Below are 72,089 nucleotides of genomic sequence, written 5' to 3'. Positions count from 1 at the left end.
AACCTTTGTCCAATAACTCCTGAAGTTTCATCATCAACTCCTTCATCTCCGTCGGTGCTAATCGATAAGGTGCTTTTGCTATTGGTGTCATTCCAGGCAACAAGTCAATACGGAATTCCACTTGTCGATCAGGCGGTAATCCAGGAAGATCTTCAGGAAATACTTCCGGATGATCACACACAACGAGAATATTCTGCATCACCTTCTTGTCCTTCTAAGCATCGATCACGAATGCTAAGTATGATGTACACCCCTTGGTCAAACATTTTCTGGCTTTCATTAGAAAAATGATTCCAGAATTTACTTTACGTTTATCTCCATACACCATAAATGATTCCTTCCCTGGCGGGTTTACCTTTACTATCTTCTTCTTGCACAAAATTTCGGCATCATTGGCGCTAAGCCAATCCATTCCCAAAACAATGTCGAAACCGTTAAGTTCAATAGGCAATAATTCCTCGTGGAAATTATTCCCATTCAGATCAATTAAGATGTTTTTCATACGATAGCTAATAGGTACAAACTTGCCACTAGTAACTTCGACTAATAAGGCATTATCTAGTCTATCAATAAGCAAAGCTAGTTTTCTACCAAATTCATGCGATATAAAGGAGTAGTTGGCTCCAGAATCAAATAAAATTTGGGCAGACAATGTGTTTACGAGAAAGGTACCTGAAGCGACATCAGCTTCATCTTTAGCAGCTTCCAGTGTCATCTGGAATGCTCTCGCCTTCAGCTTTGGCGAAATGTTGGGTCTAGCTGCCTCCTTCTTCTTCGGGCAGTCCCTCGACATGTGTCCCTCCTCACCACAACCATAGAAAACTTTCTTAGTGAGGGTACATTCATTGGCATAGTGACTTGGCTTTCCACACTTGTAGCATGTGGCCACTACCTCACATTTTCCATGATGCTTCTTCTTACATTTGTCGCACCATTTCGCTTCGCCTCCACTTCCCCTCGAACCAGACTTCGAGAACTTGTTTTTCTTATTGGACCCTGAAGTTCCATCGAACTTCCTCTTTTCACCAACTTCTATCCTTTCCAGACCCTTTTCCTTCTGCTGGGCCTCCACATTCTTAGCTGCACGAAGAGCCATTTTCAGAGTAGTTGCCATCTTGACTGTCGGACCAAAGTCGGCAGGCAGTATATTAGCAAACCTCTCAATCTTGGAGAGTTCCGTTGGCACTAGGTACGGAAATAACTTCATTTTCTCAGTGAATGCAGTAGCATAGTCGTCTATGCTCATCCTCCCCTTCTTCAAGTTTTGGAACTCATTGTGCAGATCAATCAGATCTATCTGTGAACAATATTGCACCCTTAGTTGTTCCAAGAACTCCTCCCATGACATTTTCAGGGCTTCCCCTCGTGGCATAGTATCTGCCAACAACTTCCGCCAACTCAATACTCCAGTCTTCAGTTGTCTAACCGCAAAGATAGTCTTCTGTTTGTTGCTACAGTCGCAACTTTCAAATGTCATCTCCATTTCGGAGATCCAATCCATTATCTTAACAGGCTTCGGGCTTCCAAAAAGACTTGGCGGCTTGGCGCCCAAGAAATTCTTGTACATTCGCCCATCCTTGTTGTTTCTCCTTTCCGGATTGTTCCTTCGTTCTTCTTGAGTCCCAACTTGACACATAATGCGACTATTTTTCCCTTCCTCCGATTTCTCGGGAATCAATTCAGGTTCCTCAATAGGTATGATAGGTTCGTCCCTATTATTATGCAACATCTGTCGCATCTCGTCCCTTTGTTCGGCTAACATAGCTCGAATCATGGCTTGCACCCCAACCATTGTTATTGGTTATGGTGCTGCTGCTACAACAGGTATTTGCTCAATCACTGGCGGTTGATTCCTGTTTTCATCCGCGTTTCCAACGCCACTCCTTTTTCTCACCATTTTTGATCTACACACCGAATAAGGTGAAATTTAGATCTTCATTCATGATAGATTTCAAATCATCCTTATCTCTCCGAAACGATTACATGCTAGTTCTAATATTGTATACATACACTTAGAATCCTAAACACATAAAGCTTCAGATCCGGTTGGCAACAAACCGTAGATCCAAACAAATAATATCATATATGGCAACATATAACATTTAGCACATAAAAGCATTTTAGGTAACTTTCCTAAAAATAAACTAGTGCTCGTGTCTAAAATCTAACAGACACACATCTCAAAATTCCACTTAGCATTCTAAGTTTAAGTCTAGAAATCCTACAAATTCCTAGTTCTCTTAAACTAATGCTCTGATACCAACTGTGACATCCCCAAAATTACGGCCAGAAAAGACCGATTTCATTTATGCTTTTTAAAATAATTTTAGAGTAAATCCTTTTGATTTAAAAGTGTTTATGGAATTTGTTCCCAAAACAAAACATTATAAAATAATATTTATCAAAGCATTTCATCAAGAGATGCATTTTCATTATATAATCAAAACTCGGGATGTCATGTTCCGATACAGACCATAAAGCATAAACGATAACATTACAAGCCATTCAACAAATATATACATATACAGACTTGTAAACAAAACAACTCGATGATTCATCCTTCTTACACCCTTGCGCCACTTCCTGTAACATAGTCACTAAATCTAACTGGCATGTAAATGCTACATAGTCATTCAATAACATAGTCACTAAATCTAACTGGCATGTAAATGCTACATCCAGATCTAGTTTCCCTAGTTGACAAATATCTGAAGGATCTGAAGTATTTAAGACTGTTTCCTCAATCAAAGTAGAGGAGCCTGGAACCAACTCATCAGTCAAAGGCACATAAACTTCATCAGTTCGGTTGCTGACATTAGAAAAACTAGTCTCATCCAGGACCTGATCAGTATTAGCACCATCCAACTGATGGTCACCTCCTAGGTTCTCTAGTTCAGTGTTATCAAGAATAGAACTAGAATTCAAAGACTCATCATAGGAAAAGAAATCATTGGGACTCATAGGAACATTAGATCTATCAGTCAAAGATGAAGACTTAAGCTTGAATGGAAACACAGATTCATAAAACATTACATCCCTGGAAACAAAAATAAGATTTGAGTCAAGACTAAGAACTTTGTAACCTTTCTTATCAGAAGAATATCCAAGAAAAACACATTTATCAGCTCTTTCAGAAAACTTGTCTGAATTATTCAGTTTAATGGCAAAACATAAACAACCAAAAACTCTAAGTTTATCAAAAACAGGAACACTATTATAAACAAGTTTACAAGGAGAAGAACCATTCAAAACTGAAGTAGGAGTTCTATTTATTAAAAAATTAAAGTTAAAACTGCATCTCCCCAATATTTCAGAGGAACAGCAGACTGAAACAGTAAAGATCTAGCAACATTTAAAATGTGTCTTTGTTTTCTCTCCATAACTCCATTTTGTTGTGGAGTATGAACACAGGAAGTTTGATGTAAAATTCCTTTTGACTCAATTAAAAATTTCATTCTATTATTTAAAAACTCAGTGCCATAATCTGATCTAATAGGTTTAACTTTAACACAAAACTGATTGATCAAAATATTAAAGAAAACCACAACACAATCATAGACTTCATCTTTGGACTTCAACAGATAGACCCAAGTAGCCCTAGTATAATCATCCACAATGGTTAAAAAAAATACCGATATCCTTCAACAGTTGTCACCCTATAGGGACCCCCAAACATCTAGATGAATCAACTCTCCAAGTTTAGAAGTAGAATGATGACTAACAGGAAAAGGTTCCCTAGTCTGTTTAGCTTTATGACAAACATCACAGGGAGGAAGGTTTTCATTACCAATTTTAAGCTTGGTTTTTAAAACACTTAAAGCTTGATCAGAAAGATGACCAAGTCTATGGTGCCAAGTCAATTTAGACACACAACAAACATAAGAAGATTTAGAAAGATTAGAGGAAATACCTGACGGTACACTATTTATGTAATAGAGACCTCCAGACTCTCTACCATTCCCAGCATCACCTTTGATTGTAAACCCTGAATTTTACAACTATGTTTATTAAAGACAACTTCACAATTACTATTCTTGCAAACCTTATGAACAGATAAAAGATTTACACTGAAATCAGGAACATCAAACACATCAAACAGTGTCAAAGTGTTAGACAAATTTAAATTTTCAATTTTTTCAATTTTAGCAGAAGTACCATTAGGATGATTCACAACAAAATCTAACTTAGACACATCCAGAGTGTCATGAAGATGTGACTCAGAAGTAATCATATGTTAATTAGCTCCTGAGTCAACAATCCACTTAGGTGAACTAGCATAAGCATTAAAAGCTTGAAATAAATAAGTACCTGCCATATTTGAACTGGCAGAAGACTCTTCATTAATTTTTTTGTCACCAATTAGTTGTAGAAACTTGACATATTGATCCTTAGTGAGTTGATGAAACTCAGAATCACCCTTAGAACCAGAAGGATTAGAAGCACTTCCACTTCCAGAAGGAGTGACAGAAGAATTAGCAGAAACGTTTTTCACAAAATTAGTTTGATTACCAGTTTCATTCCTTGATCTAAAATCCTTGGGATATCCAATTAACTTGTAACACTTTTCTATAGTGTGACCTTTAATTCCACAGTTTTTACATTGAACAGTTTGACCCTTATTTTTATTAGTGTTGCCCCTTTTATTATTAAATCTACTAGTAAAAGCATTTGACTGAGTCTTAGATACAGACTGAGAAGAGGTAAAAGACCCATTTCTTTGAAGGGACTCTTCTCTAGACACAATAGAGAAAGCTGTTTTCACAGTGGGCAAAGGATCCATTAACAAAATGTGACTTTTGACCTGACTATAAGAGTCATCAAGTCTAGAAAGAAACTACATAAGTTTCATGAGATTAGAGTGATCTTTAAGTTTCACAGAAGCATCACAAGTACACTCAGTTAAACTAGTAAGACCATCAAATTCCTTCCATAAAGAATCAAGCTTATTGAAGTAACCTGACAAAGATATACCATTTTGTTTAAGGGAATTAATTTGCTGATGAATATTAAACACAACTGACCCATCAGATTTATTATATGTTTCAAAAAGATTTTCTCAAATTTCTTCAGCAACTTCAGAATAAGCTTGACTCTGATAGATGGAATCAGAAATTGAAGACAGAAGCCAAGAACAAACAACAGCATCAGCCCTATCCCACTTAGCCTGTTTGGAATCATCATGTAACATCCAGATTTTACCAGGTATCTTGTAAATCTAATTTTGTCATATTGTGAGAGGGACTCGGCGAGTTGGAGCTCAGACTCGCCGAGTAGAGATGCGGAATTGAACATTGGTGCGCGCCTGGACTCGGCGAGTCCAGGATATGGACTCGGCGAGTCTGCGCTGTGTAATGAAACCCTAAATCTCCGGGTTTGAGGCCTATTTAAAGGGCCTTATGGCCGTCATTTGTGCTCACCCAACCCTCAGTGAGTGACCCTTGTGTTCTTGAGCTATTTGTGAAGAGAAAGGAGCCATTCTTGATCTTGTGTGTGTTATCTAGCAAGAAGAAGGAGACCCTAGGCAAGAGGAAGCAAAGGAGGTTGCTATTTCGTGGATTTGGAGCTTAGATCATCACTCTAGAGGTATTATCTCGGACCATTTTCTGTTTAGTGAAGCATGATGCAATTTAGGGCTTGTGGTGGTCATTTATGGGATGATTTGATGCCCATTGGTTCCCTCTTTGAGTTGAGGCCATGGATCTGGATCCATAGAGGTCCAGAGAGCCTCACTCATCAAGCTTTATGAGTGACAATAGAGTCTTTGGCCTTGTGTTGTAGTATTTGAGTCATAAACATCATATATGGTCATATAAAGGTTGTATGTGCATCAAGATTGTAACTTTACGTGCTAAATGAGCTTGGAGGGACTGGATCTATGGATTAATGAACTGGATCTGACCTTTAGAGCAAGATTGAGTCAGTGCATGGCATGGACTCGCCGAGTCCGAAGAACAGACTCGGCGAATAGCATGAATGTTGCCCGACCACTCTGTGAGTGGCCTCGCCGAGTTGGGAAAGGTGGACTCAGTGAGTCAAGGGGGAGTCAGAATGGACAGGTGGACTGAGTCTAACTGGACTCGCCGAGTTGTTCTTGAGACTCGACGAGTTGAGTTGTGGTGGCCCCACAACTCGTGCCAGGTGGAACTCGTCGAGTTGAGGGAATGCTTGACGTGTCAAGGGAGGATTCCAGGGAAATTGGTGTACACGCCCAGACTCGCCGAGTCGCTTGGGTACTCGCCGAGTCCGGTCAAAGTTGACCGTTGACCGTTGACCAACGTTGACCTAGATTGACTTGTTATAGTGTGGTCAACCCTAGTGGGGAAAGTGTTAATTAGAGGTGTATTGTGCTATAGGGGGACGACAGCTAGACGGGTCGAGTGATTAGCGATTTCAGGTTTACGATTTACCGAGACACGCGAGGTGAGTCTTCTCACTATACTTTACCTTGAGTAGGTAACCAGAGTCATGTGATAGAGTATTTGTATGCTATGTATGTTATGTGTTGTACTGCATTACTTCTATGTGTTTGATGCTGTGCATGTTTACAGAGTTAGAACCGGAAGGTTCACAGAGTTAGAACCTGAGGGTTCACAGAGTTTGGGTGCACGGACCCACAGAGTTATAGCCTCGAGTGGCTAATATGTGTTATATGTAGTATTTTGGGGAACTCACTAAGCCTTGTGCTTACAGTGTTGATGTTATTGTTTCAGGTACTAGTGACGACCGCGGGAAGGCGCCGGCTTGATCCGTACACACACACATTCGGAGCTTGATATCATGATCTTGGGATTTTGTATTGTCTTGTTTGGATAATTAAAATGGTTGTTTAATGAATATCAATGGAATTATGTTTTATAAAAATTGAAAAATTTGTTTTGAAAATTTTCGGTTTTACAAATTGGTATCAGAGCCTTGGTTTGAAGGATTCGGGTACACCTTCAGGGGTATTTGAACTCAAACTGAGGAATTGAAGAGATATTTCAAAATAAAACCAAAGTTTTCTAAGAGTAAAAGATTTTCCAGGAAGAAACGTGTGTACGATCAGCCAGCGCCCGAACGGTGAATTCCCAAAATACCTTTATATTATGTGATAATTATTATTAATGTGATGTATTTGCATGCTAGAGTAGGCTAGGTATTGCTAATAGGACTAGAGTGGCCTGTTTTGTGATGCCTTAGCCTAGGGAAGGGTGAGCTGCTATGAGATGCTGAGAGTAATTAGGTAGCAGCTAGGACTTTGTGTGAGACCTGTTACAGAGTGATTTAAGTATAATAGAGTACTTGGGGATTGGGATCCAAAGAGGAAGATTTGGGGTGTGTGCCGAGACGGTGCGGACAGTAGTATTGGGCCCGTACTACTGAAAGCACCGGTGCGGTACACAGTCCAAATAAGAATCTTGGGATACCAAGAATCAGGGAGGGGTGGATTGTCGAATGTAAGAGTGTTTGAGTAAATTCTAATTATCGCATGTTGTATTTCAGAGGTTGATCATGGTGAGGACACGTCGCATGCCGGAGGATGCCGGAACTAGCGATGAGGAGATTCGACAGATCATTCATGAGGAGGTGGCTGCGGTCATCAGAGCTGAGTTACCAGAGATGTTCGGGTCCATTAAGACCGCGTTGATTGAGACATTTGACGAGCGCTATGCCGCTCTTTCTGAGGCTGCGGTTGCAGCGGCTACCGCAGCGATTGCTGCGGCAAGACCCCAGGGAGGTGATGCGACATTGTTTAGGGAGTTCAGCAACACCAAGCCACCAGAGTTTGATGGTACGCAGGATCCGGTGGCAGCTATGAGGTGGATATCTGATATGGAGGGATGCTTCTTCACTTGCTCGTCCCCTGAGCATTTGAAGGTTCGGTTCGCGCTGAACCAGCTTCGCTTGGGAGCGAAGGACTGGTGGAAGTTTGTGACGGCACACTTCACACCGACTGAGCTTTCGGCAGTGACCTGGGAGAGGTTCACTACCATGTTCCGAGATGAGTACGTTCCTCAGGTGGAGAGGGAACGTCTGACACAAGAGTTTCTGACCCTCAAGCAGGGTACCGAGTCAGTCACAGCTATTACGAGGATGTTTCATGAGAGGGCGATGTTCTGCCCTGAGCACGTGTCCATCGAGCAGGCACGTATGAGCCGTTACCTGAGCATTCTGAGACGGGATATTCGGGAGTTCGCTGCGAACTCCTCGTATCGGACATTTGCCGAGCTTCAGGCAAATGCTCGGAAGAGGGAGATTGAGCTTGAGACTCAGGCCAGGGAGGAGGCGGAGTCTCTGGGGAGGGATCGGCGGCCGGCACAGTCCCAGCCGGCAGCCAAGCGGGCCAAGCCCGCTGATCCCCGACCCGGGAGCCAGAAGGGCTACACTTGTGGAAAGTGCGGCAAGGGTCACGATGGAGTCTGTCGAGCGGGGTCTTGCTACAAATTTGGCAAGGAGGGGCATATGGCCAAGGACTGCCCCAAGGGGTTTACAGTGTGCTTCCACTGTAACCAGACTGGACACCGGAAGGCAGAGTGTCCGCTGCTGCGCGGAGCATCTCAGGGGTCTGCTCCCGCCGCCATCAGAGCTACTGCTACAGAGAGTCGGCCCGTGAAGGCCGAGGCACCGAGGGCTCGGGGGAGAGCCTTTCAGCTGACTGCGGAAGAGGTCCGCGCTGCACCCGACGTTGTGGCTGGTACGCTTTCTTTTATTATTTATTTATGGTGTCGAGATATTATGCTTATATTATGCTATGCATAGGTACCTTCCTTGTGAATTCTGTACCTGCTTTAGTGTTATTTGACTCGGGTGCGAGTCGATCTTTTGTATCCTTGGCATTTAGTCAGCATATCAGTGTTAGTCGTGGGGCACTGAGTCGGCCCCTGCGGGTTTCCATAGCCACCGACAGAGTGATTTGTGCCACGGAGGTCCTCCGGGGATGTGTATTGGAGATTTTTGGGGTTGAGTTCCCGATCGACCTGATTCCTATTGCGATGGGTGATGTCTGTGTTATAGTGGGCATGGACTGGTTGAGCCGATTCAGCGCGGTTATTGATTGCGAGCGTCAGCTGGTGACTATACGAGATCCTAGTGGGGGAGTTCTTTCGGTTTACGGCGAAGGTAAACGTTCTGGATCAGCCTTTTGTTCGGCTGCTAGGGCGAGGCAGTGTTTACAGTAGGGCTGTAAGGGTTTTGTGGCGTATGTGATGGATACGCGAGTGATCTCCGAGAGACCGAGTTCGGTGGATGAAGTTCCGGTGGTGCGTGAGTTTCCAGATGTCTTTCCCGAAGAATTACCAGGTGTGCCTCCCATGAGGCAAGTGGAGTTTGGTATCGATTTGGTTCCAGGAGCCGCGCCTATCGCTAAGGTGCCGTATCGTCTTGCGCCTCCAGAAATGCAAGAGTTATCCTCGCAACTTCAGGAGTTGCTGGGGAAGGGGTTTATTCGGCCGAGTAGCTCGCCGTGGGGAGCACCCATCCTGTTTGTGAAGAAGAAAGATGGCTCGCATCGCATGTGTATTGATTATCGGGAACTGAATAAGTTGACGGTCAAGAACCGTTACCCGTTGCCGAGGATCGACGATTTATTCGATCAGTTACAGGGAGCATCTTGGTTCTCCAAGATTGATTTGAGGTCGGGCTATCATCAGGTGAGAGTACAGGACGAGGACGTCCAGAAGACAGCATTCAGGACGCGTTATGGGCATTATGAGTTTGTGGTGATGCCTTTTGGGCTCACCAATGCCCCGGCTGTATTCATGGACCTCATGAACAGGGTATATCGGCTGATGTTGGATCGGTCGGTGATTGTGTTCATTGATGATATTCTGGTATATTCGAGATCTAGAGAGCAGCACGAGGAGCATTTGAGGGAGGTTCTTGGAGTTTTGAGATCGGAGAAACTTTATGCAAAGTTTTCCAAGTGCGATTTTTGGTTGCGGGAGGTCCAGTTTCTGGGACATCTCGTTAACCAGAAGGGGATATTGGTCGATCCGGCCAAGGTTGACGCAGTGATGAGGTGGGAGGTGCCAAGGTCACCTTCTGAGATCCGGAGTTTCCTTGGGTTGGCAGGGTATTATCGGAGGTTTATTAAGGATTTCTCCAAGATTGCGGTTCCACTCACCAGATTGACCCGGAAGGGTGTTACATTTCTATGGGGTCCCGAGCAGCAGACCTCCTTTGAGACGCTTCGCCAGAGGTTGTGTGAAGCTCCGGTATTAGCTCTTCCGGAAGGGATGGAGGGTTTTGTGGTATTCTGTGATGCATCAATTTTAGGACTGGGAGTGGTACTGATGTAGAAGGGACATGTGATAGCATATGCATCGAGGCAGTTGAAGCCTCACGAGACGAGGTACCCCACACATGATCTGGAGTTGGGGGCAGTGGTGTTCGCCCTCAAGATTTGGCGGCACTACTTGTATGGGGTTCGATGTACGATTTACACGGACCATAAGAGCTTGAAGTACCTGATGGATCAGCCTAACCTAAACATGCGGCAAAGAAGGTGGTTAGATGTGGTCAAGGATTATGATTGCGAGATTTTGTACCACCCGGGCAAGGCTAATGTGGTAGCCGACGCATTGAGTCGCAGGGCGGAGAGTGCTCCACTGCGAAATGTATGTTTGCGACTGACTGTGATAGCTTCAGTTCTGGACGCCATTCGTGGGGCACAGGCCGAGGCTGTGCGTCCGTAGATGCAGAAGAGAGAGCGGGTCGTTGGGTTGGTTTCGGAGTTCGTATCGGATAGTCGAGGCCTTATGACTTATCAGGGCCGGATCTGGGTACCGTTTGTAGGCGGTACACGTACTACATTGATGGAGGAGGCTCATAGATCGAAATTTTCGATCCATCCCGGGGCTACAAAGATGTATTTGGACCTAAGGAAGGAGTATTGGTGGCCCTGTATGAAGAGGGATGTCGCATGGTTTGTCGAGAGGTGTTTGACCTGTCGAAGGGTAAAGGCCGAACACCAGAGACCGCATGGCAAGTTGCAGCCATTGGAGGTTCCCGAATGGAAGTGGGAACAGATCACTATGGATTTCATCACCAAATTGCCGAGGACTGCCAGAGGAGTCGATGCAATTTGGGTGATTGTGGATAGGTTGACGAAGAGCGCTCACTTCCTTGCCATCAGTGAGAGTTCTTCGGCGGAGAAGTTGGCGGAGATTTATGTGAGGAAGGTTGTATCTCGGCATGGGGTGCCGATCTCGATCGTTTCAGACCGCGATGTGCGTTTCACCTCCCGCTTCTGGAAGAAATTTCATGAGGAGTTGGGTACTAAGCTGCATTTTAGTACCGCATACCACCCCCAGACCGACGGCCAGAGTGAGCGGACGATTCAGACACTTGAGGACATGCTTCGGGCATGTGTATTGGACTTTGGGGGTAGTTGGGATACGTATTTGCCTTTGGCGGAGTTTTCCTACAATAACAGCCATCATTCGAGCATCGGTATGCCGCCCTTTGAGCTGTTGTATGGTAGGAGGTGTCGGACTCCCATATGTTGGGGAGAGGTTGGGCAAAGGGTAATGGGCAGTACGGAGAACGTGAATTAGACGACAGAGCAGATACAGCTGGTCAGACAGAGGTTATTGACCACTCAGAGCCGACAAAAGAGTTACGCGGATAGACGTCGGTCCGAGCTGGAATTTCAGGTCGGCAACTTTGTTCTCCTGAAGGTCTCTCCTTGGAAAGGAGTGATCCGGTTCAGGAAGAGGGGCAAATTGGGGCCCCGGTTTATAGGTCCGTTTCGTGTGATCGAAAGGGTAGGACGGGTAGCCTATCGGTTGGAGTTACCATCAGAGTTGGGGCAGATTCACAACACTTTTCATGTATCGCAGTTGAGGAAATGTATAGCCGACGAGTCGGCAGTGGTTCCATTAGAGGATATTCAGGTAGATGCAAGCCTAAATTATGCTGAGAGACCAGTGGCTATTAGGGATCGGAAGATCAAGATTTTGAGGAACAAGGAGGTACCTCTGGTATTGGTACAGTGGCAACATCGGAAGGGATCAGAAATGACCTGGGAGCCGGAGGGTATGATGCGGGAGCAGCATCCGGAGCTATTTTAGAGCGAGACTTCGAGGGCGAAGTCTAGTTCTAGTGGGGGAGAGTTGTAACATCCGGATTTTACCAGGTATCTTGTAAATCTAATTTTGTCATATTGTGAGAGGGACTCGGCGAGTTGGAGCTCAGACTCGCCGAGTAGAGACGCGGAATTGAACATTGGTGCGCGCCTGGACTCGGCGAGTCCAGGATATGGACTCGGCGAGTCTGCGCTGTGTAATGAAACCCTAAATCTCCGGGTTTGAGGCCTATTTAAAGGGCCTTATGGCCGTCATTTGTGCTCACCCAACCCTCAGTGAGTGACCCTTGTGTTCTTGAGCTATTTGTGAAGAGAAAGGAGCCATTCTTGATCTTGTGTGTGTTATCTAGCAAGAAGAAGGAGACCCTAGGCAAGAGGAAGCAAAGGAGGTTGCTATTTCGTGGATTTGGAGCTTAGATCATCACTCTAGAGGTATTATCTCGGACCATTTTCTGTTTAGTGAAGCATGATGCAATTTAGGGCTTGTGGTGGTCATTTATGGGATGATTTGATGCCCATTGGTTCCCTCTTTGAGTTGAGGCCATGGATCTGGATCCATAGAGGTCCAGAGAGCCTCACTCATCAAGCTTTATGAGTGACAATAGAGTCTTTGGCCTTGTGTTGTAGTATTTGAGTCATAAACATCATATATGGTCATATAAAGGTTGTATGTGCATCAAGATTGTAACTTTACGTGCTAAATGAGCTTGGAGGGACTGGATCTATGGATTAATGAACTGGATCTGACCTTTAGATCAAGATTGAGTCAGTGCATGGCATGGACTCGCCGAGTCCGAAGAACAGACTCGACGAGTAGCATGAATGTTGCCCGACCACTCTGTGAGTGGCCTCGCCGAGTTGGGAAAGGTGGACTCAGTGAGTCAAGGGGGAGTCAGAATGGACAGGTGGACTGAGTCTAACTGGACTCGCCGAGTTGTTCTTGAGACTCGACGAGTTGAGTTGTGGTGGCCCCACAACTCGTGCCAGGTGGAACTCGTCGAGTTGAGGGAATGCTCGATGTGTCAAGGGAGGATTCCAGGGAAATTGGTGTACACGCCCAGACTCGCCGAGTCGCCTGGGTACTCGCCGAGTCCGGTCAAAGTTGACCGTTGACCGTTGACCAGCGTTGACCTAGATTGACTTGTTATAGTGTGGTCAACCCTAGTGGGGAAAGTGTTAATTAGAGGTGTATTGTGCTATAGGGGATGACAGCTAGACGGGTCGAGTGATTAGCGATTTCAGGTTTACGATTTACCGAGACACGCGAGGTGAGTCTTCTCACTATACTTTACCTTGAGTAGGTAACCAGAGTCATGTGATAGAGTATTTGTATGCTATGTATGTTATGTGTTGTACTGCATTACTTCTATGTGTTTGATGCTGTGCATGTTTACAGAGTTAGAACCGGAAGGTTCACAGAGTTAGAACCTGAGGGTTCACAGAGTTTGGGTGCACGGACCCACAGAGTTATAGCCTCGAGTGGCTAATATGTGTTATATGTAGTATTTTGGGGAACTCACTAAGCCTTGTGCTTACAGTGTTGATGTTATTGTTTCAGGTACTAGTGACGACCGCGGGAAGGCGCCGGCTTGATCCGTACACACACACATTCGGAGCTTGATATCATGATCTTGGGATTTTGTATTGTCTTGTTTGGATAATTAAAATGGTTGTTTAATGAATATCAATGGAATTATGTTTTATAAAAATTGAAAATTTTGTTTTGAAAATTTTCGGTGTTACACATCAACCTTACTTCTTTTAAAAGTACCATCTACAAACCCTAGCTTATTCCTAGCTTTATGAGCTCTAGAAATGGAGCTCCTCCAAAGTCTAAAATTTTCATTTCCAGTTAATTTCGTTGTAATGATTGATGTAACAGCATTATCAGAAGGATGGATGTAAAGAGGATCATCAAAATTAATTTGATCATCATTTCCACTTCCACCAGGTGGATCAGAAGGACCACCACCCATATAGAAAACAACCAAGAAACAAAGAACTCACTTCTGCACTGATATTAAGTCCAGATGGTCACCATGTATGTCGGGGCCCAAGACACCAGTACAGAAGGAACACAAAACAAAAACAAATAGCACAAATAGTAAGACAATAACTAGTGTACACAAGACACCAGGATCTCCCAGAACAGATATATAGAACAAAGAGAAAGGTACAAGAATATTCTCACAGTGCTTTGAGACGTGTAAGAGGAATCGACTCTCCTTGTCCGTTCCCTACTAGAGTTTATCGGTGATGAAATCCGACCCCTAGAGAGTTATTTCAGACAAGAAGATTAACCGACTAGTTTGTTTTATCAATCGATGAACAACTCACAGAAGAGATAACGATCACAAACAACAAGAACCCCAGCAGTGACCTGCAAGAACACAAACAAATCTTGCAGTACCAAGATCTAGAAGAAAAACAACAAAGGAAACGTTGGATTTGATTTTCCAGGTAAAAACCCTAAATCAGACCGAACGAACAACAATTTATGAATCAACGAACCAAGAGTTCAGACGAACACTTAGATTGGTAAACAACAAATAGATTCAAACAAAAAAAGACAAGATCTGAATATACCTCAACCACCAAGAGACGAACAATCACACCAAGCGTTGAAGAACAGAAAACAAAGCCTAAAGCTCTGATACCATCTAATGAAACTGAACAACTCAAAGATTTCCCAACTTCATCATTTCATTCACTATGAAACAAATGGTTTACACATCAACAGATTACAAAAGAAACCTCATTACACATTTACTCACTCTCATATGAAAACTAGAATTCAACAGAAAACTGTAAGACACATATTCTTACTTTACAATATGAACAAACCCTCATCTATGTATGAGAGAGAGAGAGAGGATAAGAACTATCTAAGAAAAATATCTGATGCAGAATAATTCATCATCTCATGTTGATTGCTCTATATACCCGGGTTATAACCTGAAATGGATCCGCACATAAATCCTATAACACCTAATACAAGAAATACACTTCTAATACAAAATATAAATTAATGTTTAAGTTTGATAATAAAAGTTTACTTTTCTCAACAAAAGGCAACACAAAATTCTATATTCACATTTGTATAAAATCGCTAAAAAATCATATTTTTCGAATGTTGCACACTTTTGCAATAGGGATGTAAAAAATTGTCACATACAAACCATAACACACCAACGAGACGAACCCAACACAAAAATACATTATGTGAAATGAACCCGACATGATAACATGCGGGACGGGTTGGACTCGACCCGCATTGCCGGCCAGGTTGATTAAGGTATTTGTGTCGTGTGATGCTATATATGTGTTTTAATAATTCTTGATAAATCAAAGGTGAATTTTACATAATCAATAAAAGATTACAAACAAAATTTGTTAAGTGGGAAATAAGAAAACTCGAAGAGGCTAGTGTCGATCACCATGCTCTGATCCACAAGCTTTCTCTTGACCCCTTATAACCCCTTCTCTTCGCAACTTCTCTTCCTTCGATTTCCTACAGAATATTACCCAAGAGTTGACTTCTAAGGCCACACAAACTCCAATCAACGTTGATAAACACAAGCAGTACACTAACTTAGCATAAGACCCCCCTTCCCCCATCACTTCAAATCCTTGAAACACATTAACAACTCCCAAAATCACACAAGCATACCCCACAAAATGGTGGTACGATTTCCAGTACTTTCTGAACTTGTTCGTAGTCTTTGGCCTAAATAGCAGCGCCAGTGTTTGAAGACTACCCAAAAAAAACGCTGCAAACCCCAGCTTCCGGTGAAGCCCATACACCCTTCCCGGCGACAGTTCTCCGAGATGAACCCCAATCGCGAATCCAGCAGTCCCTAGCACAAACGAAAAAAGCTGAATTCCGGCATGGACATAAAACCACGTAGGCCCTAATGACTGTATGTGTCGTAAGTAGCGTGCAGTGACTGCTCCGATTGGCAACAATACCCCCCATGAAATTGCATTCATAAAGCCATGAGCAAGTTTTAGAGTTCTGATGTTGCTATTTGGTCCAGAAGCTGATACGCCTGATAAAACATCAATGGTGGTGATTGAGGAAAGGTCAGCGATGGTGGTTGGATGGATTGTAGGAGAGTAGCCTTGTACATACAACCCTCTGTTCCACACATTATGAATCTTGGTCTTGTTTGGTTTAAGTTTTAACGTGGCGTATATCTGAATGGTGGCACCGTTATGGACCGTCGCCATTCTGCCGCCGTACAAGGCGGCAGAAGAAGATACGAGATGGATGTCGAGTGGCCGAGAGAGGAGTGGACTCCGTTGAAGTTTCACAGTTGGATCTATGATGTAAGGTAGGAGGACCAACTGGCCGGAGTTTGGGTCCGGGAAGGTGATGAGAGCTCGTGTTCCGGTCATTTCAGGTGAGGTAGGGTTTATACCCCATGCGACCCAACCGGAAGGTGATATAAAGGTCCCGGAAAAGACCAACTCGAGAGTTGAGTTATGTCTGTGGAACGTCCATGCTATTGAAGCTTCTTGGGAGGGTAATGACATGCATTTTTCGAAGGTTTTGGTGGTGGTGACGGTGGTGCAGTGAGCGGAGAAAGATCTGTGAGGGAGAAGAGAGAGGAGGAGGAAGAGTAAGGGAATCATGGTTAGTTTTGGGTATGAAAAATAGGGTAATTTTTCTGGTAAGGATATAAAAGGGTGATATGATACGAGTAGTCATGATCATAAAGGTGTGGTGGTTATCATTTGTTTGAAAGCCCTTTTTTGTGCTGCTTAACTTTGAAGTGAGGCAATGGGAAAATATAGTGGGGTGGGTGAAATAATTGTTGATCTTTTGCCACAAATGGTTGGTATTTGTGTATTCCTCTCATCATTATTTTGATTGCTTCTTAATTTCTTATGCATGGTTTCATAAATAATATTCATATATATATTTTATTCTATAATTACTGACATTCATAGTTGGATAAAATTCCAACGATCAAAGTCGGTGTATACTTACTACTATATCTTTTACGAATTTCATAGAACATGAGTCGATAAATAAGTTTTTATGGGTGGTTCTTTCATCACTAATAAGTAATATCCCTTTAACAATTATACTTTTAGAAGTTATCTTTTTAGAATTAATGGTGAACTCATAAAGTTGAAAGAGTTTATATTAAAATGTGAAAATGGGTTTAACCTTGATGTGTTGATATTAATGCAAAAGATGATTATCGTTTTGAGCTTAAAAGATGTGGAAATCATGCTCAACTTTGATGATAAGATTGAGTAACTTTCATGGTTTCACACATAGATTTTTTCAGGTTTTATATATGTTTCTAATTTCTCTTTAGAAATTGGACAAGGCATGGTCTACAAATAACTAATTTCTTATTTTAATTTTCTAAATTTTATTCCTTATCGATAAAATGAATCCAAGCTAGTAATTATCCGGGAGGACCTGGACCGATGATACCCCTTTTGCTTTTATTTTTCTTTTACAAAAAGAATAAAAGTTAAAAATGTTTTGGTTGAATAAATGAATGCTGCGTTGTGTTTATAAAGTTGCTAAATACATATGGAATGACAACTCTTGAACAGCTTTCTTTTTGAACTTTTTGTTTTTCAATAATATTGAACAATCACCTTTTTTACAAAAAATTTCAATATTCATGTTATTATTATTATTCTTAAGAAAACGTTGTAAAATCATATAGTCCATTTTTTTTTAACGGCAAATTCTATTCTAATCCTACATATACGATTTTAAAAGATAGATTACAGGACATAACAACTCTTTATTATAACCCCTGTTGGGTTTTAATCTTGATAGGTTGTTATTTACTTATTTTAGTAGTGTTTTAGGAGTAGTTTGTTTCGTTTGATTCCTAAGGAATTGAAAACTAAAATCCAATACAAAACGTGTTTGGCTAATAGAAGGAATGGAATATGATTTCCATAATTACTTTTTAATTCCGTGTATGAAAGATTTCCCATTCATTCCCTGTCTATAAGGAATCCACATTCTGTTAGTTTTTTTTTTTGTTACACAATTATCCTCCCATATATATGTGGTTCTAGTAAAATAAAATAAACTATGTGATTTTTCATATCTTTTCTACGATTACCTTCTTCTATCGATTATATTTTTCTCCAATCGGTATTTGTCAAAAAAAATCATTTATCGATCATATCTTTTCTACAATTACTGTCGTATTTCATCTCTAGCTCATCATTCTTCTACTGCTTTGGTGTATCTATCATCTTCGTTTACAGGTAAACATCTCATGTTAAATTTTTCTACAATTAACTGTGTTCAACCATTTTTTTTTATATTTGTAATATGTGATTCATCTTTGTCTGATAGAAAATAGCATAATTTTTTAACATTTGTGCTGCTTACTACATCTCTAGTTTCTTTGTGTGAAGTATGAACAATTTTCTTTACATGCTATGTACGTTTATTATCGTCGTATTATAAAATTTATTTTCTAATTCCTTTGTAAAATCAACAAACTAAACAGAAAACAGATTTCATTCCTTGTCCTCCAAACGTATTTCAGCTTCTAGTATTTCAGCTTCATGTACTAGCTATAAATAGTCTCATATCTATTGAATAATTAGTGCAGTTTTTTCTGAGTCAATAACACTTCTTTTCTCTATATATTTCTCATATATTAAACACACGGTATTTTCTTTAGTTTGTGAGTGAGAAGAGTAGGACCTGATCCAACAACCCCCTGTTGCTATGTGGAGTCATGGATGCATGTATGGCTATCCTATCACAAACTTCTTCAAATGAGTGGCAACATGTTGCATAAAGTTGACAAAGATAGGTTAGAAAGTCATACCGATGGTGGAACCCCGATATTGCTCTCCGATGCCTAAATTAAATGTCATATTTAAGGCACGAATATGGGTTGTAATGGGAGGGGCGGACACAAGATTTCATTGTTGGTGTTGCCGGTGGCACATTTTATAGTAAAAAAAAGAAAATTTTTGAAAATTTTACACTACGTACAGAAAAAGCAATGGTTGTCGTTGCCATTGTGGGCACCCAAAGAGAACCACCCTTGGTAATGGGGTATGGGCGGCAACCCACGTAATACCAGGCCTGCCAACAAACCTATCCTGGTAACATATACAGGGACGATATTGATCACGTACAACAAGGATCACCCTACTCATGTACACAACCTATGAAGCATCCCCATGAAACACGGAAAAGACAAACCTATTTTATTAAAAAAAAAAAAAAAAAAAAAGAGTCTTGCCCTTACGACCTAAGGACCAACGCAAGACCTAGAAGAAGAGACCATGAACTGGTATGAGAACTAACTATAAAGCAAGGTTCCACCCAATCCAACTAAGACAAACATACTCTTTGCAATTCTATTCAACCCATATCCATGCCTTAAATATGACATCATACTTAGGCATCTGAGAGCAATACAGGGATTCCACCCTCGGTATGACTTTTTAACCTACCTTTGTTAACTTTCTGCAGTGTGTTACCAGGAATTCTCATTGGAAGAAGACCGTGATGGGATAGCCATACATGCATCCAAGACTCCAGGTAGCAATAGGTTGAATAGAATTGCAAAGGGTGTGCTTGTCTTACTTGGATTGGGTGGAACCTTGCTTTATAGTTAATGCTCGGACCAGTTCGTGGTCTCTTCTTCTGGGCCTTTCATTGGTCCTTAGGTCGTAAGGGTAAGACTCTTTTTTAATATAATAGGTTTGTCTTTTCCGTGTTTACTGGGGATGCTTCATAGGTTGTGTACGGGAGTAAGGTGATTCTTGATATATGTTCTCGGTATCATTCATGTATATGTTACCAAACCGGGTTCGTTGGCTGGCCTGGTATCATGTGGGTTGCCTCTCATACCACATTAAGTCCCCTAGCCTAATTTTTATAAAGTGTTGTTGGTTTCTAATAATTAAGCTTAAATAGTATTGTATTTTTGAATTTATCCAAAATAGGCATTATGTGATGTTTGTCCTACGTGCCTAGATCGTAATGAAGGCCTACAGGTACTTGAGCGTTTTTCGTAGCAGTTGGCTTTCTCGCTTCTCCTTTCATAAATGTTTGTCACATATTTGATAGTTTTTTTTATTCTTCCTTTATTTTCTTTTTATTCTCTCTTTTTTTCTTCTTTTTGAATCATCATTAGTGTTGGCAAGAGAATGTCTTGTTTGCTTATGCTCGTCGTTTACTCTTCCGTTAGTCGCAAACGACTTGACCAAATTTTTGCAAAGTATCATCTTATTGACAAAGATGATGCTGTGTAACGCCTATTCCAAGTATCATTTAATTTTCTATGTTTTTAGGGTTTTCTGCTAGGACTCAACGAGTTGGGGAGCTCCAACTCGTCGAGTATAGGTCATTTATGAGTACACGGGATTTAGATCCTACTCGACGAGTAGGAAGGCCCCGAATCGATGAGTAGGCGCTGTAAAGGAAAACCCTAATTTTTAGATTTGCACCCTATATAAAGGACTTAATCCACATCTTTTGGCCTCCCTTACCACCTCATTACCCAGAGGAGAAATCCTAGCCGTTCTTTGCTGCTTCCTTGTGATCGTGAGGCTTAGAGAGTGTTTTTAGTGCATTTTGTTGAAGAAGTTTGAAGGTTGAGAAGCTTGGAATGGGAAGGAGCCTGTAGATCCAGTATCTACATTGTTTGGGCTTCCATTTGAAGGTGACAAGTTGTTACCTTGATCATTCTAGTATTAGATATCCTTTTTCTTGGGTTTAAGGCCATTTCTAGTATATTTGTGGATCATTTCGGGTGTTGGGCATGATCTGAAATTGTAACTTCAAATCTGGACTCCTCTAAGTCCTTACAGCTATAAAGTTATTGAATTTATCAAACGTTGGCCCTTCTCTATGGCTTAAATCCCTCCCTTAGCTTGGTTTTGGCATTTGAGATCTTGCATGCACGTAAAGTTTGCAACTTTACGGGGAAACCATGCCCTAGGAGGCTAGATCTGTAAGTTGGAGCTTTGGGGTAGCTTAAAAAATTCTAAACAAAAAAAGGACTAAAGGGACTCGACGAGCTCCTTAACCAACTCGACGAGTCGGGTAGGGTTTACCCGTTTTCGAGATTCTGAGTGATTTCGGTGAAGGATTAGAGATTTTGGACTACATAAGTTTTTGGTCTTCTGGACATTAAGGAACTCGACGAGTTACTCAAGTAACTCAGCGAGTTGATAAGTTACCCAGGTAACTTGGCGAGTTGTTGGATGCACTCGACAAGTTGAGGTCAACATGGACTGTTGACCTTGACTTTGATCAGGGTTGACTTTGAGGGTATTTATGGTATTTCAGCATTGTGACAAGTTAATCACATGATGATTATAGGCAGTTAAGGTGGAGCGGTATTTGGGACTTATCTGATCTTATCTTGTCACTTAAGCATTCACAATAGGTGAGTCTCCTCACCATACCAATGGATCGAAGGCACCATGTAGGACCTGGTTCCTGGTATGTATTTTAATCTAAGTATTTTTGCATATTTAGCTAGAACTCGGTGAGTTGTATGCCTGACTCACCGAGTAGGGGCGAGATATCGAGCACGTTTAAGTTGGTAACTCGACGAGACCATATCCTGGACTCGGCGAGTCCGCCGTTCTGGAAGAAACCCTAACTTCAAGGGTTTGCACCCTATTTAAACCTCCTTATGCGCCCCAAGCTCACCCCCTTCACTCTCATAACATCCTTTACCAAACCCTAACCCTCCCCTTTGTGATTTGAGTGTTTGTATGCTTTTCCTTGAAGTTTGAAGAAGAGAAGGAAGGAAGGACCAAGGAGAAGGAGAAGAGCAAGGATCCAGAACTCAATCCAGAGTTCATTGAGGTATAATTCAGATCTTATCTATTTCCATGATGATTTTCTATTAGAAACTCAATTTAAGCCATCTTTATCCACTTCCTAGCTTGATTGTAATATAGATATCATATTGAGTGGAATGGCCTTTGAATCTAGCTAGGTATAAGCTTCAAGAGCTCATATCTACTGCTATTATGGAGCCATATTGCATGAAAACCCTAGATCTACTCTTTTAGTGTATTTTGAGCCTTAAAACCTTCATTGGTGTTTATCTACATGTAAAGTTGGAAACTTTGCGTGTTAATCGAGACCTAAGAACCCAGATCTATGGATGGAATGCACTGGATTCAAGCAGAATCGAGTATATAGTGATTGCATGCATGCGACTCGGCGAGTCATTCTTCAGACTCGACGAGTCGAGTCGCGAGTCCCCGATTTTCCCCTTTTGAATTATGCCGAGTGGGATCAGTGAGCTCTAGGTGGACTCAGTGAGTCAGAAGCCAGACTCAGTAATGGAGGGACTCGGCGAGTAAATTCCCTGACTCAACGAGTCAAAGGCAATCTTCTTGCCTCAAGAATAGACTCGACGAGTTGTTCATACAACTCAGCGAGTCACAGATCAAAGTGTTCATCGAATGAAGATGAACTCGACGAGTTGTTCATACAACTCGGCAAGTCGGATGAAGGACCATTGGATATCTATATAGAAGGAGAACTCATCGAGTCAATGCCTAACTCGACGAGTAGGGGCCGGAGTGAGGATAATCGACTGGATAGGGACTCGACGAGTTGGCGAGCCAACTTGGTGAGTCGGGTCAACTGGAAGTTTGACTTTGACTTTGACTTTTCACTTGGTCGGGGGTAAAATGGTCATTTTACCCTAAAGACAGTTAGCAGTGTTTGATTGAGTGTTTTGTAGGAATTACAATCGGAGGATTTTCGGAGCAGCAGCAGCAAATAGACAGTTCCCGCGCAGATCAGCAGCTACTTCAAGGTGAGTTACCTTCCAGTAGCGGTGGGTCTACAGCCACAATACCGGCCCACCAGTAGGATTTGTGTGTTAGATGATTGTCTTTGTGATATCATCTAGGTTTGCTACTACCTGATATGTTATATGCTAGCTTGATGTGTTATAGTAGTAGAGTTCGGTTGTTAGGAACGAAGGGTAGTCAGACACCCCAGATACGTCTGACAGTATATGATGTTATGATTATATGCTAGCATGATATGTTATATGTGTTAGGGGTAGTAGGAGGGGAACAGTCCCCGAGTTTGGTTGTTAGGACCGAAGGGTAGTCAGACACCCCAGATACGTCTGATAGTATGTTATGTTATGATATGTGTTAGTAGTGGTGGTAGGGATGAAATAGTCCCCAAGGTTCGGTTGTTAGGACCGAAGGGTGCTCGGCACCCTAGAATGGCCGCACGGGTAGGTCGGCACCTCAGAATGGCCGTACCGGGTAGGTCGGGCACCCTAGAAATGCCTGACAAGTATTGTATGTTATATGATTGTATGGTATGTGGTACGATGGAGGAACTCACTAAGCTTTGTGCTTACAGTTTTCAGTTTTGGTTTCAGGTACCTCTTCATCAAAGGGGAAGAGCTGGCGCGGTAGAGGCACATCATACACATCCACTGTTTTCCTTACGAGATTGTTCTGGGATTTGTACCCTGACATTTAGTTGATTTCATATTTTGGTTTTCAAACATGATATATGATTGTGAAATGATTTGATCAGACGATGTTTTATTTACAAATGTTTTCCAAAGTATTGATTTAAAAATGAAATTTTTTGACGTGAAAATTGGGTTGTTACACACCAAGGTCGGCCTATTACTTTTTATGTGTGTGCTAGTTGATTATGTGATATATGGTATGTTAGTTGTATCTATGATACTTGTATGGAAAACCTCAGGGGGTTCCCGGGGCACTTAGGTATAAGACCTTGGAGGGTTTCCACGACATCCTAGGTAAAGACCTCTGGGTGATCCCGAGGTACTTAGGTGTAAGACCTTAGAGGGTTTCCCTGGCATCCTAGGTAAAGTCCTCGTGGATTCTCGAGGCATTAGGGTATAAGACCCTGGAGGGTTTCCAGGGCATCCTTAGTCAAGACCTCGGGGGGTTGTCGAGGCAGTGGGCTAAGACCATGCGGGGTTCCTATGGCACCCAAAGTAAGACCTTGGAGGGTTTCCAGGGCTTCCTTATATTTTTGTATGCATGGCTTATGTGTTTTATGTAGCTTTTATAGCTAATATGATTATATTATTATGTGGATTGTGTGGGGTATGCTATGAGGAACTCACTAAGCATTAGCTTACAGTTTGTGGATTTTTTTCAGGTACATCTGAGGCTAGGCGCAAGGGCAAGGATTGATGAAGATGTATGCGCTCTCTCTCAGGCGTTTTTCTGGGACACTCTGATGTTTAGGATAATATTGTTGATGATATGAATTTGAAAACAAATGTACCTAAGATTTTATGGTATATTGGAAGTTGTTTTTGACTAATTAAAAATGAAAATTTTCTTTTGAAAATTGGATCATTACAAGTTGGTATCAGACCCTTGGTTTAAGGGATTTGGGCACGCTCTCGGGTGTGTCAGGACTCAAACTAAGGAAATGGTAAAATTGTTTTCAAAAATAAAAGTTAAAAAAATCTTTTAGAATGAAAAAGAGGAGAGTGCAATGTGCGTGATTGGCCAAGTCAAGTAAGTAGTTTCCCTAGTATCTTAGCCATGTTATACTGATATGTGAGTTATGATAATCGTATGAATGTTGCTATGTGTATGCTTTCAAAATTGTATAGGGTTAGGTTCTTATAGCCTTAGAATGATTGATTTGGCCTTATTTCCTGCTCCTTGTCTGGTTGTGGTCTTAGGGTGGAGTCTATTATTCAAAAGTCTATTTGATCTTGTTCTGTGTATAATTTGCATGCATAAGGCAACCTGTTATGATTGAGTTCTGGTTTGATATGGATGGAGGAAATACTAGGTTAGCCTAGGATTTGAGATATGTAGTAGCCTGTGAGATATGATTTGTTTTGGGATGAATTAGAGTTATCAGGTAGAGCCTTGGGGAAGGTACATGTAGGTATGGAAGGTAGCATTGGGACCATACTATTGAAAGCACAGGACATGTACCCGAACCAATGTTAGATATGGGAACTCTAAGGAGGACCGGTGTAGGAGGATCCCCCTATGGACATCCTGATCATTATGTTTTGTGTTATTGCAGTATATTATGGTGGTGACACAGTTTGGAGCAGGGGGCCAGGATCGGGATCAAGATCTGGGTCGGGGTCGAGTGACACTACAGAGCCCATTGACGATAGGTTGTGCGAGCTTATTACAATAGAGGTTACTACGTGCATCCTTGATGCTACCCCAGTTATTTTTGGGATGGTCAAGGAAGGTATGATGGAGATCATGGAGGAGAGGCTCAGGGCATTCAGATTCGAGATTGTTGCAGGCCAGGTCGGGGCCTGAACTCCCACATCCGGGAGTTGAAGAGGTGCGGGGCATCGGAGTTTTTCGGGATCAGGGACCCCATTGTTAGTCAACGTTGGATGGCGGACATGGAGAATGCCCATCACACTAGTTCTTTCCCTGTTGCGGCAAAGGTGGTATTCGCTTCGTGTATGCTGAGAGACCGAGCCCGTGATTGGTGGGGAGAGGTGACCAATCTGTCACACCCCAAAACCGATAACGGCGGAATACGTTTCGGGGTGGATGACGTAGTGTACAGTATCATCACAATTGTATAATAGTAAAAGCAAGAATCATACAACCATTTCATTCATATAGTAAGTGTATTTACAAGTGTGTTTTGTAATGTTTGACAAACACCAAAAGTAAACAAAAATAAGAGATGGGTCTTGTATCCTCCATCTTCTCCAAAAATTGCTGTTGTACCTGTCTATCTTTGACCTGAAGATACAAGTTATTTTGAAAAGAATATCAGCATAAAGCTGGTGAGTTCATAAGAGTTTTAGTGTGAGTACTTGTATAAAAAGCATTAGAGTCATTATTATGAAAACTGAAGTTTGAAATCATAAATAGTGATGAATCCTAGAAAATCCCATATTCTCTAGAACATTAAGTAATGTAATATAGTGAGTTATTCTTAGAGTATGTAATAGTGGTGCAGAATCCTTTAGTATTAGATACTTATTTACTTCGGGATATTACTTCATCTTTCATTTAGTATTTTAGTGCGGTTATAGTGTCTTTCTAGTATATTCCCAATAGTGTGAGTAATAGCGAACTCCCATGACCTTCCCAGTCATGCATAGTGTAGTAGAGTAAGAGCATCCCTGGGCCTGAGCGGCTCGGACTGAAGTTATCAGTCGGGATGTAATAGCGTCTGCCCCGTATAGATCTATACATATAGTGTCGTCTTCCTGTCGGAAAACTTCGGGCATAGTGAATAGCGTATAGAGTATCCCGTAGTGGATTAGTGAGTTATCTCATGATTAGTGCATTCTCTTGTATTATAGTGTAGTAATCTTTCGTATAACTTGTATTGTATTCTCTTATTAGTGTATTGCTTCATAATATAGAGAATTATAGTAGTGTAGAGTAATAGTGGAAACTAGGGATAGAGTCCTTAACTATACCCATTATAGTTAATTTAGTGTATGTGGTTCCAGTCAAGTAGTGATTCAGGTAATTAATGAATTAAGAAGTACTCATAATCTGTACTAATATACGAGATATATAATTAAGAAATCAATGACAGTCGGATGGATAACTACTACCCTAAGTCCACAATCAAACAAGAAACAGGAAGTAAGGCGAGCTATCAGTCCTAAGTCTTTCAAGTCTTACTTATATAAATATATTAGTATGATTACATTCTCATAAAGAGTTTTATTTAACAAAAGTATTGTACGAAAGAAACATTTAAAACTTGTTTGTTAATCCAAGATAGTTTTGAAAACAATTGACTTATTTATAAAGCATAGTGATAAATCACATGTGATTTGAACTACAGATTTGGAATCACATGTGATTAACTCTGAAATCTGAAAGTAGTTTTGTATAACTTTTCATAAACATGTATATTCAACTTGTATCTCCCCCCTAAAACATATAAAACATTTGAAAGGTTCATTAAGGGGTATGAACTCACCTGAAATCGCGGAAATCGGGTAAATCGGGTAAAAGTGTCGATTGAGCGTTTGGTACTCAATAACCTCTTGAGCACCTCCTAGGACCCTAATGTCATATGAAATATGTATTTTACAAGAAGTTAATCATCTTGTGCTTTTCATTATAGTATTTGGACATTCTAGCATCGTTTTCGGGGTTTTAAGGCTTAGAAGGGGTTCCCGGGAGTGGTACAAAGTCATGAATGATTTACGGGAGGGTCCACGAGCTCACTCCCTTGGAGTTTATGGCCCAAAGGCCATCCTTTGGGATTTTACGGCCGTAAACTCTTGTGGCACTCCAAAGTGTATGTTTAAGGTCTTATTTCACTTCCTTGATTTAGTGCTATGTGTCTTGGACTATTTTAAGGGTTTAAACATCATAATTTATGACATTTTTGGGGAGTTTACGGCCAAGACTTGTTCTTGGGCCGTAAACTCTTGTAAATCCTTCAAGATGTATGTTTTAATGGTACAACAAAGTCTCATACACCTTAGAAAAATCCTAGAAGGTCCTATAGTGAGTTTGGGACAATTTGGCATACATTTTTGGGGAGTTTACGGCCAAAGAACATCCTTGGCCGTAAACTCTTCATTTTGTGTCCAAATGTGAAGTTAAATGGTACAACACACTTCCAAAGGCCTTAACTAAATTCCTTACAAGCACTAGGGTAGTTTAGGGACTTGTTTGACACAAATTTTTGGGTGTTTACGGCCCAAGCTTAGCCTTGGCCGTAAACTCCTCTTTTTGCCATCAAATGATGTTGTTTGATGCATTTAAGCCTTCCTTGTTGTCAAGTCTAAATTGCCAAACACCCTAGATGAGTTTTTGGGACTTTAAACAAGTGTTTTTGGGGTGTTTGAGGTGTTTACGGCCTAAGCACAAGCTTGGGCCGTAAACTCCTTTTTATATGTCAAATCCTTGTGTTTTAGTGTCCAAAGTCCCCTAGGTTTATGCCTTAACTAGTCCATAAGCTTAAAAGAAGGAGAAACAAGGCTTTTGGCATGATTTTGGGGGTTTGCGGCCTAAGGAGCTTCTTAGGCCGTAAACTCCTTTATGATCCTTGATTTTCATGATTTTGGACTCTAAAAGCAGTAAAGTATGATTAGATTAAGTTAGGGGATGAATCCTTACGTTTGGAAGTCGGAAATTCGCGGATTTGAAGTCAATTTCGAGTCTAGAGAGAGAAAGTAGTGAGAGAGAGGTGTAGTAGTGGTAAAAGAGTCCAATTGAAGTGTTCAAGTGTTTTTATATGTCTCGGGTATTGTACCCGATACACGGCTACCCGATGTTAAAGTTTAACGGGGTTAAAACTTTTTACCCGGGTGAAGTGGTTGAATAAGTAATATAACTTTATTTAGTTAAACGGGGTTAACATTTGCACGTTATAATTACTCATGATAATGCCGGAACATATAATTAACTAAATATTTATTTATTGACGACCCGAACAATACCGAGAAATAACATATAATGACGCATTCCGTTAGTGAAAAATGGGATTTGTAACGGGAATAGATTTAGGGTTGTCACATCATCCCCCCGTTAGGGGAATTTCGTCCCGAAATTTTAGAATTCATATATATAAGAGTTATAGTACAACTACGTGAAGAGATGGGGGTATTTGAGTTTCATTTGGTCTTCTCGTTCCCAAGTGAATTCCGGTCCTCGTTTGGCGTTCCACCGAACTCTCACAATTGGGATACGGCTTTGCTTCGTTCGTTTTACTTCTCGATCCATAATCTCAACAGGTTCTTCCACGAAGTTGAGGCTCTCATTGACCTCAATCTCATCAAGGGGAATTACGAGTGTCTCGTCTGACAGGCATTTCTTCAAGTTAGAGACGTGAAAGGTAGGGTGTATGTTGCTTAGTTCGTGAGGTAGGTTGAGTTTATAAGCTACGGGGACGATTCTAGCGAGAATCTCAAAAGGCCCTATATACCTTGGGTTCAACTTTCCACGCTTTCCAAAGCGTATCGTGCCCTTCCAGGGTGAGACCTTCAACATGACTCGATCTCCCACCTGGAATTCCAAGGGTTTTCTTCGTTTATCGGCGTAGCTTTTTTGTTGATCCCTAGCGGCTTTTAGTCGTTCACGTATCTGTATAATCTTCTCGGTCGTTTCTCAAATGATTTCCGGACCAGTGAGAGAGCTATCAGGAACTCTTCCTTTAGCTAGTTGAGTGTCACCCACCTCAGCCCAGCACAGAGGGGATCTACACTTGCGGCCGTAGAGGGCTTCGAATGGGGCTGCCTTGATGCTCGTATGATAACTGTTATTATAAGAAAATTCCACAAGAGGTAAGTGTGTGTCCCATGACTTACCGAAGTCAATTACACAAGCTCGCAGCATATCCTCTAAGGTTTGAATCGTCCTCTCACTCTGTCCGTCGGTCTGCGGATGGTAGGCTGTACTCATGTCCAGCCTCGTCCCTAGTGCTTCTTGCAACGATTGCCAGAACCTAGAGGTGAATCTACTATCCCTGTCTGAGATAATAGAGATAGGGACGCCATGTAGTCGTACTATTTCTTTAATGTATGTTCTAGTGAGTTTCTCCATCTTGTCCATTTCCTTGATGGGTAGGAAATGTGCGGACTTAGTCAACCTATCGACAATGACCCAAATAGTATCTAATCCACCCGTTGTCTTGGGAAGTTTGGTTATAAAGTCCATTGTGATCCGCTCCCACTTCCATTCGGGTATCTCGGGTTGTTGAAGGAGTCCTGAAGGCTTTTGACATTCGACCTTGACCTTCGCACAAGTGAGGCACTTACTCACAAATGTGGCGATTTCTGCTTTCATATTTGGCCACCAGTATAGCTTTTTGAGATCCAGATACATCTTATCTGAACCTGGGTGGATGGAGTAGCGAGTGTTATGCGCTTCCCTCATAACCAAATCTCTAAAACCTCCATGGCGTGGAGTCCAGATTCGGTCCAAGAAGTAGTAGGCTCTGTCACCCTTTACCTCCAAATTTTTATTCATTCCACGTAGAGATTCTCCCAACACGTTCTCGGGCTTTAAGGCTTCCAGCTGAGCCTCTTTGATCTGTGTGGAGAGATGCGAATGGATAGTCATCGTCAACGACTTGGTCTTTCGACCATTATACTCCTTCCTGCTCAGTGCATCTGCTACTACATTGGCTTTTCCCTGGTGATATCTAATTTCACAGTCGTAATCGTTAAGTAGCTCGACCCATCGATGCTGCCTCATGTTGAGTTCTTTCTGGTTCATTATGTGTTGGAGGCTTTTATGATCAGTGTATACCACACTCTTTGTCCCATATAAGTAGTGTCTCCAGATTTTTAGTGCAAAGACAACCGCTCCTAATTCGAGGTCGTGCGTAGTGTAGTTCGCCTCATGGGTCTTTAGCTGTCTCGAGGCATATGCGATAACCTTACCCCGTTGCATCAAAACACAACCGAGCCTCTGGTTGGATGCATCACAGTATACGACAAAATCTTCTGTCCCTTCGGGAAGGGATAATACCGGTGCGGTGCATAGGGCTCGCTTCAGGGTTTGGAATGCCTTCTCCTGTCTTTCCTCCCAGTCGAACGGTACTCCTTTCTGTGTCAGCATAGTGAGAGGTTTCGCAATCCGAGAAAAGTTTTGAATGAATCTACGGTAGTAGCCAGCGAGGCCTAGAAATTGACGGATTTCCGTAGGCGTCTTCGGTGCTGACCAGTTCTCAATAGCTTTAATCTTGGAGGGATCCACATGAATTCCTTCTTCACTAACCACGTGACCTAAGAATTCGACTCTTCTGATCCAGAATTCGCACTTAGAGAACTTTGCATATAACTTTTCGGATCGCAACGTTTCCAAGACTTGTCGTAGGTGATCCTTGTGTTCTTCCTCGTTCCGAGAGTAAACGAGGATATCATCAATGAAGACGATGACGAACTGATCCAGGTATGGACGACACACTCTATTCATCAAGTCCATGAATACTGCGGGGGCGTTGGTCAGTCCAAAGGGCATCACTATGAACTCAAAGTGTCCGTAGCGGGTTCGGAACGCTGTTTTCGGAACATCTTCCTCAAGTACCCGTACTGATGATACCCAGATCTAAGGTCAATCTTGGAGAAGTAACTTGCTCCTTGTAGTTGATCAAACAGATCGTCGATACGAGGGAGAGGGTAGCGATTTTTAACCGTGAGTTTATTGAGTTCCCTATAATCAATGCACATCCGAAACGATCCATCTTTCTTCTTCACGAACAAGACTGGAGCTCCCCAAGGTGAGAAACTCGGTCTTATAAGGCCCTTGCTGAGTAGTTCGTTGAGTTGGCCAGATAGTTCTTGCATTTCGGCTGGCGCTAGACGGTAGGGCGACTTAGCTACGGGGGTAGCTCCTGGAATTAGGTCGATTCTGAACTCAATCTGACGTTTGGGAGGTAGGCCGGGAAGATCCTCCGGAAAGACATCAGGGAAGTCGCATACTACGGGAATGTCTTTTGGATCTTTCGATTTCTGGTTAGTGTCAACGACATGGGCAAGAAAGGCGCGATACTCCTTGCGTAAGTATTTCTGAGCCTGAATACTGAAGATGATACGAAGGCTCGTACTCGGCTTATCTCCATATATCAAGAGGGTTTCGTGATTTGGAAGGTTCAGGCGAATGGCTTTGTCGGAACATAGGATATCGGCGCAATGGAGACTCAACCAATCCATACCAACAATGACATCGAAATTTTTGATTGAGACTGGCATAAGATCGATTGGAAATGAGTGATCGTCTAACCTAAGAGTGCACCCTATGTAGATTTCGCTAGAGCTTTCTGTTTTCCCATTAGCCATTTCTACGAAGAATGTTTCTTTTAGTGGTTGAGGGATTTGTTTGAGTAAGTGTTTAAAGTTATGATTTACGAAGCTTCTTTCTGCACCACTATCAAATAAGACACAGGCATAGGAGTTGTTGAGAAGGAACGTACCCGTGACTACTGTGGGATCTGCTACCGCTTCATTGTGACCGATAGCGAGTAGCCTTCTAGTTCCTCCAGCATTTGGGGTCTTTGGACAGTTTCTCTTAAAATGACCCGCCTCTCCACAGCCATAACAAGTTGGGGTCATTCCCGTACCAGGGACCTGTGTGATAGGTTTGGGAGGGGCCTTACAAAATCGGATGGTATGGCCCTTCCGACCGCAGTTGGAACACTGCAGTTCACGGCAGGGGCCGTTGTGGTGGAAAGGGCACTTGGGACACTTGGGCAAGTTTCCACTATAAGCTTTTGGCGGGGCTGGAGCAGCTGGAGTAGTCGGGGTAGTGGCAGCATGGACCGCCACAATTTGTTGGTCCCTCGAGGAGGTTTGAGTTTTCTTGCCTTTCATCTTATCCCATCGCTTCCTCTTTCTGTCAGATGAAGCGGGCGGTGCAGTGGTTGTTGTCGCCGGAGTGGAGGGGATTTCGTGGTTGATCAGACTCTGGGCCAATTCCTTGGCGCTATCAAAAGTTGTAGGGCGTGAAGCTAGAACATTTCCTTGATACGGGGGCACTAAACCCCAGATGTACCGTTCAATCTTCTTGTTCTCTGTAGGGATCATATTGGGGCACATAGCTGCCAAGTCGCAAAACCTGGCCGTATAAGCTGTTATATCGGTCCCCTTCATCTTGAGGTTCCAGAGTTCTTCCTCAAGTTTCTGAATTTCGCCCCTAGGGCAGTACTCTCCTCTCATGAGGTCCTTCAGAGTGTCCCAGCCTATAGCATTGGCTGTGACCAAGGAAAGTGAACTAACATGGCCGTTCCACCATGTCAAGGCCCTGTTGGTAAGGGTAGCGGTAGCGAACTTGATTTTGCTCTCCTCGGGGCAAGAGCACATCTCGAACACAGCTTCGGTTCTTTCGAACCATCGGGATAATGTCAGAATTCCTCCGGTACCGTCGAAGAAGGTGGGTTTACAGTTCATGAAATCCTTATAAGTACATCCCTGCACTCGATGATGGACTTCACCGAACCTGGAGTTACCACCGCTCGCATCCCCAGAATTCATTTGGGCCATGGCGGCTGTCACGGCCGCAGTTACCGCTGTTTGAAATAACATCGGATCGATCTGTGGAGGAGGGGGTGGTGGAGTAGGGGTTTGAGTTGCAGGTCTTCCTCTGGCGGGACGCTTTCGTGGAGGCATCCTTTACTGGAAGAAGTATAGAAATGATAGCAATAGTAAGAGCCTATTGCGAATATAAATAGAGTGTTTCGTGGACTAATCAACATAATCCAAGATCAAGATGAGAGTTATAGCAATAGAGAAATCAACAGCCAATGTATTGGTATTCATGATGCAACACAAGTTCATGAAAATTTGACCTAGCAATAGGTCTTACATCATACCATAGAGAAAAGGATTGGCAGTTTAGAGGTTTGACTAGAGTACTTTCAAGCTAGGAACGTTTACAGATAATAGATCTACGGAACATAGAGTGGATAGGTTAGTCCATTAAACAAGGGATAGAGGTAACTAGACGTCTTCTACTGGCGACGGTTACTTGTCGGGTGAATCCTCAGTTCTGCTAGCTGACGCATAACTTCTTGAAGGTGTCGATCATGAGTCCTTTGGCGTGCACGGAGTTCTCTAACTTCAGCTCGGGATGCAGCCAGCTGGTGCTGCAGAGCCGCATTAGTCCTCCTTGTCATGTCCATGGCTTCTTCGAGTTGGCGGATGCGAACTGAGTTGAGATTTGAGTTGGCATCCACTTCCACAACTCGACTTATTGCAGCTTGACCTTGCTCGACATTTCTGGCAATCCTTCGGATCATGATGGGCAGAACCTGATCTGCTGATCCACCTTCGTTTATGTTGTAGAAACTTCGGTCTCCATTGTATGGCGTGGGCTGACCCTGCTCTTCGCTCCATCTGTGCAAAGATATGGCCCACATAGGAGTGGGGCCCTGAAATGTCGGACGGGGGTTGGGGTTTGGGACTCCAGGGGGTAGGTTATTAACTTCGGGCTCGGAGTCGGAGTTATCCGGAAAGCCTTCTGCTCGGTGGTCATCCAAGGGGATTGGGTGATCATCGTCCGACTCTTCACTGAGCCATCCTCCATTACCCTGGTTTGGGTAGTACGGGTCGCCTGGAGGGTGGAAGCCAGCCATGGTATCTATGCGAGAAAGGGGAAAAGAAGGTTAATAGGCGTACTAACCTAAATTACTTATAAGACGGTCGTCACGAGTTGGACCAATACTTGCATAATGCATACTAATTACATGTGATTGGGGCAGGATAGTCCGTCGAATAAGTGACCCTAACTCTAAATCCACAACCAAACAAGGAACAGGAAGTAAAGCAAAGATCACAGATTTTAAGTCTATGACGCCCTAGTCACATGTAACCGGAAAGTATCCATTTAGCGACTATTGCTCCATCAGTAACGACCCTTTTTAGTTCGCACAGATGTATGTTTTTAGAGGTACAGAATACTCCTATAGTATTCTAATGTTAATCGTTATTGTGGTAGTGTTGGTAAGTTTTAGACTTGTTGCAATACCACAACCAAACTTAGGCACATGCTAGTCACTCCCAGGAAAACGTAGTTGATCAGGCTACATCCTCCTAAATGTGACTATATGTCTCTAAGCTCAATTGTGCTATCCGACAATCTTAATACTTTTGTTTGGTTCTAGGACGATACTGACTTCTGTGTTTAATAGTGATGTGTGTATATATACTTAGTTAAATCTTTTAGATACTTAACAGTATATATTCTTGGTTAGAGTGTTTTAGTCCCGAGGTGTTTATAGTTCGTATATCTTTTATAGGTTGATATACTTGATTCACTATAAACAATGCTCTGATACCAATCTGTCACACCCCAAAACCGATAACGGCGGAATACGTTTCGGGGTGGATGACATAGTGTACAGTATCATCACAATTGTATAATAGTAAAAGCAAGAATCATACAACCATTTCATTCATATAGTAAGTGTATTTACAAGTGTGTTTTGTAATGTTTGACAAACACCAAAAGTAAACAAAAATAAGAGATGGGTCTTGTATCCTCCATCTTCTCCAAAAATTGTTGTTGTACCTGTCTATCTTTGACCTGAAGATACAAGTTATTTTGAAAAGAATATCAGCATAAAGCTGGTGAGTTCATAAGAGTTTTAGTGTGAGTACTTGTATAAAAAGCATTAGAGTCATTATTATGAAAACTGAAGTTTGAAATCATAAATAGTGATGAATCCTAGAAAATCCCATATTCTCCAGAACATTAAGTAATGTAATATAGTGAGTTATTATTAGAGTATGTAATAGTGGTGCAGAATCCTTTAGTATTAGATACTTATTTACTTCGGTATATTACTTCATCTTTTATTTAGTATTTTAGTGCGGTTATAGTGTCTTTCTAGTATATTCCCAATAGTGTGAGTAATAGCGAACTCCCATGACCTTCCCAGTCATGCATAGTGTAGTAGAGTAAGAGCATCCCTGGGCCTGAGCGGCTCGGACTGAAGTTATCAGTCGGGATGTAATAGCGTCTGCCCCGTATAGATCTATACATATAGTGTCGTCTTCCTGTCGGAAAACTTCGGGCATAGTGAATAGCGTATAGAGTATCCCGTAGTGGATTAGTGAGTTATCTCATGATTAGTGCATTCTCTTGTATTATAGTGTAGTAATCTTTCGTATAACTTGTATTGTATTCTCTTATTAGTGTATTGCTTCATAATATAGAGAATTATAGTAGTGTAGAGTAATAGTGGAAACTAGGGATAGAGTCCTTAACTATACCCATTATAGTTAATTTAGTGTATGTGGTTCCAGTCAAGTAGTGATTCAGGTAATTAATGAATTAAGAAGTACTCATAATCTGTACTAATATACGAGATATATAATTAAGAAATCAATGACAGTCGGATGGATAACTACTACCCTAACTCCACAATCAAACAAGAAACAGGAAGTAAGGTGAGCTATCGGTCCTAAGTCTTTCAAGTCTTACTTATATAAATATATTAGTATGATTACATTCTCATAAAGAGTTTTATTTAACAAAAGTATTGTACGAAAGAAACATTTAAAACTTGTTTGTTAATCCAAGATAGTTTTGAAAACAATTGACTTATTTATAAAGCATAGTGATAAATCACATGTGATTTGAACTACAGATTTGGAATCACATGTGATTAACTCTGAAATCTGAAAGTAGTTTTGTATAACTTTTCATAAACATGTATATTCAACTTGTATCTCCCCCCTAAAACATATAAAACATTTGAAAGGTTCATTAAGGGGTATGAACTCACCTGAAATCGCGGAAATCGGGTAAATCGGGTAAAAGTGTCGATTGAGCGTTTGGTACTCAATAACCTCTTGAGAACCTCCTAGGACCCTAATGTCATATGAAATATGTATTTTACAAGAAGTTAATCATCTTGTGCTTTTCATTATAGTATTTGGACATTCTAGCATCGTTTTCGGGGTTTTAAGGCTTAGAAGGGGTTCCCGGGAGTGGTACAAAGTCATGAATGATTTACGGGAGGGTCCACGAGCTCAATCCCTTGGAGTTTATGGCCCAAAGGCCATCCTTTGGGAGTTTACGGCCGTAAACCCCCTAGGTTTGGCCGTAAACTCTTGTGGCACTCCAAAGTGTATGTTTAAGGTCTTATTTCACTTCCTTGATTTAGTGGTATGTGTCTTGGACTATTTTAAGGGTTTAAACATCATAATTTATGACATTTTTGGGGAGTTTATGGCCAAGACTTGTTCTTGGGCCATAAACTCTTGTAAATCCTTCAAGATGTATGTTTTAATGGTACAACAAAGTCTCATACACCTTAGAAAAATCCTAGAAGGTCCTATAGTGAGTTTGGGACAATTTGGCATACATTTTTGGGGAGTTTACGGCCAAAGAACATCCTTGGCCGTAAACTCTTCATTTTGTGTCCAAATGTGAAGTTAAATGGTACAACACACTTCCAAAGGCCTTAACTAAATTCCTTACAAGCACTAGGGTAGTTTAGGGACTTGTTTGACACAAATTTTTGGGTGTTTACGGCCCAAGCTTAGCCTTGGCCGTAAACTCCTCTTTTTGCCATCAAATGATGTTGTTTGATGCATTTAAGCCTTCCTTGTTGTCAAGTCTAAATTACCAAACACCCTAGATGAGTTTTTGGGACTTTAAACAAGTGTTTTTGGGGTGTTTACGGCCTAAGCACAAGCTTGGGCCGTAAACTCCTTTTTATATGTCAAATCCTTGTGTTTTAGTGTCCAAAGTCCCCTAGGTTTATGCCTTAACTAGTCCATAAGCTTAAAAGAAGGAGAAACAAGGCTTTTGGCATGATTTTGGGGGTTTGCAGCCTAAGGAGCTTCTTAGGCCGTAAACTCCTTTATGATCCTTGATTTTCATGATTTTGGACTCTAAAAGCAGTAAAGTATGATTAGATTAAGTTAGGGGATGAATCCTTACGTTTGGAAGTCGGAAATTCGCGGATTTGGAGTCGATTTCGGGTCTAGAGAGAGAAAGTAGTGAGAGAGAGGTGTAGTAGTGGTAAAAGAGTCCAATTGAAGTGTTCAAGTGTTTTTATATGTCTCGGGTATTGCACCCGATACACGGCTACCCGATGTTAAAGTTTAACGGGGTTAAAACTTTTTACCCGGGTGAAGTGGTTGAATAAGTAATATAACTTTATTTAGTTAAACGGGGTTAACATTTGCACGTTATAATTACTCATGATAATGCCGGAACATATAATTAACTAAATATTTATTTATTGACGACCCGAACAATACCGAGAAATAACATATAATGATGCATTCCGTTAGTGAAAAATGGGATTTGTAACGGGAATAGATTTAGGGTTGTCACAAGTCAGGTGGGGGCAGCTGGAGTAGTAGAGATGACATGGACAGAGTTTTTCAAATGATCTGATTTGGATTTTGCACCATCCGTTGAGTTGCAACGACTAGTGAGGGAGTTTCATGAGCTCCAGTAGACCATCGAGATTGTGGCAAAGATCAGCGCCAAGTTTCAGGAACGAGCTTTGTTAATTCCATTGTATGCTACCGATGAGGACATGAGGAGGACGATGTATCATTCCATGTTAAGGGATGATATCCGAGAGTTTGTGAGCTTCACAAGATGCAAAGCCCTGAACGAGATGGTGGATAAGTCCCGTGAACGGGAGATGGAGTTGGAGTTCCGCACCAAGCGGAAACCAGAGTAGGCATAGATAGTTGTAGGTCAGGCTAAAAAGCCTAAGACCTCTAATTCTTCTGGTAAGGGACAGCAGGGCCGCGGCCGGTGTGCCAAGTGAGGAAGATCTCATGGTGGAGCTTGCTAGGGAACAGGTCCGGTATGTTATACGTGTGATCAATCGGGCCACGTAAGCAAGGATTACCCCAAGAAGGGCTTGATTTATTGCCACTACAACCAGACTGACCAAAAACGGGCCGATTGTCCGAGGTTCCAGGGAGGAGGAGGAGCGGTGGTGGTGCCTACGCCCACCACAATGAGGATTACCGATGGTCGCCCTGCTCAGGCGGATGCTCCTGTGGTGAAGAGTCGCACATTTCAGTTGACCACTGAGGAGGCTCGGGAACCTAGACAATGTGGCTGGTATGTATTCTATTTTCCTGCCCTATATTTATTTGCATTGCTTATGTATATAGTGTGCTTATGTATAGGGGTCTTTTTGGTCAATGGTATATCGGCTCACATTTTGATCGACTCGGGAATTACCCGATCGTCTGTATCTCTTGCACTTAGCAAGAAGTTTTGGGATGCACCGGGGACCTTGGATTCCCCAATTGAGGTTGAGATTGCGGATGACTGAACCATGAGTATTGTGAGGGTGTATCGGGACTGTGTCCTGAATCTGCTTGGGGAGAGGTTTCGTGTTGATCTAGTCCTGATAACGTTGTGAGGGCTGAAGGTGATTGTCGGGATAGACTGGTTGGGGCACAACTGGGCCATGATAGATTGTGAGCGCTAGCTTGTGAGGGTTTGAACCCCAAATGGAGAAGAATTGGTTATTCATGAAGAGAGGGCCTCGCAGGGGCCAACCCTCTGTTCAACTGCAAGGGATAGGAGATTTCTGCAGCAGGGTTGTACGGGATTTCTGGCATATATCTCGGATACGAGGGTTGAGGAACCGATGGATTTGGACAGTCTACCGGTTGTACAGAAGTTTCGGGATTTCTTTCCCTAGGAGTTACTTGGAGTGCCTCTGCAGAGGTAAGTAGAGTTTCGCATTGATTTGGTGTCGGGTGCCACTCCGATAGCCAAGGCACCATACCGGCTAGCTCCGCCCGAGATGCAGGAGCTATCTACATAGCTTTAGGAGCTGCTAGACCGAGGTTTATCCGTTCCTAAGAGAACCCATTTTAACGATTGGTGGATGCGGAAGAATAATATCTCGAGATTTAACGGGTATAAAAATATGATGAGAATTTCATAGATTATAAAAGATAAGAGAGATAAAAAAAACATTATAAGAACATAAGTGGGAGAGAAGACTCTCCCTTGGTGGGAGAGATCCCACCAATTTCTCTCTCTCTAGAAAATTACATTTTGGGTGCACACTTAATAAAAATAACCAACTCTCCCTTTATATAGGAGGGAGAAAAATACACCTACAATACAATAAAGGGAAATAAATAACCTAACTATCACTCATTATTGTAGAGCATTTCCATGTTCCAACGGTCTTCAATACCTCCCTCAGATGTTGTTCATGCTACTCCTTCATCTTAGAATATACTACGATATTGTCGATAAACACGATCATTGACTGATCCAACATCGGCCTGCAGACTCTGTGCATGAGATCCATGAATGCCGCTGGGGCATTGGTGAGCCTGAATGGCATTACCACAAAATCATAGTGCTCGTATCGCGTCCTGAAAGCAGTCTTCGGTATATCCTCATCCCGAATACTCATCTGATGGTACCCTGACCGAAGATCAATCTTGGAAAACCATGATGCACCATGTAGCTGATCGAACAAATCATCGATCCTTGGGAGTGGATAATGGTTCTTCACCGTTAACTTGTTCAGCTCTCGATAATCAATATACATCATGTGTGACCTATCCTTCTTTTTCACAAAAAGGATCTGTGCTCCCCACGGGGAACTTCTCGGACTGATAAACCATCAGTCTAGCAGCTCCTGAAGTTGCATAGACAACTCCTGCATCTCGGGCGGAGCTAGCCGGTATGGTGCCTTAGCTATCGGAGCGACACTCGACACCAAATCAATGTGAAACTCTACCTGCCTCTCCAGAGGCACTCTAGGTAACTCCTAGAGAAAGAAATCTCGAAACTCCTGTACAACCGGTACACTACCCAAATCCATCGGGGTCTTAACCCTTTTACCCGAGATATATGCCAAAAATCTTGAACAACTCTGTTGAAGAAGTCTCCTATCCCTCGCAGCTGAACAAAGGGTTGGACCCTGCGAGGCCCTCTCTACATGAATAACTAGTTCTCCCCCACTTGGTGTTCGAACCCTCACCAACTGCGCTCGCAATCTATCATGGCCCCATTGGCCCCCAACCAGTCCATCCCGACGATCACCTTCAGCCCTCGCAACGATATCGAGACTAGATCAACACAAAACCTCTCCCTAATCACATTCAGGACGTAGTCCCAATACACCCTTGCATCACTCATGATGCGGGCATCCATAATCTCAACCTCAAGCGTGGAATCCAAAGTCCTTACCGCATCCCGAAACTTCTTGCTAAGCGCAAGAGATACAAACGATCGGGTAGCACCCGAGTCGAAAAGAATGTGAGCCGATATACCATTGACCAGAAAGGTCCCTATACAGGAGCATATATTTACACACATAAACAATATACTCAATATCAAGCATGTAGAATAAAATACGTACCAGCCACGATGTCTGGTGCTGCCCGAGCCTCCTCGATAGTCAAATGAAATGTGCGGCTCTTCACCGCTAGAGCATCTGCCTTGGTAAGGCGACCATCATTGATCCTTACCGTCGTAGGCACAGACGCCACCACTACTCCTCCTCCTCCTTGCAACCTCGAAGAATCATCCCTTTTATGGCCAGTCTGGTTGTAGTGGAAACAAATCAATCTCTTCTTGGGGCAATCCCTACTCACGTGGTCGGACTGACCACAGGTATATCATACTATGCCCATCACCCGACAAACTCCTCCATGTGACCTCCCGCACTTAACATACAGGCCACAGCCCTGCTGGCCCCAACCAAAAGAATCAAAGGTCTTAGGCTTTTTAGCCTGACCTACAACTATTTGTTCCTACTCTGGTTTCCGCTTGGTGCAGAACTCCAACTACATCTCCCACTCACGAGCCTTCTCCACCATCTCGTTTAGGGTTTTACACCTTGTAAAGCTCACAAACTCTCGGATATCATCCCTCAGCATGAAATGATACATTGTCCTCCTCATATACTCATATATAGCATAATATGGCATCAACAGTGTTTGTTCTCGAAACTTGGTGGTGATCTTTGCCACAGTCTCAGTGGTCTGCTGGAGCTCATGAAACACCCTCACTAGTCGTTGCACCTCAAAAGATGGTGCAAACTCCAAATCAAATCGCCCGACAAACTCTGTCCATATCATCTCTGCCACTCCAGCTGCCCCCACCTGACTGGTCACCTTTCCTCACCAGTCATGGGCTCGGTCCCTCAGCATACACAAAGCAAATCTCACCTTTTCTGCATTAGGGCAAGAATTAGTGTGTTGGGTGTTCTCCATGGCTGCCACCCAACGTCAACTAACTATGGGGTCCCTGACCCTGAATAACTATGGCGCCCCGCACGCCTTGAACTCCCAGAATGAGGAAGTTCAGGCCCTGACCTGGCCCATAGCAGTCTTGGCTCTGAATGACCTAAGCCTCTCCTCCATAATCTCCATAATCCCTTCCTTGACCGTCCCAAAAATCACTGGGGTAGCGTCAAGGATGCCCCTCGTAACATCGACTGTAATAAGCTCGCACAGCCTCTCATCATTGGGCTCGGTACCATCACCCGATCCAGATCCGGACCTTGATCTTGATCCTAATCCCCCTGCTCCAAACCGTGTCACCACCATTTTGATCTGAAATACCAGTTCTCCTTAGAGCTTCCAGATCGAACATTAGTTCGGGTACAGGTCTTGTGCTTTTAGTAGTACAGGCCTAATACTACCTTCCACACCTACATGTACCTTCCCCAAGGCTCTACCTGATAACTCTAATTCGCCCTAGAACAAATCATATCTCACAGGCTACCTCATAACTCAAATCCTAGGCTATCCTAAGATTTGCTCCATCCATATCAAATAGAACTCAATCCTAACAGGTTGACTTATGCATGCAAATTATACACAGAACATAATCAAATAGACTTTCGAATAATAGATTCTACCCTAGGACCATAACCAAACAAGGAACAAGAAATAAGTCCAAATCAATCATTCTAAGGTTATAAGCTTCTAACCATATACAATTTTAAAAGCATGCACATAGCAAAATTCATCCGACTATTATAATCCAAATATCAGTATAGCATGGCTAACATATTGGGGAACTAATTACTTGGGCTCGGTCGATCATGCATGTTGCACTCTCCTCTTTTTCCATTTTAAGAAGTTTTTAACTTTTGATTTTTGAAAACAATTTTATCATTTCCTTAGTTTGAGTCCTGACACACCCGAGAGTGTGCCCGAATACCTCAAACCAAGGCTCTTATACCAACTTGTAACGACCTGAATTTTCAAATAAAATTTTCATTTTTAATTAACCAAAACATTCCCATAAAATATAAAGTGACAATGACAATTGTTTTCAAAATCCATAACGTCAACATTTTATTCCATATATCAGAGTGTCCCATCAAATCAAATGTCGGAGAGTGCATGTCATGCCATCAAACCTTGCCCTTGCCCTTAGGCTCCAAAGTACTTTAAAACCAACCACAAACTGTAAGTTAATGCTTAGTGAGTTCCCCATAGCATACACCACACAATCCATATAGTCACATAATCCATATCAAAGCATAGCACTCCCAGCACTTAATTCCCACTATGTATCTCAGGTGTTAAGGGTACAAAGATAGTACCTTTTAATCAAGTATCATTCATGATAGCGATCCATGAGATGATCTTGATGCGGGTTAGTTCAATACTAGCTCTCTGACAAGTATCTATGAAACTTGGTTACAAACACTTACCAACTTTCATCTAGCGATAGTCAACCAATCCAATTCATATTAGTCTTATTTCATAATTTCTCCCACAATTATAACCGACTATGAACTTTTAGAATAATAACATTATTCATGGATTAAACATGTTAATATAGAACACAACAAGTATTAAGTGATGAGTATATCCTAATATATCATAACATTATCTAATAGTTGTTTTTATAATGTTCCAATATCTAAATACTAAATCCAAATCAAAAACCCATTTCTAGAATAATAAAGTCTTATAGCTGAAGTGTGATTAATCATACTTAGCTCAAAAGAATGATTTATCAATGGATCTATCAAAATTTAATTTGTATGAATTCTGTGAATACTTTCATCTCCATACTTTACTTTACTCTAAGTATAGTTAAATATCTATGATTAGTGTTCTTTCGTGACATAGAGTCTTTTAGCTTGATTAAGTATACTCTTAAAGTCACAAAGATTTCTATGTGAGCCTCGAATGGTAGAAATCAACATAATTTTTCAATGATTCCATTCATCCAATCATATTTGAATTCAGCATATAAAGTAGTGTATTCTTATTTTTGTAGTAGATTATGTCATTATGTTTTGCTTGGACCTCATTCCAACAAAACTTACCATTCATAATGATGTCATAATCCAATTATAATTCACAATTATATATATATATATATATATATATATATATATATATATATATATTTGTTTAGAATTAGAATCTTATGTAGCTCTTTACATGAAGATTTTTTTTCTAAGCTATATGTCTCATATACATTCTCTTAGTTCTTCTAACGTACTTTTAGAATGCTCCTTTAGTCATCCAATGACTTAACCATTATTCAATTAGTATCCTATGACATGCTTACAACATGATCAAATACCATATTTGACATGTTTGCTTTATATCCACAAGTGGATCTCAAGCTCTACACATTTTGTTAGGATAACATGGATTAAGAAAACCTCCAGGCTAATCTATATAGATATCTTCTAGTAGATGTCTATTAAGAAAAGCGGTCTTTTTTGAAATCTATTTACTATATCTCATATTAAGAATATGAATTTATAGCAAATAATATCCTTGTTGATCTAATCATAGCTACTTGTGAATAAGGTTTGATCATAGTCAATGTCATGAGTATGATGAGGATCATAGTTAATAACATGAGTATGAGAGAATCCTTTTATTACAATTCTTGGTTTATATGTGTATGGTTATCCATGTAATTTATTCTTTCTAGAAGAATCTTTTACTCCTTCTAGCATTTATACAAGGATAAATTTTAATCAAGCCCATTCTTGATTATAATACATGGATTACATCTCATGTTCATGACTTGAATTCATTTATTAGATTCGAAATATGACATAGTATCTTGGTTTTTGATGGATTTTCCAGATACCATCGACAAAAGCTCATCAATGACAGATTCCACATTTCTCAAGTCATAGATGAGTTCTACCATTAATGCAAACAATTTGTGTTTGTGAATAGCTATTATTCAATTTTAACAACCCTTGTTAAGACTAGTTCTAACTATTACTGCATAAGGTTATGGTTTTTGAGCTTCTTCAAGTTCCATATACCTCCCACTCACTTTGTCATTAGAAGCTTGCTTTATACTAACTTAGCTTTCATAAGAATAAAATGACTTATTCTTGGCGGGTTTGCATATGATAATCTAAGCCACATTTAGAGTATTATACAAATATGTACTTAGTAGATTTTTCTTTTAGAAGCCTTAGTCCAACATCGACTTCAAATCCATAAAACATTAAGTAAGATAAGGATGGAGCCTCTCCATACTTAATCTTATAAAGTGTTTAATCTACTTATTACTTGGTATTTGTATTCAAGATACAAGTAATAGCGATTGAAGTATTATCCCAAAAGATTAAAGGATGATATTTCTACCGATTAGAAAGTAAATCATACCAAGTAAGATTTAATTCATTATTTATTATCATTAAGGCCTTATATGGTTCTTACTGGTTTGTATCTCAACTTTTTGAAACCTTCAACAAGATTTCACAATTATGTTTTACCTTATAAAATATAATTGAAACTACTATAGTTGTTAACAAATTTGATTTGGTATCTTGTGCTTAATCTCAGACATTCATTAGAAATGAAGTGATATACCAAAGTGTATAGTTCCTTAATTATTTTATCTACACTTTAGTTAAGATATCATTAGGAATCATTTACATATAAATAAGGTTCACATATGTCAAATAAACTACATTATTAGCCCTCAAAGATCCCTTTCTTGAAGTTGGAAGATGTGAATGTCATTTATATAATAAAGATAACAATGTCAAAGATGAGTTTGAATTAAAACAAGTTTAGGTAAAAAAAAGTGCTTGCATATAGAATGTAATTTTATTTATAAGAATGTTGATATTTACTTCACAATTCTATTAAGAGATCTAGTCTCATTAATAGAGGTTAATCATTTCAGAATATGAATATTATCGTTATGAAAAACGATTAAGTAAATGATCAAACATTTGAATAAAATAACCGAGACATAAATTTAGACATGCTAAATTAAAACATATTTTTTTCCAAAACAAATATTGTTTCACATTACAAGCAATTTAAGCTCTAAGCATAAATAATAAACTAATCTTCGAGAGTGGAGTTCCAACTAGATTATGCTCAGCTTGGTTACTCTTCAATAAATATTTACAAGCCATTTAAAAGTATTAGATTAACATTTAAGTACCAAATGCCTAAGTGTTATATGAAAAGTACAAGCCATATCTAGTAGATACAATAAGTACTAGTCTCTTCCAGACTTTCTTTCCAAATAAGAGGAGTAAATCCTCTTCCAGTGTCCAGTTTCTTCACAAAAGAAACAGGATCCATCTATGTGGGCTTTAGTAGATTTCTTGGGCTTAAAGGTGTTCAGTCCATAAAACATGGGCCTCATGGATCACTCAAGGTGATTCTTTTAGCCTTGCATTATTCCAATGTTTAAACTAGCTTTAAATAAAATATCATTGTATTTATTGGAATATGGGTTGACCTGTTAAATCATTAGATATATGTTTAAATTATTCAAGACTTCCTAGAAGTCATGAATAACTATTTCTAGCTTGATGTTAGAAGCATCTTAAGCATCACGATGATGCCTTTACTAGGAATCATGTTCATGTTCATTGCTCAAAGCAAATAGTTTAGGACTAGGACCTTTAAGTGTATATAATTTCATATCTCTTACGAGATTGTTTCCTAAGATATGAACCCATTCATTGAAGTTGTATCTAATGAATGTTATTATTTCATTAAGTCATTAAAGAAAATGTCAATTCATGATGATGAGAATGGATTATTTAAATTTTTTTAACAAAATTCATTTATTATTTTCAATATTTAATCTTTAATAATTAATACCCATTTAATTTCCAAAAACATTAATTTTCAAAGTCTAGGATCCAACTAGATTATGCTCAGCTTGGTTACTCTTCAATAAATATTTACAAGCCATTTAAAAATATTAGATTAACATTTAAGTACCAAATACCTAAGTGTTATATGAAAAGTACAAGCCATATCTAGTAGATACAATAAGTACTAGTCTCTTCCAGACTTTCTTTCCAAATAAGAGGAGTAAATCCTCTTCCAGTGTCCAGTTTCTTCACAAAAGAAACAGGATCCATCTATGTGGGCTTTAGTAGATTTCTTGGGCTTAAAGGTGTTCAGTCCATAAAACATGGGCCTCATGGATCACACAAGGTGATTCTTTTAGCCTTGCATTATTCCAATGTTTAAACTAGCTTTAAATAAAATATCATTGTATTTATTGGAATATGGGTTGACCTGTTAAATCATTAGATATATGTTTAAATTATTCAAGACTTCCTAGAAGTCATGAATAACTATTTCTAGCTTGATGTTAGAAGCATCTTAAGCATCACGATGATGCCTTTACTAGGAATCATGTTCAAGTTCATTGCTCAAAGCAAATAGTTTAGGACTAGGACCTTTAAGTGTATACAATTTCATATCTCTTACGAGATTGTTTCTTAAGATATGAACCCATTCATTGAAGTTGTATCTAATGAATGTTATTATTTCATTAAGTCATTAAAGAAAATGTCAATTCATGATGATGAGAATGGATTATTTAAATTTTTTTAACAAAATTCATTTATTATTTTCAATATTTAATCTTTAATAATTAATACCCATTTAGTTTCCAAAAACATTAATTTTCAAAGTCTAGGATCCAAGTTGCTAAACAAATAAATGGTTAGGTATCCTTTATCCCATCCATTTGAATTCAACTTGGTAGATATCGATTATCAATTATATATTACCATATAACTCCTAGATTTAAGGGATCGCTAATAACAAATTTAATTAGACATGCTTGATCCCATCTATGCATCGGTACTCTCTTGCTTAGGTATCCTTTATCACAAAAGATTTCCGATCAAATCGTCCAATTTGAAAAACTTGTGTAATCGACCTATAACTTGGTTATAGAAATCGTGAAGACACCCCGGACATCAAAAGACAACACTAAGTGGTTAGATATCATTTATCCCACTAGTGCATACAAGAGACGTGCGAGTGTTCTTCAAAAGGATTGCATAGATTTGAGATTTGTAAAAAAGGGTCTTTATATATTTTATAATTCTTGTTTAAAAACATATCATATCATGGTTATTACATGAATATAATAAACCATGGTATCAATCTTCGAAAGAAAATTACATTTTAAATATTGTATATAAAAGCTAGTTTTTATATAATTTGATGTGATTCAATTTCAATAACCGATATTAAGTTTGAATGCATTTGAACCCTTTATATATTTAATAAAACTTCATTTTATTACTTATATATTTGTAGTTTGTACAAGTTACAAAAATCATCATTTTAAAACTTATAATGGAGTATTTCAAAATTTGTCGTTATTAACGATTTTATAAAGCCGAGTTTTATTTTTAAAATAATAATTTGTTACATCTTATGTCTAATTTTGAAAATCCAAAATCCATGTGATGTTTATTTTATCCAAAATTATTGTAGCATGTGAAAATCTAATTTATCAACTATACATAACAATTGCATAAAATAAACAACACAAACATGCATAAAAAGATATATGCATAAATATAACCAACTAATAATATTTTTGTAAGCCAACACAAAAATGTCAAGTCCATTCCTAAAGGGACATTTAAGGAGATCAAAAATATTTTTTCAATGTTGTTGTAGAAGCTCCCACTTGAGTAAATACTCATTGCTTGCAAAAGATTTGAATGACATTTTTAAAGGAAAAACTGCAGCTTTCATGACACTTTTCAGAAAGTGTCATATTTCTGTTCAGCATATGTGTAGCACTCATGACACGTTTCAGAAAGTGTCATGTTCTGCCCAGCACATGTTGAACTCGAAAATTTTTCCTTTTGTCTTAAAAAAATGGTTCAAACTTCATTTCTTATTAAATCTTTGTACAAATAAATTATTTCTAAAAACTAATCTATTACTTACAAAAATAACCAAGAAAAACTAATCTATTTAATTATTAAATATCATATGAATAAATAAATTATTACAATTATTTTATAAAAAAAATAAATAAATAACCAACACAACAACATAACAACACATTGATCATTGGTTAGTTTATGCACATCATATACATCAATATCCATCAAACAATCTTTGTTTTTCTAAGACAACTTTAAATGACAAAAAATGCATGAAACTTTTGTCACATAAAATAACAAAAAGTTGTCAAAGAAAATGTGTATGAACTTATTTTTGTATAAAAACAAGTTATCCATATTCTCCAAAAACTATTCCAAAAATAAAAAATCTAACCAAACTTGCAAGATGGCTCTGATACCAATTGTTGGGTTTTAGTTCAATAATAGTTTCATAAACTAGAAAAATTATGGCAATGGAAGACTTTAGGTTTGAGATAAGATAAACATTTTATACCTACCAAGGATCTTCTTGCAAGTTATAGAAAGATTTAAACACCAACCAAAGAAGAGATGAAGAAATAACAACCTTTGTAGTTCTTTGGGTCCTCTCGGGAAGCTTGAAAGTTGATGAAGAATGTGGAACCTTTGAGACACCAACAATGACTCAACTTGATGTAGATGTTAGTCCAAAACTCTTAAACCCTTAAGCTTTAAGTTCATAACTAATATAAACTTAAATAGAGAAAAAGATATGCAAGTAATCTTCAATAAATCAAAGCAAAGAAGAGAGGAAGAGTCTCCTAGAGAGGTCTTGGCCATGGAGAAGAGAAGAAGGAATGAGCAATCTTGCTAAATGCAATCCCTCTTATTTATATGCATAAAGTGAAGTTATTAACCATTAGTCCTTAGCACTTTAAGCAAACTTGTCATCATTATCATAAACATGTTTCTCATGCCTTTAAAGAATGATTAGACAAGTCATATACTTCTCTTTTTTATGCATATCTCAAAAATTGCATAAAGAAGAAGAAAGTTAGTTTAAATTTTATAAACTCAAGGTTTATAAAATATAAACTTTGTCTTTTAAGTAAAAGACAAAAGGTTTTCAACTAGTCCAAAAAGTTGTGCATTACTTATTAATTCATACCTTATGATATATATTAAGTTACTTGCTAATGGAAATTATTATTTTCGTGAAACAAATAATTTCCAATCTAATTATAAGAGTTTTATCAAATATTTATTAAAATCAATTTCTAATAAATAATCAATTGTATCAAGTTGTTGTTAGTGTGACCCATTAGTTTCATATATTAATCAGTAATATCACTTTAATATGATTCTTGGGCATACTTGGTCTTTTAGCTAACACTAGGTAGATGTCGGATCTAAGGTCCTTTCCTCACTTCAATCTCTTCAATCTTCAAGTTTCCTTCCAAAAAGTTGGATCTTCTTTCCAAGTAAAAGTTGATAGTTAAACATTTAGAAAGTTGAACACATAAAATTTCCAGATATGAGCAACAATAGAACATGGATTCGATCAAACGATAGCATCATAAAGCATATATCGTTTAGCACATATGAGAAATTTAGGAATCTTCCCTAAATAAGCTAGTGCTCATGTCTATTTAGGTATACATCCTAAATATAGCAGATACTCATCTCACAATCGTCGTTTAGCATTCTAAGTTTAAGTCTAGAAATAAATCCTTACTCTTTATTCGCTTAAACTAATGTTCTGATACCAATTGTAACATCCCCATTTTCACAGTCAGAAAAGACCGATTTGTTTATGCTTATTTAAAAATAATAGTATCATTTCTAAACAAATAGTATTGCGGAATTTGTTCCCATAAAACATGAGAATGATATTATCAAAGCATTTCCGTTGAAATGTAATTTATTTATATTAAAACATTGGAATGTCATCATCAAGACAGAAACATAAGCATAACGAAATATTACAAGCCTTACAATAATTAAACTAGTGGCCTAATACTCCTTGAATCTCTCAGCAGTATGTATCTTTCATATAGCCACATGTGATACAACAAACTGAGTGAGTTATGTTGGGAAACTCGGTGATATATATATATATATATATATATATATATATATATATATATATATATATATATATATATATATATTAGAATTTGCAATATACAAATTCAACTAATATAAGCAATTTTACCCCATCTCGTCGATCCTCATAACGACACGATCCATACTCTCGAATCTAAAATTAATAGCTTTACCTAATCTATACTCCCGGATCAGGTATGTCTAATCCATGCTCTTGGATCAAATATGTCCATTCCATACTCTCGGATTTGGGACGAATGAGTATGTCAGTGTTATTCGGTTTGGTTTTTCGGTTTTCGGTTAAAACGGTTCGGTTTTATCGGTTTCTTGACATTTTAAATCTAACCACAACCAAACCAAATAAAGTTTGGTATAATCGGTTTTGGTTTATACGGTTATGGTTTATTCAGTTCAGTTTAATGGTTAAACCGAATAAAATTCAGCACGTAAAAATAAATACTAAACTACAACAAAAAAAAACTTACTAAACTATTACCAAACAAAGAAACTACATTAATATATAAAATATTATATATAAGTTGTAGAGATAGCTTAATATAATTTTAATCGTATATGAAAATGAAAGAAACATCTAAAGGTTATTTGGTTAATTTGTTTTTGCTTTTAATACAAAATACAAAACAATTATAACTTTATAATGGTTAACAACTAAAAAAGTCATGGAGATCTTAGTAACTAATCAATAAATTTATATATAAAATGTTGATATATATATATATATATATATATATATATATATATATATATATATATATATATATATATATATATATATATATATATATATATATTAAATAGTATATTCGGTTTAACCAAAACAATGAAAATTTAACCAAAAACCAAACCGAATAAAATATCCTTATTTGATCAACCAAACCAAATTATCGAAAATCAAATAACCCGACCCAAATTAACCAAACGTCATTTGGTTCGGTTTGGTTATTCGGTTTTGCTTTTTTTTTTTGACACCCCTATGTCTAATCAATGCTCACGGATCAATGAAAAATTTTAAAGTTTTACCCTCTGTGTATATCTCACTCGTACTCATAAGAAGATACTACCCACTATTCCTCTTAATTAATTTAGGTTTACTTTATATCCTAAATCATCATATATTGTCATCTATGCTCTTAACACGTATTTCAGGAAATATCGAATATTTCGCACATAAACATATATTTAATACTCTAATTAATACTTGTATTAAAATCACTTGTTAAAGTGACTATGCACTCACTTGTTAAAGTGACTATGCACTCACTTGTTAAAGTGATGACTCGAAATTCGGGCATCGATTCACTTCTAACAATTTTCTTTTCCTTCGACAAAAGCTAGTATCATTATTACTAGATTTTAGTCTAATATTTATTGCGACTAATTATTAGTCTAGATTCATCATTAACATGAAGTCTACTTTCATGATCTATCAAGTAAGGAACAACCAGGTAGGATCGTATCGGAGGTAGGTTCTATTTGGTATACTGTTTGGAAATCTCACTTTAAACACATCACTAAATCCATCCTGGACATCATCCCCGTAAGTAGATAAATCGGTATAATAACTTAGAGTCACTGATAAATCTTGTTTATAGGTTCATCATAACGATAATGAACTTACACATAAGTTATATTTAAAGTACGGTAAGCATAACTTAACTTACAGGTGGTTTAGCGAGAAACCGGGCTCTATGCAGGCAGAACTTCTGAGCCGAAAGATCTTCTTCTCGGGGCCTTTTGGCGCTCCGGGACTCACTAATAACACCTAGGAAGTGCTCAGGAAAAGCCTTGAGGGTTTGGGGGTGTTGGGAGAGAAGTTTATGTGAATTGGTGTGGAGAAATGAGGAAAAATGAGTGTTATTTATAGGCCGCCAGCACCCGCGTACGTTGGGCGTATGCAAGGGTACGTTGGGCGTAATGGCCAAAACAGAAGTACACTGGGCGTAATGGCCAAAACAGAAGTACGTTGGGCGTACTTCGAGTTACGTTGGTCATACTCCGTCCAGGTGTCGCAATCTCGTTCCAAGCCGTGGGGAGGAAGGTGTGGCCCAGATCTTGTCACATGTCACTTGCTGGTTAATCCTAAACACTAATTATCTTCTAAATTCTATAACTTTCGCATACGAGCTCCATTTTTGACGTTGTTTATATCCACGCGTAGGTAGCGACGTGATCTATTATTTCTTCCTTCGGCTAATTTTGATTTTATTTTTAAAGTTATATTTTAACATACTCAAGCAGTTAAAGTCTGTTAAAAATGCATAACTTTGTCATCTGACGTACGTTTCGGTTGTCTTTATATCGTTGAGCTCCTACTAACGAGATCTTCAATTCTCATTTAGGTGGTGTCAGCTAAAGATCGATCGATCTAAAATTCGATTTCTAGGTTGTGTATTGTTATGCAAAATCTTAGAAAAATCATAACTTCTTCATACGAAGTTAGATTTTGACGTTCTCTATATGAACGATTTCGGTTTAACGTCTACTATAACTTTAGTTTAGATTTATAAGGCTAAAAAGTAGTTTATCAAAAATTCACTTTTTACGACATGTTGTGCTGGTTTTGTTGCAAAACTTCGACATGTCATAACTTCTTCGTTATAAGTCGGATTTCAGCGTTCTTTATATGTACGAAATCCTTGTGACATATACTATAGCTTTGGTTGAGATTATTTATTCTAAATAAGCTTCTATCAAGAATTCATTCTTAACGCTTCAAAATGATTAGCTCGAATTTACGGGCGTTACACTAGTCAAATAAAGTACACATATAATAAGTATAAATGATTTAGAAGTTGCAATTCTTTGAATACAAATCTAAATTTTATCCATCAATTTTGTTTATTATATATATATATATATATATATATATATATATATATATATATATATATATATATATATATATATATATATATATATATATATTCTAACTTGTAATATAAAACTAGAAAATATTCTCCCGCATTGTGGGGTCGATCTTAATTCATATAAGAACAAAATGATATTATTGGTGATGGTTGAGCAATCAAGTTATTAGATGAAGATAGCACTTGCATAAAATGGGAGCAAGCTATATTCACAGCAAGGTATGCATCGGATACAAGATAGCGAAGGACCAATTTTCTTAAGAAACATTATGTTGCAATGAAACTATAAGCCCACAAAATAAAAATAAAAAAATCAATATTTATCATCCTCAACTTCATTAATAAGATACTTGATTAGGTAATAACAACTGAAATTCACCACTTCTACTCCAGACCATGAATAAAAACTGATTAAAGATATAATTTTACATATGTTGGACATAAACATTTTTTTAATGATAAGAAAAACAATAAACTTGATGTGGACAACCTTCAGGGATGAAAACAGCTCCACAAAGGTATTGTTCAAATGTCTATGAGTCCACAATTGAAAGTTATAACCAAGAATCATCATCAGTTTTAGCACCACCATATTTAATATTACAACCAACATCATAACTTTTTCATAGATCCACATATTATTGAAACCAAACTAAGCAAGAAAAGGTAGAGTTGGCTGTGACATTTTAGCAAATAGCTGATGGGTACTAAAGTCAAAAAACTTAGAAACTCCATTGTTCTGCTATTATCAGTGGATGCTGCTTTAATAGAATCTCCATCTATTCTCTTCTGTGGATATACCAACCACAAACACAAAATGAAGGTGAGACAAGAAATGCAACAAGTTTCTAAAAAAAAGACAGTTAATTTGATGTTACTTTACCTTAAGCTATCATTCCAAGTAAGATAAAGGTCTGTAATGATCTCAATATACATGTGCATTGATTTTCTGTAGGCATAGAACCTAGTTTATGCCATACATTCCTCGCATATTCACAATAGTATTTATAATTTTTCTAAGATTTCAAGAACTGAAATTTGAAATGAAGTTGGACGTATTTTGATAAAATACATATTCAGTCTCACTAAGTTTTTCTTTTCTTCATTAGGATTTGAAATTTTTAACATGTGGACAGCAATAGGATTTTGAATTGTTAATTTCCTTTTCTTAATATAGAGGATAATGCCTACAGAAAGATGGGATGATACTATGGTAGCTACTTTTTCATATCTAAGTGGATTATTAATTATTAAATTCCTTGTTTCAAAATAAAGAAAAAAAACACTTAACTTCTATGAGTGCCTCAATTACCATTTTTACATAATACAGTTCTCAAAAGTTATATTAACTTTTTCACCATCACTAAAAAGGCAATTGTTGTTGTATGTAAAGTTTACATTTGAAGTTGAAATCTTTATTTGTACACATGTTATTAACTATAAGTCATAAGGTGTTAAATCTTAAAAGGGCAACATTAGAAATAGGAAATGTGGCAAAAAAAAAATATTCTATGCATAGACAAGAATGGTGTTCCATTTCACTAGTTTAAATTACATTATAAATTAATGTGAGTATGGAACTGCCAACTATCATGATATATTTTAATTGCAACAAATCTTTGTAATCTTCTTACTTAGGTTTTTTGTATGTAGCAACAATTTTTTCTTGAATTTCTATGATAATAAAAAGGAAGGGAAGATAAGAAATTGGACAAATTTCAATCTATTTGGGTGTAAAGAACAATTTACCAAAAATCCCTAAATCCCAACGTTGTGGAAACTGCTTAGTTGTTTATTCTTCTCTAGTCGAAGAAAACACTGTCAAGAAACAAAGGAAGTGGAAGAAAAGCAACTCCATTGAAAGACTTTGAAGATTAGTGGCTAAAGATTGTTGCCATAAAACCATAACATAATAGATTCAAATGACAACTCAGTCGATTAAAAAAATAATATAAAAACTTCAAATCCACTATAAAAGTTACATATATTATACCTACATATTTTTCCTGACAGTTAATCTTCAACACGTCCAACAGAAGATAGCTTTCCTAATCTCTTATTTGATTTTTTAAAAAGATCAGTTAGTTCATGTGTAAACGCTTCAAAATAAAATTAACATCACCAGGTTCGTCGGCCTACATGTATCTTTTAGGTTTGGGCCGTTTTGAGAAAACGTTGAAGGGCTTCAAGTTGAGGTGAAAATTGATGGCCAACTTTGAAATAACACCGGTGACTGCACCAGAACTGAAGAGCATGAAAATCATATGAAATTGGAGGAAAAAATTACAACATACAAAGAGCAGACGCCATATGTTTTTCAGCCAATAGCCTTACATTCACTCAAAATAATAAAAACATGTAAGTATCAACAAAGAAATTAAAGATTGGGGTTTCCTCGACATTTATTGTAGATGCGAGAAGAGTCGGTGGTGTGAGTGAATGAAAGGGAAAAATCGGAGATACATGATTATCTAACAAACGTAAATTGGTCACGTACCTTACTCGATTGCCTTTCGTTGCCTTCCATATCCGATATCTGATGGTGGTGACGAGAAGGGGTCTGCCCTACGACCTGTTTTCCATCGATTCAAGGCAGCAAGGACGGTTATTCGAGAAAGGAGGCGAAAGAGCGAAGAAGTAAGGGTAGGGTTTATGTCGAAATAGCAATGAAAGCGGTAGATTCGAGTAATTGGAGGAAAGGATCAAAAGTTGTGATGGGCTTTCCCTTTCGATTCCGATTTTGAATGTGATGAGAATGCAAGGAAGCGTTTGGAGAACAAAGGAGCAATGGAAAGAAGAAAGAGAAGAGAGGGTTTAGATAAGGAGTGGTAGAAGGAAGAAATGGAATGTCTGATTAACCTACGCGTACGGTCAACTAAGAGAAAGGCAGTGGGAAGCATCTAGAATCGGTGATTAACAGATGAATACATTATTAAAAAAAAAAAATTGGTCCAATAAAAAGTAAGTCCTGTTGGTAAAGGAATTCAAAATTAATCTAATTATAGATAACATAATTTAGCACATCTTTAAGCAAATAAATCGAAAATATAACCTCAAAATTTGAATTGTTTGGTTAGCAGGCTTGATGCCATCATTATACATTATTTGTTTAATATGACACTTATGAGACAACGTTAAAACTAGCTAATTATTATATGGGATAGAAATTCGAAGAATCATGTTTCACTTATACTAGCTCCTTAATTATTTAACATAATTTTTTATTTTTCTAAAAACCATTCAAATACCCATTGCTTAATAATCAATAACCATACCATACGTATGAAACAATTAAAAAGTTTTATATTAAATTGTAATATTTAATAAATTAAAAATATTTCAAGTTAATATGATAAAAATATATATATATATATATATTTTGAACACCTTAGTTTAAACGATATCAATTATAATAAATTAAAAATATTCACCTTATAATAAAAATAACATAATCCAACACATCTTTTATTAAATATATATAAAAAATATAGACTTTAAATTAAGTTTCTTTTATTAGCAAAAATAATTTTCTCATAACTTTGAAATTTTACTAGCGATTTAATGAAAATTTTGCAATTATGAGACATCTTTCAATACGGCCCAACCATTTCAGATAAGGACTGGTTTCGACGAATGAAGAAGCCAAAAAGCCCATGATTAGCCCATTATTATTCGGGTCATAACTTCATATACCATTACCATAGATACTGATGGTCTGCGTGTAAGTTACAATTCCGAGAGAAGAAAGGGGGGAAACAATGGGAGTGAGCTTGGAGGGTTCGAAAGCGATATTGGTAGCGTACATGAATCAACACGTCCTCAAATACCATCAATGGATGCAAGATCCTGCTCTACTACAAGCCACCGGGTCGGAGCCCTTGACTCTCGAAGAAGAGTACCAGATGCAGCTTACATGGACTCGAGACCCCCTCAGTACTTCTGCTTTCCCCATTCTATTTTTCTATCTCAATTCTACCGTCATAACTGTAACCCTACTCTTTCTGTAGAACAAACTTTTATCATCTTGGATAAAGACTTGGTTTCTGGACAATTCGTTCATGGCGATCCTCATGTCGAAGGTCAATTTTACCCTTTACCCTCTTAATTTTTATTTGTTTATAATCGTTTGAATTCGCTTCCTCATATCAAAATTTCTGCTCAAGGGTAAGATTTGTGTATTGCTTTCCGTTCGACATTGACTTTGAGCTTTGGAGAAAAAGATCGATAGTTTTGAGTTTCATTAATCAATCGACTTGAGTTCATACTTTGGGGATTGACAATTCTTCTGTTTTGCAGCCATGGTTGGTGATGTGAATATATACATGAATGATTTGGAAGATTCCCATCTGGCTGAGATTGAAATAATGATAGCTGAACCTAAAAGGTATAGGCTCTGTTTTCTTAATCCAATTCTAAGTTTGTTGTCTGAATAAAATGATGTTTATCTATCTGTTTCATTTTCTTCCATCTCCATTGTTGCTAGAGAAGCCGTGGCAAAGGACTTGGGATGGAATCCGTGTTGATGATGACAGTTTTTGCCATTGAAAATCATAAAATCAACACCTTTCGTGCCAAAATTGGGGATTCAAATGAAGCTTCTTTGAATATGTTCCGAAAACTGGTTCTTGACTCTCTTTTGACTAAATACTTCTTTTTCCTTATCATATTGCTTCTAACTAAATGCTTCAATGTCGATTTTGTAGGGCTTCAAGGAGGTCTCTCATAGTGTAATCTTCAAAGAGGTGAGCTTATCTTTTCAATGAGAATGGGAAATTAATGCAAAAGGAAAATGTTATTTGTGGAAATGATTGTGTGGTGAGTTTTCATCTATCTTTTCTTTGTTTTTTTGTGAGTGTAGGTTACTCTAGAGCTACCTATAACTCCAGAAAAGAGTAAGGAGCTGAATCAATTAGTTGGGGATATGATTACACATTCATAGGTGTTAATACTCTCTGTGTGTAAGTTGTATGCATACGTTCTTACTTAAAAAGATTACAACTTTAATATCTTTAACTTTGAAGTTTGAACAAAAGCTAAATAAACTCACCATTTTACTGAAAAACACTCTTAGTCGAAAGTTATCATTAAAACTAGTTTTACTTTTATAGCTAGGGAAATATGGCATTTACCATTTACATATTTTTAAAAAACTCACCATTTTGATCATTTCCTACCATTTACATATTTTTAATGGTTTTACCTTAACATCAACTTTTTTTTTTACCATTAAAGCTCAAAATTTGTTAGACTTGTTTTTGTTTTTTTAGAAAATATGGCATTTACCATGCCACATGGTAGCCATGTTGGTAGTGGACCTGTGTTGGCTGACGTGGCATCTCCTTAGACTCGTTTTCAACCATAATCACTGAGAACTACTCCATCCCTACTCTCTCATCTATATAATTCTGACTTAGTCGAAATCAATGGTTAAGGTCGTTGGAAGCAAGAGAAAGAGACAAGAAGAAAATTATTGATATTGAAGATTAGGGGAAAATGAATTCATTTGGAAAAACAATCATTTCCTAAAACAATAAGTTCCTAAATTGAAGGCATTTAAGATGAGCATTTCAGTTTAAATGGAATGAGAAAACGATATCTAGCATAGTGGATCTTTATTTATTAGTATAGATTAATAAAGATTAATCAACACATCTTTTTTTTTAATAATTTAATTAATGATTAAATAAAAATGAATGCAAAAATACAAAAATTAGAGTCAGAGTAATATCATTTAACAATCGTCTATAGTTATAAAAGATGTTTTGGGATTTCAATGTTTCAGCTATTTGTACAATCCCCCACGTGACATATATGCTTTCCCATCAAGCTGTTCACCAAGCTGCATTTGGGGCATCGAAAAATCTCCTCTAAAAATACCATCACATGATGATTATCTTATAGACTTATACATGTGAAATCTTAACAGATTCTACTAAAATTCTCTGGATCTTTCCAAATGGGAAACAAAGTTACAAATCCTTGCTTTGTTAAAAAACTAATGATCACACCAAAAGTATTGGCAATAAGCCATTCATATTGTAAGAAATGCAATGAAGTATGTAGTTTATCGATTCCATCAATGAAAACTCTAGTACAGACATCGTATGCATTCCATAACTTGTATAGCAGTTGATGTCGAACATAAAGCCACCACCCATTTTTATCATACCCACGACAAATAGATATTGCATGAAATCTGCAATTTCCATCACCATTGACATCTTTTATGCGTGTGATTAAAGGATGAAACATAAGTGAAATTTCATTCTCTAGTGGATGAATGTATCATGATTGAGGTTTTTGGTTCAAAGTTTGAAATTTCATAAAAGCCTGAGTTACGGTTATATATGAATTATGTCTTGCTTGTTTCGTATCCAACTCTATTAGATCAAACCCAACATAGGTTTTTAGCATGGTGAAAGGTAGGTCTTTTAAGAGCTTGATTTATTGAATCAATTTGTTTTTCATGTTTTTTCAAGGTTGGTCGTCTACATGCCTTTTGAGTTGCAGTTTTTTTAACAAGTGTTTTACTTAGCCGGAATATATCTTTTTGATTTCCTAACATTTATTCTTTCTTGGCTTTTGGGTGCTGAGTGAAGTGTTCTTTAAACATTTCTAATTCTTTATTACAACAAATATCCTCATTTCCCACTAAAGTTAATGATGTTAGATTGAGGGTTTATTTATTTATTTATTTCAAAATACAACTATAGAATCCATTGGAATACGCTCAAATGCATCGAAATAAAATTAATTTATAGAAGTTCAATATATAAATTATATTTTAAAAATATTTGTTGAGCATGCCTATCTTGTTGACTAATTAGACTGATAACATGTAAGTACATGGCAAGATACAACTATGATATAGCTCACAACCAATTTGAGGAGTCAAGTTGATGTTACATTACGAGTTATGTTCGTCTTCAAGGACAATTCTATTATTTTCAAATTTTCAATGTATCGTTGTAAGTTAGAGATCTCACAAACCAATCAACAGAACCAACAAGTTTATCTAAAGAACAATTTTTTTGCACATAAGTATTCCTTTAGCTTTGCATGTTGGCCCTCATCTCTATTCTTCGTTCTCCAAAGTTGAGATGGTGCGATCAATCTAAACAAAGACAAAGATTTCTTTATATTGGTTTAATCAAACTTGACCCGGATATTTTAGAACACCTAGATTTATATAAATGTTATTTATGTATAAAAAAATTTCTAAAATGATAAACACTTAGTGACAATAAAAAGATTTGTTCTTTGATATTTGTTTGATTGAAGTCTTTTTATAATTCTTGGTAAACAACATCCTCATTGCACGAAAGGAATCCCACACATTTTGTGATTTTGATAAAATACCTATAATAGATTAATGAAAAAATTAAAAAGCTTTATTTCATCATCATAATGTATGGGGTGTGCAATTAGTTACTTTGAAGATGACATATTGAAAACATTTAAAACATTGTGGGCGGTCTATCAAGTCACAAGCCGAGTGTGGCTCCTTTTGTACAACGCGGACTATACTTGTTGACTATCCAACATGTATATTGTATACTGAAAATTACAACAGACTACTCCAATAAGTGTCGACTAAATATTGAGGTACAAGTCTCCTTATTGTGTACGTAATTGTTTATAATTTTAGAAGATTTTTTTTTACATAAATAACATGTAATATAAATCCACATGTTTTAAATTATCCGGGTCTAGTTTGGATAAACAAATATAAGGATATGTTTGTCTCGGATATGGTTGTCTCTTTTTGGATCGATGGCACCATGGCATGCAAAGCTAAAAAAAGTACATATGTGAAAAAAATTGTTCTTTAGAAAAATTTGTTTGTCCTATTGATTGGTTTTTGAGGTCCTAACTTAGGACCATATATGAAAGTTTTGAAAAGAATAGAACTGTCTTCAAACACGAACACAACTTGCCGTGTTTCATATTGTTGCGAGGTTTTGTGACACTTAAAGCTCTAGATATATTGACAAAGGAACTTCAATGATTAAGTGGATATCAACTTGATTCTTGTAAACTACGTCATAATTTTAGTCAAATTAGTAGTTTTAAATTTTAATTAATATATTGAGTATTTATATATTAATTGTATTTTAATGCATGTGAGTGCATTTCTTTGGATTAGATAGATATATTATGGAGAAAGTTTGATTTAGAACCATCAATTTCTGTGGAAAACATGTGTATTTGTTGTGAGGGTGAATTAGAGATATATATTACAACCATGTAAAACACTAATGAACGAGTTGTAATTCAAAAGGAACACTCATGGATGACCAACCTTGAAAAGACATAAAAAAACGAGTTAATTCTATAAATCAAGCTCTTAGTAGTTATTCAAATACGTCGAAATCTATTGGGTTGGATCTAATAAAATTGAACAAAGGAAAAACAACACATAGTTAATATGCAACCGCAATTCAACCTTCAAACGGAATTCCGAACTTAGAATCAATAAACATTCATCTACTAAGGAATGAAATTCTAGTTATGACATGAGTATACAAGATGTCAATGGTGATGAAAATTACAAGTTTCGATCGATATCTATTTGTCATGAGTATGGTATAACAGATGGATGCTCTATGTTCGACATCAACTACTATACAAATTATGGACTAGATACGATGTCTATGCTAGAGTTTTTATTGATGGAATTGATGAGTTACTTACTTGGACTATTATGATTTCACATGTATATGATAATCATGATTAGAATGAGATTGTTCGATGCCTACTATCGCCACAGGTATTCATTTGTATTTAAACATTAAACATTAAGTATATATAAATAAAACACTAAGAAACTAATACGTGTTACAAATTTAGGTGAACAACCCCAGTCTATCTAGCTATATATGAGCCTGATTTAGTGATTTACTCCTATAGTTAAAAATAATTACTTAATTATTAAGGGTGTTTTTAATCGTATGTTCTGTCATACGCTATTGTTCATTTAGGGCAAGTTACTCTTGTAAGCATACAAATAAAAACCATGCAATCTCCTAACATATCTAGGTATATCATATTAAACAAGCAGTTTGACTAAAGCAAAAATGTTGACTAGTCAATTGTATTATTTAATCTATTAAAAAGAAGAAACAAATGAAAAACATAGAAATATTATTCTACGAAAAAACCTAATTAGCGTTTCAAAAAACGTTTTTATTTTACGAAAAAAAGGAAATTCACTTGTCAAGATAATTATCTCTTCATTTTGTTTACCTATGGGTAACTTCGTTTTTTTGTACACATCTAGGTAATGAATTTTTTTGAAGTGTTCACATCTACCATTATGACTGACGGTAGCTTAATGATCAGATTTGAACACTTCTAACAAATCCGTTGTTTAGATGTGTACTATTTGCAATATTAATAAATTCAGTTAAATTTCATTAAAACAATATTTATGGTCATTTTTTAGCATTTAAATTGACTACGACATGTTGAGTGTCATTTTTGATGGCATAATTATTAAATAACTACTTTTATTTTATGTATTTAAAATTTTTGTAATACATGGAGCAAATTTCATTGAAGATTGTGTTATATTTTATATTATAGGTCTTTATCTTTAATACTTTTAGTTTCTAGTAAATTTTAATTTTTATATTTAATATCTTAAACAATAAAATTCTATAAATTAACAATGTTTTTTTCCCTATCTTTTTTTTTTAATTTTTATAAATCATAGTAGTTTATTTTAAAAAGAAATTTACCAAAATGGTGTGGTTTTAAAAATATTTACCACTTAGGTTAAGTTTTATATCAAATCAAAATTAGAAGGTAAAATAAAATAGAAGGAAAATTGAATTTCATTTCGTTTTATTTACATTTAGGTAACTTTTATTTTTCATACTCATCTAGGTAACGAACTTGTTGGAAGTGTTCACATATGACTATTATAATTGACTGTAACTTGTTACAGTCGGTCATAAATATCATATGTGAACACTTCTAACAAGTTAGTTACTTATACGTATAAACAAAACAAACTTATCAATAAACACTTCCAACCTTTCAGATAAATGGGTTGTCAGTGGGTTGACTTGTTTATGTAGTTCCCAACCCAACACATTAAATAAATCGGTTAAAATTAGGTTGACTCATTTAAAATAGAAATAAATAAATAAACTAACTAAAGATTACACCACTTAATTAGTTATGGACTTAAAAAAAATTCAAAGTAGGACGAAAGCAATATCCCAATTCACATTTAAAAATAAATTGTTCAAATAACATTAAAGATATGTAATTTCTAAGTATTTTGGATAGTGGTTGGTGTTATTTTGGAGAAATACTAGTGTTGTCGGTACCAAGAAAAAAGATAAGAATTAGGATTCCATTTTTTTAAAACATAAATAATAATACGAACATTGTAATTTATAAACTAATACTTAGAATAATACATGCGAATATATAAATATGTAACGACCCAATTTTACAAGGAAAAATTTTCATTTCGAGTTAATCAAAACCAATCTCATAAACCATAGGTTCCCAAAACATATGTTTTCAAATCACATTCATTACATCATTGTTTCTTTTTTTCTTTTTTTTTTTTAAAAAAAAAAACATCAGAGGGTCCCAAACACATTAAACGAGAGATAGAGTGCACGCCACGTCATCACGCCTTGCCCTTGCCCTTAGGCTCAAAAGTACCTTAAACAAACCAACAACCTGTAAGCAAATTGCTTAGTGAGTTTCCCAGAGCATACCACACACAGTCACATACACATATCCTGATAGCTAATAAAGCTATATTCTTATCATAGAAATCAAGCAATACGATATAATAAGAATGTCATGGGCTACCCCACATGGTTTTTACCTAGGACTACCATGGGCTACCCCACATAGTCTTTACCTGGGAATGCCATGGGCTACCCCACATGGTATTATATCCAATGCCACGGGCTCCCCTCGGGTTCTTCCATACCAACATAACATCATAGAACATATCAATTCATAGAAGAACAGCATACACATGACATGTTCACATAATGGGTCGGCCTTGGTGCCGTAGACCCATAGGTATGGTGAGAAGACTCATCTCCATCCGATGAATACGAATAATGTCCTCCTAATGATCTGCAACCTCCCGAACTAAATAATAACAATAATAATATAATCAATGATTGGTCCTTAATTTACCCCAAGGAAGAGCCCAACCTTTAAACCCTACCCCAAAGGCCTAATCACCCTTACTTTGCAAATGGGCCCAAAAGTCTAAGTCCAATATCCTTAATGGGCCCCTTGGCCCAATAAGGCCCAATCGATAAGTCCATGGCCCAAACACATGAAAAGGCCTCTAACTCACAGAATCCAATTAGGCCCAACAACCCAATGAGACCCAAAAGTTCGTTAGCCCGAAACAGGAACGACCCAAACCGCCCTGCGTACGCTCAGCGTACCCTTCTGGTACGCGCAACGTACTGGGTTTTCAAGGGCTACGCGCAGCGTACACAGAGTATGCCCTACGTAAGTCCGAGTTAAGAACTTTCCCCATTAAGTGCTTAATATTCCATTCTTTTACGTCCTAAATCTAGATGTGAGTTCATTAACATGTCCCAAGGCAAAGCTGCTAACTTTATGTCTTCGAATGTCCCTTATACCTCCAAAATCATCATTAATACCTTCCCAAAGTCTTTAACTCATGAACAAGGTCAAGACCTCCACCAACATCCTATATTTATGCTCCTAAATGGCTTAAGGACCTTAGATCTGATTTTTATTATCGAAGGGGATGATCTAACCAACAAATGAGGTCCAAAGTTCATCAAAGGGACCAAATACAAAAACCCTAGCTAGATCTAAAGAACAAAGAGGAAAGATGCAAGCTTTTTACCTCTAGGAGCTCTGTAAGATGATTATGATGAAAGATCTTGAAGCACCCATTCGATCCATGCTTGCTTGACCAACTCTTTTTCTTGAAATGGACACTAAAGATCACACATGCACACTTTTAAGGCACAAATATGATCTCTCAAGGCTTCCAGAAGTGTAATAACGTTATAGGGAAGTAGAGGTTCTCTAGGGTTCAGTCCAAGGTGCTTAAAGTCGTTTATATAGGCCTCAAGTCCAAGAATTAGGGTTTTTGATCCCTGGCGCGTACGCCCCGCGTAGCTCACGGTACGCCCAACGTACCTCCAAACATTCGCGACCAAGAAGGGACTTAGTACGCTAAGCGTACACTTAAGTACACCCAACGTACTTAAGAGACTATTTATACAATAATTCTAATTTAAAGGTTCCAGGACATACCATTTATTTCTGGATGTTACAAAATAATTATTAAATTAAATATAAATTACCAAAGGGCTTGTAGCTCAGCGGTATCCGGTGTTGCCCTCCCTACTTGAGGTTGAGGGTTCAAGTCCCGTCGTGGACATAGGTGGATTTAAGGTGTAGTTTAGGAGTAGGTTAGATTTGCCGTTTCAATATATATATATATATATATATATATATATATATATATATATATATATATATATATATATATATATATAAATTAATTTAAATAGGTAGGTAGGTGAAAAATGAGTTGATAATTTTTACCTGACCTAACATATTTAACTAAATGAGTTAAATGGTTGACTCATTTAACTTAAGTGGGTTGAAAATATCATCCCACCCTGATGATTTTGAGTTGGGTTCGGGTTGATTTGGTGGGTTAGGTCGATTTTTGCCATCTTTTAAAAGATGGATATTAAAGCATCTCCAATAAAAGATTATATATATATATATATATATATATATATATATATATATATATATATATATATATATATATAGTACCTGATAAATGTGGGTTGGGTCGATTTTTGCCCGCTCTAAAAACGATGGATATTAGAGCATCTATAGTGGGAGATTTTATATATATATATATATATATATATATATATATATATATATATACATATATATATATATATATATATATATATATATATATATAGAGAGAGAGAGAGAGCTAGGTTCAAGTGTTTAAAGTAAGTATTGTGTTCTTGCATGCATAAATATGGGCCAATCAAAATTAAATAAAAAATTAAATAAATAAATGAGGGTAATTTAGTAATTTTGTAAATCAATTCTATATATATTCCCTTTATTTTAGGGATCCGTTTCTTATTAACCCAATTAGAATCCACATCCCTAACCACTTTAATTGTCCTCCTCGCTTCCTCCGCCTAATACCAGACGAAATCCTCCTACTGATCTTAAAAAAATTAATTGATTTGAAAACCCTTTGCTCTTGTTATCTCGGTTCCACGCCTCCACCCCTATATGGCTTCAACGACTCCCGTAAATGATCGACCATGCCACCAGCAGCTATCTCGGACTCCCTTTATGTTCTCATCCCTCCCCTTTACTGATCCAGGCGGAAAAGGATTTCAAAAAAAGCTCACCGCCCCCGATGCTGCTCCTAACTCAGCAAAAATCACCATTTCAGTTGAAGACCTGACCTCTCTCTCGTCGATTGATTCGGGGATGTAGATATCACCATGAGTCCCTTTGTCCACGATAGTAGGTATGTCAATTTTGGTTTCATAGGAAACCCTAGATCAATTTTTCCTCTAAAAATCTAAATTTTAACTAGTTTTGAAGTTATATGGACTTGTTGGGTTTAGAAAATGACAAATCTTTTGAAGGTTGGAGGAGATGAGGCTAGGAGATTCCTTGAGAAAATCGCCAAAGAGTCCAACCCATCATGCACAAGCATAAATGGAGGGTTAAAGTTCTATTCGAGATGTGGTATCCTCTTCCTTCTTCTTCTTCATTACGTTAGGATTTTTAAATCCCTAATTTTGTATATATGTTTTATAAGTTGGTGATCTATTTTGTCCTGATAATTTCTCTGTTTCCCCTGTATGTGATTATAACAAAATGATGACTCCACTCTAAAATAGTAGGATGATCATACAATCTTCTGTTGGATGATTCAAAAATACAATATTAAATGATAACATTGAACGAAACCTGTGCAAAATTGCTTATATTTACAAGCTCTAAGGCATAGATTAACGATAATCTGATAGAAACGAATGTAAGGTACAATGGTTTTCTGTTGGAATGGAATCACGAATCCATTTCTCTTTAATGGGTTTTGCGTGACTTTATTTTGGTTTGCTTCTTTATGCTTGAATTTTATCTTATATTGTTGGTTTATAATGATCAAGTGTTGAATACCATTATTTTTGTAGGTACAAAATGAGAGATATCAAAGCAAAACATGGTACATATGAAACTTACAATATTCTACTGAAATGGAATCTTGAATTCTGATTCTGTGAGAATAGAATCTTGAAGATGAACATTGTATGGGATGAAGATGAACAATGACCACCAATCTTCCAAAAAGAATGGATTATTCTACCAGAATAATATACAATATAATGAAAAAAAATATGTAATCATATATTATGGTAGAATGATTCATATATTGTGTTTTTTGTGTTATTAATAAGTGTAACATTCGCATATAATAGTATGTAATTTTTTTTTTCTTTTCTAAGAATGTAATGAAATTTTTTTTAACTTGTATCCAAAATTTTGTTATTCTTCAAGAAGTTCATTAAATCAAAATATATATTATGTCAGAATGTGTAATTCTTGTATGGTTCAATCATATTTGTTATTTTTCAATACATTGATAAACATATTCCGCCATAATTTTCGAATTAGGAGAATTATCATCCATACAATTAGATTTTTAAAATTAATAGAATCTATTTTCCTTAAAATATGTATTTTTCCTTTTTAAAATTTATGTTAATTGACTAAAATACCCTTAGAATGAAATTAGCTGGTATTTTTTTAATTATATTTAATTTAATAATATTTATTATTTCACTTTTTAAAATTAAGTAAAATGATTGGCTCATAATTATGTATACAATAACACAATACTTAGAGCATCCATAATTGAGAGTTTAATGGAAGAGTTAAATGAGATGTCATGCCTACTTATCATTCAATGGATACAACTCCACCATTGTGAAATACCACATTGACATTCAATGGATTTGAAGTTCAATGACCATTGAACTCTTTAATAGGAAAAAGGAAAATCTTTATATCTTTAAATAAATATATTTTTAATATGTTTTATTGAACTTATAGAGTTTAATGCATTGTGGATGTCATTAGTTTGAATAGAATAACCTAAGCCTATATATATATATATATATATATATATATATATATATATATATATATATATATATATATATATATATATATATATATATATATATATATATATATATTACTATTTACTTATTTTAAATGATTACTTAACACCATTTGAACAAACAATTTTTTTGTTTTTTTATTTTGACCACTATAAATTGTACATTTAACCCTTTCGACTTTAAACATATTTCATTTTATAATTATTTTATAATACTTTTAAAGTTTTTATTGTATTTTATAACTAAAACATAATAAATTTTATACTTTAAGTATATGAATAAAGACTTGATATAGGTGTGTTATATTTTCATACTAAGATATTATTTGTGTTTAAAAAATGGTTAATTAAATTAGATGTTTTATAAAATATTTTAGGTAGATGAGGGTAAATTTGTTAAATTTATAGAAAAATATATTAAAATAAGTTAAACCTTTGGAGAAGTCTTTTATTTAAAAGTCAAAATTAATAAGTAATTAGGTGACAATAACTTTAAGTTATAAAATAGATTAACTATCAGAGATGTTCTTAATAAAAATATAGAAACAAGATATTTGTCGGTACCCAAAACCTTTTTGCAAAATGTCTTTATTTTGTATAAAATTATACTAAACTAAAATATCAAGTGCAAGTATATATAATGACATGGCCTTATAAAATAATGTGTAATATAATGTGTAATATTTGACAAAAACATTTAAACAAATTATTATTTGGTAAAATATAGTAGCGAACTGTCATAAGCAAAAAAAAACAACTTTTTTATTCCATATTCTTTATCTAATGTTCAAGTGTTCTAGTGAACACATATTATAAAATTTTATGATCAAAGTATAATTATCATTAGTTTTTCATATATATAGTGCCTCCAAATATTTAATGCATGGATAATCGCTACTAACTCGAGATCAAAGGTGGGATAATTTAACTCATGCATTTTTACTTGGTGAGATGCACCCGATGCATCACTATAAACCACAAAATTTTCCGTTCATGTAGTTAAAATAAGAATAGGCCAATCACACAATATATTCCTAAATTCTTCAAAAGCTTCTTATTGTACTCTCGTTCACACATACTTCACATTCTTGTAAGTCAATGTTGTCCATTCTGTTATTTTGGAAAACAATCGTTTATTAATTGTCGTTAATAACCTGTCAAGCTAAGAAAACTTTTAATCCTAGTTGGTCTCTTTTGTGATTCCCATTTCATAACCGATTTAATCTATGTGAGATCAACTTTGATCCATTCTCATTTTCCACATATCCAAGAAAATACACTTTTTGTATCCAAAACTCGCACTTTGAGTACTTGGCATAAAGTTTATATTTTCTTTTTCAATCTTTTAAGCTCCGATATTAATTTCTCATTGTGTCTTCCTCTGTTTTAGAATATAAGAATATATCATCAATAAACACAATCATAAGCTTATCAAGATACGATGTATAAACACAATCATAAGCTTATCAATATATGGCGTATAAAAACAATTCATAAGGCCCATGAATGTCGGTGTGTTAGTCAAAGCGAAAGACATAACTAATAACTTAAAATGGTCATATCTAGTTCGAAAGTTGTCTTCTCTACCTCTTCACTTCTCACTTTTAACTGCTGATTAGGCATGAAATCTCACCCGAATTTGTGGGGAATCTTGTTTACCCGAATTTGTGGGGAATCTTGTTTACCCGCCCCAATCGGGGATGTGTATTCCCTGCAAAAATAGGTAACGTGTATGAGGCGGAGGGTCTCCATTAGACTAAAATCGGGGATAAGGTTAGGGCCAGAGTCGGGTATACCAATCCTCAACCTGCCCTGCCTCGCCCCATTTTGGTGACATTGTATGTATGTGTGCCCCATTTTGGTGACATGACATTGTATGTATGTGTGCCCCATTTTGGTGACATTGTATGTATGTGTGCGTGCGTGCACGTGCATTAATAAATTATTGAATTTGAACTAAGTCCATTAAGCACGAATTGATATGTATTAGACCATCAAAGAAAAAGTGTCTATACCAAATTATGTTCCCAATTCCAAAGAGTTCATATACCAAATCGTCATTTCTAATTTTAATGTTTATTAAACTTTATGATTAATGTAAACACAATCTAATTATGACCTCTGGTTTTGATCGCTTATTAAACTGAAATTATTTTTTTGTGTAAGTTGAGTTTATTATGTTGATAGATCGGGAATGATTTCCCACATTTGTCACTAATTAGGATGAGTTTAGGTACTCGGGGATAGGGACAGGGATGGTCAACCCCGCCCCATTTCCATCCCTACTACTAATAACCAGAATAAAAAAAAAACTGATTTGTGAAAAGAATCCTACTCCCTGAAGTTGACCAAAGAGATCAAAAATCATGGGTAATGGAGAATAAAATATAAAAGATAGATATTGACAATCATGTCCTTATAGAGGGAGATTAGGTCGACCACAATGTATCAACCTATCTTCTCTGGCGAGAGAAAACACTGGATAGGCTTCTAATCTCGATCTTGTCTGGTAATTTCTTGCCTCATGTCGTCGATTACAACTAGGGTTGGCTATAAGCGCCCACCAACGAATGAAACCCTAACAGAAAAGATCTGACATATTGTTTACGTAACTAATTTCCCTAGCCACTTTACGCAACGCAACGTGAATTGTAGAGGACTTGTGAAAATATGGGATTATGTTTGATGTTTTTATTGCTAAAAGATTGTCAACGACAAGAAAACCATTTCTTTAGTTAGGTTCTCAAAAGTGGTGAGTATCCATACTTTACTGCCACACCCTTGCATCATATGGATCAGAAAACTCAAGTTGTTTCCTAATGTTGCTTGTTTTCAAAAGGTGGTTAATGTCATTATTATCAAATCTCCTATGGGAAACTCAAACCATCATTCTTTGGGTCGAACCAACATTTTTGGTGCCAAAAAGCATGCAAGTTTCGTTTAACTACTTTCTCTCATGTATAAGAACTATTTTTGGTTCCAAAAAATGAGTTGGAACATATATATACAAAATCATACATTTGATTTGTTCTATCTCTCAAGAACACAAAACAACAAAGTATTTTTCTGTATTTCTGATTTAGACGTGGTTTGACTTTTAAATTGATATTCTTTGGATTATCCCAAAATTGATTTCATGATACCTCATGCTATAGGGTCGAAATCAGAGATTTTGGAAAGTGATTACAATCACGATCCAAGAAATATCCAAATAAATTGATATTCTTAAGATCCCAAATTATAACAGTCAATAATCTAAAAAGGAAGATGGATGTTCCAGAAAAG

General features: G+C 37.6%; 2 protein-coding genes and 1 long non-coding RNA gene across 4 annotated transcripts; 1 reads left to right on the top strand and 2 right to left on the bottom strand.

Annotated features, from left to right (window-relative positions):
- Positions 1-15,387: 15,387 nt before the first annotated feature.
- Positions 15,388-16,834, bottom strand: LOC145047095 (Auxin-responsive family protein). The gene has a single exon (XM_078995338.1). The coding sequence runs from the start codon at positions 16,697-16,699 to the stop codon at positions 15,488-15,490; it is 1,212 nt and encodes a 403-aa protein (XP_078851464.1). The 5' UTR covers positions 16,700-16,834; the 3' UTR covers positions 15,388-15,487.
- Positions 16,835-53,889: 37,055 nt separating this feature from the next.
- Positions 53,890-56,475, bottom strand: LOC145047091 (uncharacterized). Of its 2 annotated transcripts, none has more exons than XR_013682112.1 (2): positions 56,088-56,475; positions 53,890-55,834 (listed from the first exon to the last, which is right to left on the bottom strand). It is a non-coding gene; the product is annotated as an uncharacterized LOC145047091 (long non-coding RNA). The 2 variants fall into 2 exon arrangements; XR_013682113.1 differs by having other exon boundaries at positions 53,890-55,823.
- An 819-nt stretch (positions 56,476-57,294) lies between these two features.
- On the top strand, positions 57,295-58,596 carry LOC145047089 (Acyl-CoA N-acyltransferases (NAT) superfamily protein). Its single transcript, XM_078995334.1, has 6 exons — positions 57,295-57,523; positions 57,598-57,669; positions 57,887-57,974; positions 58,079-58,211; positions 58,294-58,332; positions 58,449-58,596. The coding sequence occupies exons 1-6, from the start codon at positions 57,349-57,351 to the stop codon at positions 58,527-58,529; spliced, it is 588 nt and encodes a 195-aa protein (XP_078851460.1). The 5' UTR covers positions 57,295-57,348; the 3' UTR covers positions 58,530-58,596.
- Positions 58,597-72,089: the final 13,493 nt, after the last annotated feature.

The sequence above is a fragment of the Lactuca saligna genome, chromosome 5 (genome assembly GCF_052625555.1).
Source record: "Lactuca saligna cultivar CGN05327 chromosome 5, ASM5262555v1, whole genome shotgun sequence".
Taxonomy (NCBI): Eukaryota; Viridiplantae; Streptophyta; class Magnoliopsida; order Asterales; family Asteraceae; genus Lactuca; species Lactuca saligna.
Note: the sequence above shows the minus strand (reverse complement) of the source record. Positions and strands in the feature narration are given on the sequence as shown.

Excerpts from the sequence above, each read along its gene's own strand:
- LOC145047095 (XM_078995338.1), bottom strand. The coding sequence starts at position 16,699 with ATGATTCCCTTACTCTTCCTCCTCCTCTCTCTTCTCCCTCACAGATCT.
- LOC145047089 (XM_078995334.1), top strand. The coding sequence starts at position 57,349 with ATGGGAGTGAGCTTGGAGGGTTCGAAAGCGATATTGGTAGCGTACATG. Across the intron at positions 57,524-57,597 it reads ATGGACTCGAGACCCCCTCA|AACAAACTTTTATCATCTTG; the intron begins GTACTTCTGCTT and ends CTCTTTCTGTAG. Across the intron at positions 58,333-58,448 it reads ATAGTGTAATCTTCAAAGAG|GTTACTCTAGAGCTACCTAT; the intron begins GTGAGCTTATCT and ends TTGTGAGTGTAG.